Genomic DNA, 72089 nt, shown 5'->3' with positions numbered 1-72089 from the left:
GAATGCACTGCCGGGTGATGTTGTAATGGCTGATTCTGTTAATGCCTTTAAGAATGGCTTGGGTGATTTTTTAGACAGACATAAGGCTATTGTGATACTAAACTCTATAGTTAGTATAGGTATGGGTATATATAATTTATGTGAAAGTATGAAGGGGTGTGTGTATGGATGTTGTGTTTTCATTTGGAGGGATGGAACATGATGGACTTTGTCTTTTTTCAAAAAGCCAGTCCTGGTAAGAGCAGAATTTTTTTTTTTAACCAGAAATGTGGCTTTTCTAGTGCAATTGGGCTCTCTGCACGAGTGTGTCTGATTGGCAGTAACCCATATCAATCATTTAGTGATACGTTTTTTCAGATAGCTTTAGGTAAGAATGAAAACAAAAATGTAATAGATTGTCAAGGTTAACCAGACCCACATTGACACATACAGTATGGGGGAATGTAATAAAAATGGAAAAAATATTTGCAGTGCGAAAAGGTAAGCCTTTGCAAGTACAAATTTTCCTTTGTGTGAATTTAATATAGCTTTTTGCAAACCCGGAAACTGTTTAGCAACCTCTTCCAGCAGTGGAATAAGGTATGCGAATGTTATAGTTTGCGCCAATGTAATAAAACTTCTTACTGAAAAACGTATGTTTGCTCCAACAGATTACGACACCTTCAAACACTTCTTAAAAATTTGAAATGTGCAATTAAAATTTGCAATGCAATAACATTTTAAGGAAGAATATTACATTGTGAAATGTGAAGTTTTGCTGTAATTTGTGCAAATTGTTTTTCTCTTTGCAACTTTTATTACATTGCCCTGTTAGAAGTCAGTTTGGTTTCAGCTGTATAGATCACAAAGTTCTTACGCTTTGACATAAAAAATTGCATAAAAAATAGAGCAAATTTTGATTATGCATTCATCAAAAATTGTTCATTTTTTCAAGTTATATGTAAATATAATTTCTATTGCAAGCAGTAGTTGTTTATCCCTTTCTACTTGTCAGTATCTGAATCTTAAAACAATACAATTATCCTCTTGGTCTACCTGTTGGTAAAATGTGAATATTTTAATATATTTTTTAAAACCATACATGCCGTACTACAAGGGCAGAACTAGGTGTAGGCAGAAGAAGCACATGCCTAAAGAGCAATGATAGTGTGTACCATTTCTGTCTGCCTACCCCTAGAACATGGTCCTGGAGAATTGTTGCATGAAAGATGTGCAGAGACGAGTGAAAGAGCCTGGGCTTCTTGTCATACCTGCTGACTGTACCCTCACACCTGCTAGGGGGTGATCAACAGTTTGCCTTGGGCGCACCTCGTAGTTGGCCTGGCACTAAGAAGGGGTAGGACCATCTGGTTTCTCATGAGTGCACAGTGTGGGGTGCTTTAGTGCACATAGCATGTGTAGTAGTTTGCCCATCTGAGAAAGCACCATTCATGCTGAACAATATACAATATATACAAATTTCAAAGCAACATATGCTGCCATCCAGATGCCATGTTTTCAGTGAAGGCCTTGCTTATTTCAGATGGCTCTACTGTAAAAGTTGTGGTGCTATACTCACGTGCTTGCAGTCCAGACTTGTCATCCTTTGAAAGCATGTGAAACTAAAAATATGACAAAGGTGACCTTGAACTGTTGAGCAGTTAAAATCCTATATCAGGTACGAATGGGACAGAAATTGGTTTCCTTAATTGCCAAACATTTGTGTTGTTGCCAATTCAACACGGCATATATTTGTCTAAAAACAATACAATTTCTTGGTTTCAACAACTGATTTATTATGTTCGGTGTTCGGCAACAATTAAATCAAGTACCTTCAACATGAAGTAACAAAGGTAAGAGGTTAAAACCTTAATGCATGGTGATCAGGCCCACCACAATATATATATAATTAGTTGTGTAAATTGGTCCATCCATGACAGTTAGGGGCACATTTACTATTGGTCGAATATCGAGGTTTAATTAACCCTCGATATTCGACTATCGATGTTAAATCCTTCGAATATCGAAGTCGAAGGATTTAGCGATACTCGTTTACTTCGATCAGAAATTGTCTAGAAAGCCTATGGGGACCTTCCCCATAGGATAACATTGATGCTCGGTAGGTTTTGGTAGGTATTGGTGTGTAGGCAGCCATCTCAGGTCATTTTGCCCGGTCATGTGCTTTCAGGAATAGCCACCACTTTAGGATGGAACTGCTTTCTGGCAGGCTGTTGTGTCTCCTATTTTATGTAACTGAATGTGTCTCAGTGGGACCTGTATTTTACTAACTTGCAGTACAGTAAAGAGTGCAGTAAAGAGTGACTGAAATTTATTAGAGCACAAGTCACATGATTTGGGGCAGCTGGGAAACTGACACTATTTTTGACACTAGCCCCATGTCAGATGTCAAAATTAAATATAAAAAAATCTGTTTACTATTTTGAGAAATGGATTTCTGTGCAGAATTCTGCTGGAGCAGCACTATTAACTGATGAATTTTCAGAAATATTTTATTTCCCATGACATTATCCCTTTAAGAATACGATAAGGAAGTATGTCAGTTGAAAAACTAATGCCAATGGTGTGTTGGAATTGAAATGTGTGTGCGCTGAAAACAGATTTCGGGATGGGATACTGGAGGAACAGCATGGCAGAGAATGTGCCAGACCAAGAGCCAGACAATAACCACATGGTGCAGAAACAAATGATATAACTGGTAAAAAATATGGTTATAATCAAATTAAAAATATGTTGTTTAGAAGTGTAAATGTATATTGCACATATTTACTGTATTCTAAAACAAATCAAGACATCAAAAATAAAGAAAGAAAATTCACTGCTGGAACAATTTGTTTATCATGGTAACTAGGGCCTGGCATTTTGCAAATTATACAGTTTTGTAAATTTAGGCTAATGTCATACGTTGCCAGGCCGGGAATGCGTTTCTACACTTCTTGGTTGTTCCTGCACCCAGAGCTATTCCCTTGGCCTGGTTTGCAGCGCAAGAATGTAAACTCTCACTTTTCAGCACCAAAATCTACCATATGTGCCTGCACCCAACCTATTGCAATGGTTCCAGGTCCAGGCAAAGAGGAAAGTTAATGCCAGCAAAGGGGCTGATTCTCAGCCAGCCCTTTCCCGCAGGCTGAGATCAGCTGCTGTGTATCATAAGCTTTAAGACTGGTGTTAAGATTTTAATTGTACAGTATAGGGTTGAAAGGACCTATTAACTTAACCACAGCAAAGGCACCACTGTTTATTTATGTTACAATACATCTTTCTCGTTGGCGCTTGAGGCATATTGGCAGAAAAAGGAAAAGTGTGTTTGTAGGACTTTAACTAGCATAACTAACAGTAAAAAAGGCAATGATTAAATATTTCACATGCTGGATCCTCTGCAAGTGGTTTTCAATTAACTCTTTTGTTTCCATAGGCAGCAGCGGTTTATGATTTCGTTTCACAATTTGCAATAATTGGGTAAAAGAGCATAAGTATTTCTTCATTCTAAGCAAAAGGACTATGGGAATGTGTGACGTTTGGGTTCCAGTAGCCTATGTCCCCAACGATACACTTATTATTTGATTTATGTCCCTTTCTCTGCCCTTGCAGTGACCCTGAGGGAGGGCTGTGTGGACTGTGAGGAGGTATGTGCTTATTGTGTAGCACCTAACCATCTTAACTGTTTATACCCTTAACAAAATAAAATCACTCTGAGACAAAACTTCCTTTTTTGTGGGTGAGGGTCGGCCACAGCTTTTTTATTTGAACAGATTATTAATCATAACGTAAACATACAAAGCTTGCCATTACATCACTAACCATTAATCTCCAGATGCCAGCCACCGCAGCCGCGGTGGGCATGTAGGTTCCGCCAACCAGATACAGTATAACCAATGGCAAGGACACTTTTACACCGCTGTGACAATGAAATATGAAAGCAATGGAAATTTTTTTTTTTTTTTTTTTTTTTTTTTATTTATAAACAATAGTAGAAAGATATAAAATGACATAAACACGGAGGAAAAAGACGGGAGGGTGGGAGGGCAGCTCCACCAGCGCTCCAGGATCCAGGGGAAGAGGAAGCAGGTACGTAATTGCCAGCATATATATACACCCTCCCCTTCTACCCCAACCTATCCTGCTCTACCCACCTCCTTGTTGACCAATCCCCTCCTCTGCCATCCCTCCTCCCAGTCACTGGCACCTTCGCTACACCCTTTGGTGCCCTCTAGGAAGTTCGTGTGTAAGATTACAGATGAAGCTGTGGGCTCTGTAGAGCGTTGGGAGCCTGAGTATATGCAGGGAGCCTGATAAATAGCCAAGAGGAACACAACAAGCTTGATTAAGCTTCACAAACTTACAGTGGTGACTGCATCTGGAGAGATCTGAATTTGTTGGTTTATGTAAGTTAATTGCTTATTTGTTCAGTATTTTGTGTGCGGAAACTTTAAACTCTGTTCCACAGTAAATGGTTTTTAACCAATATTATTATTGTCCATTATTATAGCTGTATATGCAAAGTGACACTGTTATTGGAATTGGGGTATTGGTCAGATTTTATATGCAATCTGTGTAAATAGATAGATAGATTTATAAAATCAATTAAAGCTCATTTAAGTGTTAACAAAAATCTTTGCTTTGCCAGTAACATTTATCTAAAAAAATATTGTCATTTTCATTTTTAAAGAGGAATAGTGAATTGGGTAAAAATTAAGAATTGTTAATTTTTTTATAACTGATTTTATTTTGCAATTTTTTTTTTTTTTACAAATTAATAAGTTCAATAATGAATAATAACACGCATAACTTATAGCTCTATCAGAATTTTTCATTTTTATAGTAATCAGTTGGAGATGGCGTTCTGCATAACAGGTTTTTTAATCACAATATATTTATATATACTTAGGGGCCGATTCACCAAGGGTCGAATATCTAGGGTTAATTAACCCTCGATATTCGACTGGGAATTAAAATCCTTCGAATATCGAAGTCGAAGGATTTTAGCGCAAATAGTTCAATCGAACGATCGAAGGAATAATCCTTCGATCGAACAATTAAATCCTTCGAATCGAACGATTCAAGGATTTTAATCCAACTATCGAAGGATTATCCTTCGACCAAAAAAATTTAGGAAAGCCTATGGGGACCTTCCCCATAGGCTAACATTGACTTCGGTAGCTTTTAGATGCCGAACTAGGGGGTCGAAGTTTTTTCTTAAAGAGACAGTACTTCGACTATCGAATAGTCGAACGATTTTTACTTCGAATCCTTCGAAGTAGCCCATTCGATGGTCGAAGTAGCCCAAAAAACACTTAGAAATTCGAAGTTTTTTAACTTCGAATCCTTCACTCGAAGTTAGTGAATCGGCCCCTAATTGTATAGTGGCATTGTTTATTTATTGTGACTTAATACTACTGCAAAACATTTTAATTGTTAAAATTCAAGTATGGATTTAGAATAATAATTTTTTATAACATTATATTTACAATTTATTTAAATACATAATTATAGAAAATAATTATTTACAGTGTATCAGTTATCCAAAAATAAAGAATTGCTTGTTTAAATAGGACTCAATGGGAAATTGTTTTCTGGATAAAAGATCTTATACTCTATAACCAGCTTGTGTGGGTTTTTATGCAAAATAGTCAAACAGTATTTAATAGAGTAGATTATTGTATTTGGAATTAAAATATTTATTCAAATTGGATAAATTTAGCTCCAGAAACCTAATAATGCATGCTTGCACAATGGAAACCTTATCATAAAATTAAACCCAGTGGTTGTGTGTCCTTTTTTATCTGGACAACCAAGGTAAATTTTGTAAAAAGTATAAATACTGTATATTCATTTTTTTTTTTTTTTTTAACTTGTTTTTATTAAAGGTCGACCATGTACATCAATGAAAACCGTTTGGACCTACCAGAGGACCGAAATAGTAAATAAAACAACACGGAATAGTACGTACATGTGTCATAAAGTGAAAGAATAGATAAAGAAGAAAGGAGAGAAAAATCGAGAAGTAAACAGATAAACAAAACAATAAGCTCTGATATAGCATATTACAGAGTACGGATCATTTCCATAGGCCAAAGTCAATTACCTTAAATATGAGGCCAGAAGTCTGTTAGTCTGATGAGTCCTGGGGGGCGATCTTGAAGTTGTTACATTCCCAGAAGGTCTGTATATTCATTTTATAACAGATATCAAGAAACAAATATGATTTATTTTAGTAAATTAAATAGCTGACAGTAATATGTATACTTTGCTAAACCTTGCAAAGTCTATTCTAAACCAAATATGTCACATATAAATTCCAATGTAGAATTAAGGCCGACACAGAATGATTAAGGATCTGCATGAATTTTCAACTAGAGCCTGTGTCAGCTGTAATGTTGCAATGCTTCTTGTGTGGGGTATAATATGTAGAGTCCTACCTGTCTATGAACCACTCAGATTACTATGTATGTTGTAGCCACCATAGTGCAAGCTGGAGTGCATTATTTAAAGCACAAAATATCAAGATATGGTTTCTCTTATTTTACCTCTGAGATGCAATGTTAAAAATTTTATGGAAATTTTATGGAAATCATTATATATATTTTATGATACATTTATTATGGCTTAAAAAGAATTGGGACCAATTATAATAACATTTAAACTACCCACTTCAAATTTTAATAAACATTCCCCATGTGCTAAAATACCTGTTCATACTCCAATAAATTATCGAAATGTTTCAGGGAGAACTGCCATTAGAATATTTTTCATTTAATTTTGGCCTCTGATAAAAGAAGGTGGTTATTTTGTAGCTGTATTTAACATGCTATTCTTCATAGAAGACCTCATAAAAATTATCAATCAAACTGGTGGCTAGAACATACATATTAATCAATCAATAAAATCATAATATTGTTACCTATACATACTATATATTTCCAATATATTTCATTGTTACTTGTGAAGCCTATTTTAGAAGTTCAATTCTTAAAAAACAAACAACATTATTAATATAGGCAAAAAGTATGTTCAGCACAAACCTTATTCATTGAACTCATGTTGAACTGTTGGCTATTTAGCCCTTTAATATGTCAAATTAAAGGAGAATTCAACCATAAACTTAAAAAAATGCTATCCCTCTAACCTACATAGACCCTCCTCCGCCCAGCCTAGCTGCTACCCTGGGCAAATACCCCTAACTCTTTACTTACCCCTTCATGCAGATTCTGTCCAGCGGAGTTCACAGGCACCATCTTCTTCTCTTCAGTAATCTTCGGAATGAGACCGGTGTATCTGCGAGCAATTTTTTTTTCACACCAACTGCGCATGCGTAGAAACTCACGAAAATTGACTCATTCCGAAGATTACCAAAGCAGCTGAAGATGGCTGCCATGACAGAATCTGGACAGAATCTGCACAGAGGAGTTAGTAAAGAGTTAGGGGCATTTGCCTGGGGTAGCAGCTCGGCTGGGGGGAGGAGGGAGGGGGTCTATGTTGGGTAGGGGGGTAGTTTATTTTAACTTTACGATTTAGTTCTCCTTTAAGTATTTTACACAATGTTATAGTTAGAGTTACTCTTTAGGTCCCACTGTAGATTATTATGGTGTTTGTGCTGCACCTTGCAGCGGTGATATCATACACAGTAAGGAACCAGTCAGCAACTTGCAGTATTTAGTAAACTGACATTTTATGGTACAGTGTATTTACACACACATTTTAAATACATAGCACAATAAAATAACAGTTTAATTCCTAGCTGCAATGGATATCCCAAATTAAATCTGTTAACTTTACAAAGTTACAAAATGAATGGCAAATAATCTTCTCCACAAATACATTTAATAGCTTAAAGGATAGCATCACGAATATGCGTGAAAAAAACAATATAGCATTATTATTTTTTATAGGCAGCATATTATTATAATTTGGAGAACATTATTGTAGTGTATGATACAGTTACAAATGTTGCACAGTATAAATATTCTGATCAATAAAATATATATATATTTATGGGGAAGGTTCTAAAAAATATCAGCAGATCTTATAAAGATAGTTGACTATTAAAACTTTTCACTGGTCTCTAACTAGGTAGACTTTGTACTTGCCAAGCTGATGAGTGAGATAACATTAGTGTGGTTCACTAACTTGCTTATATTTCAAACAAATATTTGCAGTGGAAGATAACAAAAAAGCCAAAAAATACATCACTTCTCCTCACTCCCTCCACATAGTCCCTAACATTACTTTACTTTGTAGGACTGTAAACACTTTTATAGTACAAAATACTGGGTACCTTTTAGGTTTTTAAGTAGTAGGATTTTTAGCAGATCTTTACAGCTATACTAGGAATAGGTTTTAGACGTTAAAATTTTGTAGTTTGCTTCTAAATAGGGAATTTTCAACATTCTGGACAATATGTAATTAGAGCAGGCTATAAATTAAAAAAAAACATAGGGGTATGTGTAATAAAAGGTGCACATTTCCTAAAGCTTTAATGACCTATAGCAACAAATCAGCAGGTAGAATTTACTGGATGCCTGGTTGAAGTAAGTTATTTTTTGTAATTGAAGTCCGAGTGGGGCTAAAAAAAAAGTCCAAAAAAGTCCACGTGACCCAGCCTAATGACATGAAATGATCATGAGTCTTAATCCAAAGGTATTGTCCCTGACTTCCCTGGCCAAAAGGCCTGCAAGGGGAAACAGTCTTCAGACCCCTGTGCCTCAAGGCGATATATGCGTCCCTTGGCGGGACCGGATTTCAGAAGAGTTTAATGGTCAGACATTTACCCCAGTAGATCAATGTGTTTGACCCAGAGGCACCAAATTCAAATTGTGTCAAAATTTAAAGTTAAAGAGTAAAATATAAATCAATAAAATTAAAAAAATCATAAAAAGTGGTTGTGTGCAGCCCCAGCCTGTTGTCTGAATTTAACAAATTCCCTAATACCCAATTCCAAAAGGCTGGGATAAAAGAGCAGAAAGTGCAGAAGAGAGTGCCTTTATAAAGTGCGCAAGTGCCAGTGACCATTGGTGTTCTTACTCACAATGTTCATCTGACACCCCTGGGGTGCAATTCCTGGCTGGGGTGCATACTCAGGTTCAGTTAGCTGCATAGTCTTTGGCCAGAGGTTCAAGTGATTCTCACAGTGGAGAATTCCAGAATTACGTACCTAACCACCAACTGATAAGAACAGATACTACACTTAGGGGGTTATTTATTTAAGTCTGAATGCCAAAAACTCGAAATATTCCAATTTATTTTTACTATAAAATATAAAATCAGAATTTTTAGTGAAAAAAAACCTTGAATTTTTTTGTGATTTATTATACTCAGAGGATGTAAAAAGTCAGAATCCGAAACTCTAGCATCTCATACCTGACGAGGTTGTATATATGTCAATAGGAAAAGTCCCGAAGATATGTGCTGGGTTTCGTGAAAAAATCCAAAGATTTTGTCGTTTTCGGGAAAATCCAAAAAATTTGTACTATTCCAATTTTTGTACGATTTTTGCTTTTTTTGAGTTTTTACTGCACTGGAATTTTTCAGGAAAATGTATTGATAAATAAGGAGAAATAACCGGTGGATTTGGTTGGAGTATATTTCAGAAAATAACAAGATAAATTCGGATTTCCGAAGAATTCCCTTAGCCAAATGGCTGCGATTTGGTTGCTGAGAGTTACTGCAACTGTTAAAACTAACCCCTATATGTAAAAAAAGGCAATGGGGTAATAAAACAAGGTTGAATTACAGTCAGATGGCGACCCTGGACCTTACCAACCCTGGACACTAACCAAAGTTTAAATAGATTAAAAAAAATAGGACCCCCCCCCAATTAACATTGGGGATGTGTGAGCAGCTATAGCCTAGAATATATTTTTTTACAATTACTTCTCAGTTCAGAAATTAGAATCTGTGAACCAGTATACAACATCATTTATTTTTGTTCTTCAATGACTTGGCAAAGATTCACAAGCTATTTCATGTTATGAAAAATGATGGCAGTCCTCTTAGCTATGCACAGATTCTTAGTTAGTGATACATAAACAAGCTGCTCATACAGAAGAAATGCTGAATGTACACAGAAGCTGAACCCCAGATACTTGTTATCAAGTGTATGTTCCACTTTTGTTATGAAGTACATCTTTATTTACTATTACTTCACATATGGTAATAAAAATGTGCAAGGTTTGGTGTCCCTTGGGACTTTGACTGAGCACCATGGGACAGGTTTTTATAAAACATTGGAGACTGCTGCTTTGGTGTTCCTGAATAATATCCTGCAGATTTACCTCTTAATATTTCACCTTTTAAGATAAAATGTTAATTAACAAAAATCTAACCAACACTGTTTTAGATGATTCTGTCCATCAGGTGGGCCAAAAACCATCTGTGAACATTCACATACACAGCTTTTATTTTGGAAGCTGCAACATGCTGCATACCCCTGACATTTATATTTATCATTTAGCCTTTTATCTTTGTACCAAGGATACATAAGTGCATATATGGAAAATTTTTATAAAACCCTACTCATTTTATCTTAGATTTGGAGTTTGGGAGATTGGATTAGAAATACATATTTACGTGTTTTTAATTAGTAACAATGTGTTTTTTTTTTTATATACAGTATATGGATTTGTGGGGTTAATATACTATTATGGGCTCTTACAAAACATTAAATACATGCAGTGTGGTTATACACACCTCCCCTTGAAAATGGTGCCAAAATATGTGTAATTAGTTGCTAAGAAACCATGGGGCTAATTCACTAAAGGGCAAATTTTCACTAGCAACTACTTTGCCACACTCCGCTCCATTTCCCCAGGTGCAAAGTCATTACCACTACGTTTATTCACTAAAATGCGAAGTTGCGTCTCAGCAGCCGAACGCTGGCGAATTTTCTCTAGCGTTCATTTCTGCCTAGTGAAACTTCGCTAGCACTTTTACACTTAGGTTAATTTGAAAAGGGCAGGTAATGTTGGTGCAAATGCCTGAAGTGGCCACTTTTTCAAACACAAGTCCAATGAGCCATAATAAAGACAGAAGAGATCCTCTAATGCCCTATACATGAGCCCACCCTTAAACAAACGTGGCATACCACTCAAATTAGTTTTAAAAAATTGTTCACACATTAATCTTTAATAGTTCGGACTTTTGAAGGCAACTTTGTTTTATCAGTTCACCTGGTCTGAGAGGTGGCGAAGTAAACTCTGACGAAAGAGTTAACGTTCAGTAAAATTTGCATCTTAGTGAATCTGCGGAGCAACGATCGCTTGCCAGAACGAAAAGTCGCCTGAATGCTAGTGACGTTCTCGTTTGCTAGCGAATTGTCCTCTACGCCTGTTAGTGAATAGGCTCTTAACTTTCCTTTTGAGGTTTACTTCTTAATTTTCCTTTTGAGGTTTACTTCTTAACTTTCCTTTTGAGATTTACTTCTTAACTTTCCTTTTGAGGTTTACTCTTTACAATCTGTTTTATCTCTGCCAGTATAATTTATTGGTTATGGCTCTTTAATATGTGTTGTGTTTTCAATTTGTGACTATCGCACTTTATGTTACATTCTTTTATAACAAATATCACAGCTTTTACAATACCATGTCTACAGAGTTTAGCTATATGAACTCCAGTAAACTGTTCTTATTAAATGCATCAGTTTTATTAGTAAAAGGCTTAATGTGACGTCCCAGAGCACGGGACTGGTTTATGGGCACATACGAAGCACACAGGCAGGTAACAGTACAAGGAAACTTTAATAACAAACAATCCCTTCATGTATCTGCTAGGGAACAACTGCTCAACAGGAGCACAAGTCAGTGTATATTTGTGGCCTAGTCCCTTCAGGCAGCACCTGGCCCCAGGCAACAGTCTCACATAAGATTCTCATATAAAGAAAGATTCACCTCCAGTCTCTTTCAGGCATTCCAGAAAGAGGGAAAGTGAGTGTGAGTATTCCAGCTGCACTTGTGTATAACAGGCTTATAGATTAACAGTCCAGTAACATAACATGGGGTGCAGCTCTGAGGAATCACAGTCCAAATGGAGGGGACGCAGCAGCTTATCCCACTCTGTTGTGCAGCCACCAGCCCACACTGCAGCAAGTCTTTCCTGTTACCTCTTTCCCAGCATGCATTCCCACTTCCTCCTGACCTCTCTGAGCAAACAGCTTCCTGACCATGTGATCTCCCTGCCCCACCCCTTCAGTGCTGCAGCTTCCAGCATTATCAGAGCTCTTGTCACACTTAAATCCATTCACCAGCACCAGTAAGATTACTTTGGATGACATTTAACCTGATGGGCCGGTTGGCCTCAGCTGCTGAATATATTTTACGTAACTCGCCACATTAATTAGTGTGCACCATAAGGTATTTACAACTTGGGACTGACATCGGACTAACTGGATTCACGTTGGTTTACTAACTTTGTTATGCTCATTAAAAAAGTGGCTATTATGCTCACTAACACACTGTAGCATGAACTTTATCGAGCTACCAATACAGCGTTAAGTTCAAGTCCACACCATTCACTTTTTCTTACATCTGGTTTCATTTATTAGGTGGTGTAGTCTAGGAACCTCAAAAAAGGGGGGGATCCCGCCTTTCAGATGCAGTACTGCTTGTTTTTAACATGATTTTATATATATTTTCATGGCATGGTTGTGAATAAATATTGCCTTTTAATACTATATTGGTATATATTTTGTCATATTACATTACCCAGCAGCAGGAGTCTTTGGGGGTTAAGTCCCAATTTTGGCTTATTCACATTAAATCCATTCATGCAACATCAAATCATTGGAAATGGTTATGTGTGCTGCTGCCCTAGGCATGCAAACAATGAAACCCCTCAACTATGGCACATATGGATTATAGAAATTGTATTGAACATGCACCTATACAATAGGACAGCAGCACCTCCTTTCCACTTAGCTTCACTGCAAAATTTCTAACAAAATATCCAACATAACTAAAACTAAAAAAAATTTTTCATATAGAGGCATCTGTGCAAAGCCCTCCTCCATTTGGAAACCTGTAGCCTTAGCACCAACGTGGCTCCATAATGTTAAAACAAATCACTTAGTTTCATATTTATAATGTAGTTTCATATATATAAGAGGGTATGGTGGACCCAGAAGCAGCTGTGGGAAAAGTGCAAAATTGTGACCATTCAAACAAACAGTCACAAACGTACTTGTTTATTTATTGTACTCAGGCCCAGAATCAGCCTATTTGGCAGTAGCTTAATAATATTTATCATTTGTTTAGTTACACGTGGTAAGAAACACAAACACAAGACTCAACAGATAGATTACATTAATCTACAAAATAGTCTATGTATTCCAATCCTTGTGTGTTACATTCTGCTCTTGAAAATTCAACTTTTTGTGCACTGGTGTTAAGTGTACACAAACACTGTTTAAGCACCAATTCTATTTAATACATTTCACATATATTTACTTTATTCATCAGGTGAAGAATTGTTTGGGTAAGACAATGTATATAATGGATTTGCTATATTTCAAAGTGTCTGGACAATGGCCTGTACTTAAGAATCTGAATCTATGGTCTATCTGTCTTCTATTTCAGGAAAGATGGAAAAAAAAAAGAATATGCCACTAGTGTTTTTATTTCTCCTGTATAGTTTCTGTATTTAAAATGTGTATGTATTAAAATTACTAATACAACTACTACTACTGTATTAAAATAACAAGGATATTTTGTTTCAAAATAGATTTCATAATTCCACTTAAAATTTTAGCCATCAAAATATGGATTCATTCTGGCATAAAAAAAAACGTTGTTTGTGTGTATGGATCAAGAGTTCCTAAAATGTGTTTATTACACTTTGAAATAAAGTGTTATTTATGAGCTAAGTAACCACGCAAAATAAATTGTTTTTATTGTTGTCTTTTGTGGTTGTCTTGCTCCTTAAGAGTTAAACTGTTAATATGCAGTGAGCTTCATAATGAAACTCATAGAATTTTTATGACTGGGGAGTTTCCTTAGTGTTTGATAAATCTAGGCCAGAGTTCTCACCCCAGTGGGAAAAAAATGCACACCAATAATCACTCATGAATCTCAGTTTTAATCTGCCAGCTTCTATTTGGTGGAAAGTCTAAACAGCATTAAGTGAATTTAGTAAATCAGCACTAAAATTCTACTACTGGATTTATGACTTCCTCATTCCTGTGGTGCACAGCCTGTGACCTAGAGAAAGATATGAAGTTTGCGAACACAAAGGATGATTTGGGAGTTTGAGGCAAAAATCCAGTTTTCGTTGTACGGCAGAGTAACAGAATCGGATTGGGCTATTTGGCAAAGAACATTAACAGGGATCACCACACAGAAACAGTTTTTTTTCAGAATGAAACAAAATCTGGTTTTGAAGTTAGACATTAACAGGTTTACTAATGATTTTAAAGTTCTTTGTTAATGCAGTTTTGGTTGAAAGCAATAACTGTCTGTCTGCCTGCATTCTGTGAACTTCTGTTTCTAAAACATTTAACAGACCTTGCAGAGCACTTTTACTGCTCTTTTAAGAGTCAGAAGTAAAGAAAAGCAAGAGTTAAACAAATACTGATTTCACTTGCAATTACATTTATACAGTGTCGGCCCTCCTGCTTCTAACCATTTAGCCTATTTCATGGTCATTCCGTATTTCTCTTATGCGAAAAATGCACGTGGAAGAATATGGTAAGTAGATATTAAAGACTAGTAGAATAAAGCGTTTGAGTTAGGAGAGGATGAATTATAGTTTGGAAAGTGGGTGCACAGTCTAAGAATTTTTGGTGGGCCCATAGTTTAAGGTCTCCTGGTGGCCCCCTGGCATCCCAGTCTGACACTGCATTTATAAATAACTTTAAACACCACTAAATTCTTTAAATAAGTGTTTATTGAAAAGTTGCTTAGAATTAAATTTTCTTTCTTTTGGCAAAAAAAAAACAAACAAAAAGAAAAAAAGAAGTGAGTTCAATTCTAGCCAGGGTAATTTTGCAAGTTTATATGTCCTTCTGCTGTCTAGCTTCCTCTCAAATTTAGCAAAACCTCTCTTTCAAATGAAAACAGGCCAAGGGTATGCCATGACAGTTTAATGGTCACACCTTCCTCTACTTAGTAAATTGTTATGAGATATGTCAATCAAGGGTTGGTGTCAGTCTATAGAATTAAATATCAGAAAGGAAGAACCACTTGCACACAAACACTAGCCCTCTGCTACTTAGCAATACTGCACTGATCCCCTGACCATATATATATATATATATATATATATATATATATATATATATATATATATATATATATATATATATATATATATATATATATAGATAGCGACAGACTAAGCTTTCTTATGTACATGTGCCTTTTGTTTATGGGTGACAATTCTCTCCAAATGTTCCAATACAGGGTTATTTTCATTATAACAAATAGTAAACACATCTTCTACTTTTTTTACTCTCAAAATGTAAAATGCATGCCTCTAAAATGAAACTCTTCATCTTTTCTTCTTCCACATTTGTTTCTGCCTTCTCTCTCACTTCCTACATTCAGGTCCTTTCCAAAACGAGCCATCTTTATGTCTGCATCCTCCTTTTCTATCTAAGCTAAAATATTAGTTTACACCATCTTATAAAACCATTTTCTACCAGATCTTAGATCAACTTCTGTACAACCCACACTGCTACTCATGGTGCAATTATTTTCAAGCTGTTCATCATAATGGAACATTAACATAATTTATTACCATTTTTTATACCCCCCTTATAGCTACACAAGATTTAATCTTACCCAAGTTTTAAAAAATATACCAGTATTAAGTCAACAGTTTATTTTAAAATATTTAGAATAACAGTGCTTTAGAAGCCTCTGTTATTATTTTAAGTTTTGTATACTCGAATGTCTACAGTACATACACAAAATTTAAGGTGTCTAAATGATGCATTATTGTAGGGCAATTTGCAAGTACCCTTCATGTCTTCATGCTTGTTTGCCTAGATAGGTCCATCTATAACATACTGAAAATTGATATAAGGATGAACATCCAGCTACATTACTGGCATCACTAAGTCATTCTCCATTAATTTCTCACATTATTTGCGGTTTGTCACTAGTTTAAAAAGGGGGGACAGCAGGTGATTATCCCTTTCCAGTGTATAGGTGTAGGAAAGGTCCTTGGATTAGGAAGAGCAAGTGGGTATAGGCTGTTATATACCAGTCAGCTGCCACATGACAGAATGGAAGTGGGAGCCTGAAGTTGCTTAGGAGTTACACTACCACGAGGCTATACAATCAGCCAAGTATTCATTCATCGGCTGTTGATCAACTGTGAGCCATATTGGCTGGATTGCTGAACTAGATATTTCATGACTGTAAAATAGTTTCTAAATGATGCATTGCTTGAAAAAAGGATTTTTCATTGTTTAAATCAGTTGTTGCATTTGTCAAGTTACAACCTAATGTCCTTTGTTGCCATTGTTGGGATAACTGGTAGCCCAATCTCACGTGAGCCTGCAGCTTTCTTTTAGACAGAGGAGATACTGCACACAGACACCATGGGGTATATTTATCAAAGACTGAAGTTAATAGTGAAGTTCCGCCACTAGAGTGAAATGCCGCCACTCCCCATTCATTTCTATGGGATTTTTAAAGGCGTATTTATCAAAGGGTGAACTTTCACTTTCACCCATTGATAAATACACCTTTCAAAATCCCATAGAAATTAATTGAGAGCTGCGGAATTTCACTCTAGTGGCAGAACTTCACTCTTTGATAAATTTACCCCCATGCTTCTCTTGCTTCAAGAAGACATAACTTTATTAACACTTCTGCATTAGCAGACAAAGATCATGTCACATGACACTGTATCAGTATCAGATCAGTATGGGATCTGTATGAGAGCACACCCATTAATACATATCTTAACATCCTTGTCACTGTCCCAGAAACATTTATATAGTTAATTGTTTTAGCAGGTAGTTAACCTATAAGTATGTTTTTGGACTAAAGCTGGCAATACACATACCAATAATATATTACTAGAAAAATGTCACATGGTACTTGCATGGTGCTCGACCAATATCCATCTAGTATAGATATCAGGTTAGTTCAGGATAGAAAAAATCATCTCCATGTGGATAAGGAAGTGAAGATAAGTCACAGCTCCTCTTCTAGTTCTGCTGCTCAGATTGTTGATGCACTTTGAATGAATAATAGGAAAGCAGACATAACGTATGTGGTCTTTTCAGCATCTTGGAGGGGGTACCTGGTTGGCCCATGTATTGTATCCCTAAGGGTTGAATACAAGAGGTCCTCTGCACTCAACTTTCCCTTGTTTGTTCCCTAAGGGTTGAAGACAGAGAAGCCAAAAAACACACAATTTGTTTTTTGTGTTACTGCAAAGGATATACCGTATATACCCGAGTATAAGCTGAGTTTTTCAGCATCCAAAATGTGCTGAAAAACTCTACCTCGGCTTATACTCGGGTCAGCGGTACCCGACCCGAGTAGCTGAGATTTCAGTCACTTTTAATCATTCCTATACCAACAGTACAGTTGGGGAGAGACTGCAATATCCCAAAATGCCCTCTGTTGGTTATATGAAAGAATAACAGTGCGCCCTCTGTTGGTTATATGAAAGAATAACAGTGACTGCAATATCACACAGCGCCATCTGTTGGTTATATGAAAGAATAACAGTGAATGCAATATCACACAGCACCATCTGTTGGTTATATGAAAGAATAACAGTGCGCCCTCTGTTGGTTATATGAAAGATTAACAGTGACTGCAATATCACACAGCGCCATCTGTTGGTTGTATGAAAGAATAACAGTGCGCCCTCTGTTGGTTATATTAAAGAATAACAGTGACTGCAATATCACACAGCACCCTCTGTTGGTTATATGAAAGAATAACAGTGCACCCTCTGTTGGTTATATGAAAGAATAACAGTGACTGCAATATCACACAGCGCCCTCTGTTGGTTATATGAAAGAATAACAGTGACTGCAGGTAAATTTAGGTACCTCGGCTTATACTCGGGTCGGCTTATACTCGAGTATATACGGTAACAAAGACTGATTATTCTTATACATATACGTTTTGTTTACAGAGATAAAATATGAGTTTTTAGCTGAAATAATTATCTTTGAGGAAGACCATTTGCACTGCTCTATTTATAGCTTGCTGCATGTGAATAATGTTAAATTAATATCAATACATTCTCTAGGTTTAATTTTCCATCATGGGAAAATATATATTCTGCTTTGAGTCTGGATTAAATGCGATTACCCTGTATCTTCAGGTTTATTGCCTATGGGAGAATAGATTTCCCAAAAGCAGCAAAAAGCCCCTTAATCTGCTGATTTGTGTTACGCTGTTTTCAGGAGTCAGAGCCAGAAGAGAAGAAAATGTAAACATTAGACTTTACCCTACAAATAATTTTAAAACCACTGCAAAATTGTCATACATGTATATAGAAAGGTACAGGTATGAGATCCAGGGCTGGAACTAGGGGTAGGCAGAAGAGTCACCTGCCTAGGGAGGAAGGATAGTGGGGCGCTAGGCAGGTACCTCTTAAATTGTCTTCTGCCTACCCCTGTTCTATTTTTTAAGCCCTCTTTGGTTTTCCCCTTTGTCCCCTCTACCGCTCTCCCCCCTCCCCTCCGTCACTCTCCCACCTCTATCCGCTCCAACCTCTGTCGCCTCCCCTCAGTCTCCCGTCCTGCCGTTTGCACACAAAGTCGCACATAAAGTCACGGATGGGCTCACGTGCCGGGTTGCCGGCCGGGGTTGCCTTGGACATCCAGCTGGCTTGGCCTGGCCCTGATGGGATCTCTTAAAAAACCCCACTATTCCGTATCTCCCATAAAGACCAATTTAAGCAAATAAAATCGTTTTTGCTTTTTCTCTGTATTAATAAAAACAGTATCTTGTACTTAAGATACCCCACTATCTAGTATCCCCCATAGAAACCAATTTAAGCAAATAAAATAGTTTTATTGATTTGCTTTTTCTCCATATTAATAAAAACAGTACAAAGTACGTAAGTTAAACTCCCGTCCATATTGGTAGCAAAACATTCCTGCCTTGTCTTTTTTAATTTTTTTTAATAGACTTAAGGTATGGAGATCCAAATTAAAAAAAACCTTATCCAGAAAACCCCAGGTCCCAAACATTCTGCATAATAGACAACAGACCTATAGGAAAAAAAAGTTTTTTTTTGGGATGGATTTAGTGAATTACAATATATAATACATATGTGGGGTCGTTCTTGACCCTAGTGGACACTTGTGCACCCCTGAACGCTGCGCTCTGCACTAAGCTCTGGATGAAAAATATGTAATTCAGTGAAGAGTACAGTGTTAGGATGCATAGCTCAGTCCTGTCTTTACATCAAGGCCTTGATGTGGACTACATGCCTTTTCACTCCTACCTTGTGCCTCACAATGACAAGGTATAGGCCGACGGGGAGGATGCCTTTGTGGCTCCTCCACCCACTCCTCATTTAAACATTAATAACTATAGCACTCAGTGCTGCATTAGTAATGGAAGCTTCATTGTAAATTTTTTTTGCACTTGCATGTGCCATTGTGAATGACCCCTATGGTTGGTTAAAATCAGCACCAATTTCAGCACTTGCCATTTCAATATTTGGTACGCATGTTAAAAAATATTTATTTGAATGTAAACATTTACAGCAGTTAACCAATATTTATGTTGAGTTTATGTATATTTGTATATTTGTATTAGCTCTAGCAAGATGGCTAAATCCCTTAGCATGAGACACTGGCAAATACCAACAAGGCACAGGCTTTTTATCCAAGACTAAAAAAAGACCACAGGAAGAGTCCTTCACCACAAAAACAATTTTTAAGAAACAATTCAATTAGCCTGTTATTTAATGCAGCATACAGATCTAGCCAGTGTAAACAACCAATTGGCCTTTACTCTGTGCTTACTGAAAAAGAGGAAGATTACAACATTATTTTATCGGGCTACACTGGCTAAAGAATGGACCCCCCACATCTCATACTTGTTCACTATTCGTCTTATTTAACCTTTTGTAACTTTTTAAATCCATCTACTATCAGTAGATGCACATTTCTTAACATAACTCACAGACCCTAAGGCCTTGTGGCAGCAATGCTGTTTTTCTAAAAGCACCCTAACCGCAGATTCACCCAGTTTCAATATCACTTAGGGTAATCTAATTAAGGGAGCTTAAATAGTCAGTAAGTGGGAGGCTTGACAGGTCATCTGACTATTGAAGATGCTCCTGGGTAGCAAAACATTCCTTGTTGTTCTGAAAAAATGGTGGGGTCAGTTATACAAGAAAGATAAACAATACCAAATTAATATATGAGGCATTTTATGTTGTAATTAAACTGTAATAATTAAAATAAATGGGTCAGTGTTCATTTATCTAATTGGAACTGTCCATTTTAAGAATATTTCTCATGGATATTTAGAAGATGAGTTACATGTAAACATTCTCAAAGGCTTTAGATATGTGTGCTTACATATATAAACAACACTAAGCGCAAAGACCATTTGGACTACCTTACACTCCAAAAATCTGCAAGCAATGTGCAATAACCCCTTGTTTTCCAGAACAGGCAACACTTTTATATAAAATGGGAATATTTGGGGACCTATGCTAACTAATTAAAACAATGTATGATAAGTGAGGAACTTCATATTTTTTCATGCTACCTCTACCTCTTGTCTTTAGGTTTCTACGTTTTAAAAAACGTTGTGCCATATGTGTGCATGATATTTGTGGCTACAATTAACTAATTATCATACTTAAAACACTCACTGCACAAGCTAATGTGACAATCAGTATTATTCTGTGAGTGCATACAAAACATTTTTATGCATGTTGCAATATGTCTTTGTGTAAGCATGTATGAGGGCACAGCTTAGGGTTAGGGGTCGTACATGCCTTTTATCATGCCAGATGGAAACGATGTTGTTACTATGTATTACTATACATTATAATGCATATGTCTTTTTGAATTATTTGCTAGAAGTGTATTGTAGTACATGTATGGGATCCGTTATCCAGAAAGCTATTGAGCAAAAAGTTCTGAATTACGGAAGGGCTGCCTCCCATATACTACATTCTATCCAAATAATCAACATTTTTAAAAATAATTTCCTTTTTCTCTGTAATAATAAAACAGTATCTTGTACTTGATCCAAACTTAGATATAGTTAATCTTCATTGGAAGCAAAATCAGCCTATTGGGTTTATTTAATTCTTACACAAATTTCTGTACAGTTATGGGATCCATTAAACAGAAAGCTGTTAAACAAAAAGTTCAGAAGGACAGAAGGGCAGCCTCCCATATTCTTCATTCTATCCAAATAATCAACATTTTTAAAAAATTATTTACTTTTTCTCTGTAATAATAAAACAGTACCTTGTACTTGGTTCAAACTAACTTTTATCGTTAGCAAAACCAGCCTATTGGAATTATTTAATGTTTACATGATTTTCTATTAGACTTATAGTATGAAGACCAAATTATGGAAAGATCTGTTATCTGGAAACCCCCAGGTCCCAAGCATTCTGCATAATATGTCCTTTACCTGTACACTTATGGTATAAACTACTAAGTATTAAAAACATTAAAAAGCAATAAGAAAAGTAAAAAAAAGGGAGAAGTAGTCAACTATGGTATAATGATGGGCCATTTTTTCCAGTTTATCATAATGTCCCTCCTACAGAAATCTGTATAAATATCCATTAGTTCAAATGTGACATACCACTTATTAGATGGGCAACATTGTTTTTTTTCTTTATCTATCATAATTAATTCTATAATTTCAGAATGTATCTCATAGTTAACATTCTTTGGTTATGTGTGAATGTCAAGTAGTTACAAGAGATTAAGGGGCAGAAATTACAACTTCCTTTGTGTCTTTGTTTCTGAACAGAAGCAGAATTCTCAATCTTCTTGGCTTATGCACAGAATTTAAAATTTGGCCCAAAGTCTGGGAGATACTCATTAACTTCTGATAATTGCATAACTATTTATTTTATTAAATAAACAACAGTCGCTCCCACAGAGAAGCAGCAGAAAGGATTAAGCTGATTTGTGATAGGCTTTAATGATATTTCTAGTTACTGTTCTGTGTGCTTGGATCTTTACACTCATTTGAAGCTCTCATTTTTCTTCTCTCTCTCTCTCTCTCTCTCTCTCTCTCTCTTTCTCTCTCTCTCTCTCCCCCTCTCTCTCTTTCTCTACACAAGATAAAACTAATGCAGTGTCACATATTCTGACTTACTTTTTGTCTTATCTATCTATTGTAGTATCGAAGAGGTAAAAAATTAGATATTCAATAGGCATTGGTAAATTATGTTTTAAAACAACTTCTAGTATTGCACTGTTAACTGACTGTCTGCAGCTATCAGAGAATAATGATCATTTATTCATAATTATAAAATAATAAAAGTCCCGGGTGCAAAAAAACGTACCTACCTGTTGACCGTGACTGCCACCCACCTGTCCACCTTACTGATAGCTACAGCTGACCCCATTGCTGAGTGAACGCTGATTCTTTCGTACCCCCAACCCTGTGTTAGTTCCACCACTGTACATATTCCTTCACTTTTTTGTTTACTGCATACATTGCAAGTAATTCATTCTACCTTTTAAAATTTTATTCTTGAACCAATAAAAAATGTATTTTAGTTGTAATATTGCAATGCAGGTATATCAGAGCTCAAGTCACATGGCTGGGGCACCTATGAAACTAACAACATGTCTAGCCCCATGACAGGTTTCAAAATTAAAGAAAATAAATCTGTTTGTTCTTTTGAGCACCTGGTGTAGTGAGATGAGGATGGGAGGAGGTTCCCCACAACACTGTGTATGAAATGTTTCCTGCCACCATTCAAATATTTATGAGGGTGGTTTTGAAATAATGCCTTCATATTATATTGTGACAGGTCATCAGTCTTTCTATTCAAGCAGAAACAATCACAAACAGTAACTAATACTTTTTAACAATAATAACATTCATAGCATTTTGAAGCGGGCCAACTGAAGAGGGGGTATGATAGATAACAAGGAATGGATTATAGCAAATGCTACAATTGCTTATAGATTTGTTAATAAAACATAACTGAAAGTTTTTGGGGATTTTCTGCTTTGTCTCATTTTTCACTTTTAGTTCCCCCTTTCTCTTTTGCTTTTACATTCTTTTTCATTCCTGTATTTCTTTTTCTCTGTTTTTCTGTCGACTACCATTAAGCGGTCCTCCATTGAAAAACTATTTTTGCACAGTGAAAGAAAATTCAAATTCTATGTATATTTCTAATATAGATTAATTATGAATTTTCAGTAGTAATGGTTCCAGTGGTTTCAAGTTCAGGGTACATGGGCCTGTGCCTTGGCTTCTTTTAGTAGACAGAAAAGCTGATACGCTACCAGGGCCGCCATCAGGGGGGCACAGGGCGTACTCCTGTACCGGGCCTAAAGGGGGGCCCCGGCTGTGCTGCACTTTTTGAAATAGCCAGGGCCCCCTTGACAGAGCATAAGCTGTGCCGCCTCTTCCGGAGTCCTGAACCGTCGAAGTCCCGACGTCATGAAAAGAACTGAACTTGAAGTCCCAAAGCCCGAAAAGCCGCAAAGTCACAAAATGAGGCGTACTTGAAGTCCTGAAGCAGCGAAAAGACCCAAAGTCACGAAAGGAGCCGAAATTGAAGTCCTAAAGCTACAAGTTCATAGTTACAAAACAATATACAATAAAAAAGAAACAAGTTAATCCTTTAGAGTAACCCCCTCCTGCCGTTCCCTTTCAGTCTCTCAACTGCGTGAAAAAAGTTCCAGGAAAAATAAGAAAAAAATATACATATATTCCAATTTGAAACAATATATATGTTGTCTTGTAGAACAGCGCCTAAAGCAAACGGAGAGAGCAAAAAAACAGGGGCATAATATGGTGTAGTATTTTCAATTAATTAGAACACCCTGTGATGAAAAAGTGTGAAAAAAAAAAAAATTAATTAAAAAATGGGAGATGAAAATAAGAAAAAATAAATAAAAAATGATGGTGACTGATAGGAGGGAAGAACACAAGAAACCAAAACTACATGCGATATAACTGCCACTGTCTTGTAAGTAGGCAATTTTACTAAACTTCGGTGAAGGATTTAAAAGGCACTATATTTTTTTGCTTCTACACATTGTGGAAAAGGAAGATCTTTTTAAAGGGAAAACAATTTATTACAATCCCTTTCTGATTTTTACCTATTTACCTGGACCACTCTTTATTTTTATTTTTTATTTATTTTTTCTTATTTTCATCTCCCATTTTTTAATTTTCTAAAAAAAATTTTTTTTTTTTTTTTCCACACTTTTTCATCACAGGGTGTTCTAATTAATTGAAAATACTACACCATATTATGCCCCTGTTTTTTTGCTCTCTCCGTTTGCTTTAGGCGCTGTTCTACAAGACAACATATATATTGTTTCAAATTGGAATATATGTATATTTTTTTCTTATTTTTCCTGGAACTAAGTTCATAGTTACATAGTTAAATCGGGTTGAAAAAAGACAAAGTCCATCAAGTTCAACCTCTCCAAACGAAAACCAAATATCCATACACACACCCCTCCATACTTTCACATAAATTATATATACCCATATCTATACTAACTATCGAGTTTAGTATCACAATAGCCTTTGATATTATGTCAGTCCAAGAAATCATCAAAGCCATTCTTAAAGGCATTAACAGTATCAACAACATCAACCGGCAGTGCATTCCACAACCTCACTGTCCTCACTGTGAAGAACCAACTACGTTGCTTGAAATGAAAGTTCTTTTCTTATAGTCTGAAGGGGTGATCATCTTTATGGGTAAAAAGGTCCCCTGCTATTTGTCTATAATGTCCTCTAATGTACTTGTAAAGTGTAATCATGTCCCCTCGCAAGCGCCTTTTTTCCAGAGAAAACAACCCCAACCTTGACAGTCTACCCTCATAATTTAAGTCTTCCATCCCCCTAACCAGTTTAGTTGCACGTCTCTGCACTCTCTCCAGCTCATGTGTATCCCTCTTAAGGACTGCAGTCCAAAACTGCACTGCAAGTCTCCAGATGAGGCCTCACCAGGGACCTGTAAAGAGGCATAATTATGTTTTCATCCCTTGAGTTAATGCCCTTTTTTATGCAAGACAGAACTTAATTTGCTTTAGTAGCCACAGGATGACACTGCCCAGAATTAGACAACTTGGACCTATAAAGAGGCAAAATTATGTTTTCATCCCTCGAGTTTTTTTATGCAAGACAGTACTTTATTTGCCTTAGTAGCCACAGAATGACATTGTTATCTACAAAAACCCCAAGATCCTTCTCATTTAAGGAAACTCCCAACACACTGCCATTTAGTGTATAACTTGCATTTATTATTATTTTTGCCAAAGTGCATAACCTTGCATTTATCAACATTGAACCTCATTTTCCAGTTGGTGCCCAGTTTCCCAACGTAGACAAATCACTCTGCAAAGTGGCAGCATCCTGCATGGAACCTATAGTTCTGCACAATTTAGTATCATCTGCAAAAATAGAAACAGTACTTTCAATGCCCACCTCCATGTTATAAATAAACAAATTGAAAAGCAAGCGACCAAGTACAGAGCCCTGCGGTACTCCACTAACAACACTTGTCAAATTTGAAAATGTTCCATTTACCACCACTCTTTGTAGTCTATCTTTTAGCCAGTTCTCTATCCAGATACAAATACTATGTTCCAGACCAACATTCTTTAATTTAACCACACCTTCTGTGTGGCACTGTATCAAATGCTTTAGCAAAGTCTAAGTTCTACTGAACACCAATGTGTGCTTTTTTATTTTAAACCCCTAGCCCAAAAATGTAGTTATACGGGGCCCCATGATTTCTAATGGGGCCCCCAGCTGATTAAGAGACCTAGACGGTAACATAGCTAGCTGGCACCAGACCTGGGTGTGGGCTGTGCAGCTGGGCCCACCTTCAGAAACAATCTTCTTGTCCGCTACGCAGGCACATAAACTTCCAATGGGCCCTGAGGGGGTGAGGGCCCTGGTGCAATCGCACCTTTGCTCCCCCGGTAGTTCTGCCACTGGACCTAGAGTAAACCTCACTCTTTTGACATTGTTTTAAGAGCCAAACAACAGAATGGGGTGAACAAAGACTGCTTTTAATTGCAATTTCATTTGTTAATAACTTAATTTAATTCATTCACCCTTAATTCATTAATTCACCCTTTGCCTGCCAAGCACATACGCCATATTCTCCAAATTTCTATAAAAAACTATAACTTTAGGAAAGAATTGCAACTTTGTAGTTTGGAGTACATTGATATATTTACCCAGAATCTGTTCTTTCTAATAATGCGTAGTTTTCTAGGGTAAACCTACTGTTAGTGGAGTGATACAATACGATTGTTGGCCTCATGTACCAAAGTGTGTAAAGAGTATGTTCCAATAACTATGGTCACCACAAACTAGTACAGCTATGGAACCTGTCATCCATGCTCAGGACCTGGGGCTTTCCGGATCTTTCTGTAATTTGGATCTTCATACCTTAAGTCTAGTAAAAAATCATGTAAAATTCAAATAAACCCACTAGGCTAGTTCTGCTTCCAATAAGGATCAATGATATCCTAGTTTGTATCATGTACACGGTACTGGTTTATTATTACAGAGAAAAAGGAAATCAATTTTAAAAATTTGATTATATGGATAAAACTGAGTCTATGGGATACAACATTTTCGTAATTTGGAGCTTCCTGATAATGGGTTTCCAAATAACGGATCTCATACCTGTACTTGACAATTCAGACAATTTTTGTTCAGTTACCAAAATGGGAATCATGGTAGCATGAATGTACACATATCAGTTAATTTCATATTTGAGAGCCCCTTTATTAAGGTCAGTGTCAGGTATAAGGTGAACAGATCCCTTGCACCTCCCTGCACATTTATTTGTACAATGGGGCACAAGGTGTTTGTAATAAATACCTTTATTGTATATAGTTCTTGTGCCTGATTAAAGACTCTCATAATTCAGCCTGTGCTTCTCCTAAGTTCTAAGTGCTTCCTTTGCATTCTAAACCCGTATATTTTTCTATGGACTTAATGTAAGATGTGATTGTGTGACCAATCCAAACATATTTGCATTAAATATTTGCTACACCAGCACACTGATATATTTATATATTCCTTTCTGCAGTTCTCTATTTCTTTAAAGAATACGGAGGGGGAATTCGTGTTAATGAGACAGAGGGAACAACTGGAGCAGACCATGGCAAACAGCTATGTAACAGTTTCTGATGCATACTGTCTTGCTGAGCCGTTAACCTACTATGGTAAGTAAAACAAATATAGTTTTCTTTTTCTAGGAAATATGTTTAAAAAATAATGACAGACAAGAAAGAATGTGAATGCTTATGGGTGGTTTCACACATGGCATCCGGGGTCCAGTGACTAATCTCCTCTTCTTCGGGCTACTAATCTCCCCGAAATGCCTTCCCGCCGGCTAGAATGTAAATCCCTGGCAGGATGGCACTCGGATCACTTTGTTTACCGAAGTCGCCTGAAGTTGCCTAATGAGAAAACTTCGGACGACTTTGGAAAACCGAAGCAATCCAAGTGCCATCCCTTCGGCAATTCACATTCTAGCCAGCGGGAAGGCATTTTGGGGAGATTAGACGACTGAAGAAGAGGAGATTTGTCGCTGAGCAATTAATCTCCCCGGAACCTCATGTGTACCACAACCCTAGGGGTAGAGGGAACTGGAAGATTTGGAAGCGCTGCGTGTGCCATGCCGCAGGCGACTTTTCATTATAGCGGGCGCAAGACAAAGGGAAGGCGTTCAGGGGGATTGATCGCTGCAAAGACGAGGCGATTAGTCGCCAAGCGACTAAATATCCCCGAATCGCCCAGTGTGCCCCTACCCTAAAGGACTAGGTCATTGTATCTAAGTCTAATTTTTCCTTTATCTATTCTCACTCCTCCTACTTTTTCTGATAACTTCTCCCTGGAGGGGTAGACAAGTTGCATTTATACAGTAGATGTTGAGACCTGAGTTTAAAGCTATTTGCTAATTTTACTAAATCCATTTCCAGTACAGTTATGGGATCTGCTATCCAGAAACCCATTATCCAGGAAGTGCCGAATTATGGAAATACTTTCTCCCATAGACTCTATTATAATCAAATATTTTAAAAATGATTTCCTTTTTGTCCTGTAATAATAAAACAGTACCTTGTACCCCAAGATAGCAATTCTGATTGGAGGCAAAACCAGCTTTTTGGATTTATTTTATGTTTAAATGATTTTCTAGTAGATTTAAGGTATGAAAATCCAAATTACTGAAACATCAGTTATCCAGAAAACCCCAGCTCCCGAGCATTCTGGATAACAGGTCTCATACATGTAGTATAACTTAAAAGGGAATGTACAGAACAGCATTTGTATTTTTGAGCCCTTGAAGGGAAACCCATTATCCAGAAAGATCTGAATTAAAGGGAAGCTTTCTCCCATAGATTCCATTTTAAGAAAATAATTCACATTTTTATTTTTTATCTGTAATAATAAAACATTTATTGATGATGACATACAATCTTTTTTGGTTTATGTAAAGTTTACATCTTTTTCAGTAGACAAAGTATGGAGATCCAAATTATAGAAAGACCTCTTATTTGGAAAAAACCCTGGTATCAAGTATTTCAGATAATGGAGCAATATACCTACATGGATTTAAGTCTGAACTACAATGCAGTTTTGTTTTTGCAGGACCATTGATTGTAGAAAACTATGGACACACAAGCAATATACCTTTGTGTTATTGATGACAATTAAGCCATCTATATGTGTTACCAAATTATACAAATATCTGCCTGGTTTGCCTGTGAAACTTATCTAATCTTCTTCATGTATGATGAATTCAGTTGAAGTAGGTCCTGTTATAAAGACAGCACTAGTCAAAAGTAGGAGCTCATATTACATGACTGGATATGGCAACTATGTAGAGGGAGGGGAGATAAACTTCCCTTTAAATTATTATGTAAAACTGCAAAAAGATATTTTTGAGGCAGTACTCTAGTTTTTTTAGTACAATTTGTTTCAGCCCACTAGATGGCAGTTCAGTCCACAAATACACACAGATAACTAGAGAGGTTAAATGAGAAGTAAACTTCCTTTTCAAATATGTGCTCAATAAACAGGGATGTATCTTCATCCGGTGCTGCCCTAGCCACTGGATTCAATAGGATTACCCTTCTCTTTGGCAAATGGCATTTCTTTCTTTAACGACCAATTTTAGTGAGATCCAACAAATCCGTCACATTATAGTGAGCTTAGTGAGCACCATATGATCATGCATCAAATGATTTTTCGTCTGGCATTGGTCAGAAATTCAATCGGGCAATTCAATCAAATGGCCACCTTAAAGGAGAACTAAACTGTTAAGTTAAAAAACCCTACACCCCTACCCTACATAGACCCCCCCTCCCCCCCAGCCTATCAGCTATCCCGGGCAAATGCCCCTAAGTCTTTACTTACCCCTCTGTGCAGATTCTGTCTAGAGGAGTTCACAGGCATGAGCACATGCAGGACCAGTAATGGCATTGGCACACAACTAATGCCTAGTAAATAAATTATGGAATTACCTCTTATTAATGGTAGACTTAAAGGAACAGTAAAAACTGGGTAAATAGATAGCCTATGTAAAATAAAAATATTTTAATAAAATTCTTTAGTAGAGGCAGGCTAGCAGAATTATTAAAAACACTTATTAATGACTAGATTCACAAATGATGGGCTAGATGCTATTCAAGGGGCCGGATTCTATTCAAGTGGAAAACTGCTAATTCAGTTGCATCTTTCCCATAGTCTTCAATGAGGTTTTCATGAGGTAAGTTTTACTGAGGTCAATCTGGCCCAACCTGTGTTAAAACTTAGAAAAGTAGAAATAAAAAATAATGGTTACATTTTTCCCCATCAACATTAAAATAAAGCATCACCTCCTATAGATCAATATCGTTACTAAATCAGGACCTCAAAATTATGACGAAGATAATGGCTAATAGATTACAAAAAATTCTTCCCCATATACTTACCTCTAATCAGATGGGCTTCCTCAAGGACAGTCATCCGGTTCGGGCTATCACACAAGCTATCGCCACAATATACCAGTGTAACCTAGAAAAAAGAAGACAAGGATTGTTGCTAAACTTAGATGCTGATAAGGCTTTTGATAGGATCTCCCATGCACACATTCGTAGGCTTTTAAAATTCCAACATTTTGGAATTCATATGCTTATCCTATTCAAAACCTTATATGATGCTCCTCAGACTTTTATAACAGTTAATTGCTACAATTCAGAACCATCCGAAATCCGACAAGGGACTAGACAGGGTTGCCCTCTTTCACCTTTACTATTCAACATAGCACTAGACCCTCTAATAAAACATCTACTTTTAAATGAAACATTTGCAGGCATACCACTTGGACATATCAGACTTAAAATAACAGCCTTTGCGGATGATATTTTGTTGTTTATCCATCAGCCTCATATATAACTGGCTACGATCTTGGATACTATACAGGTTTTCAGTACTTTTGCGGGCTTCCGGATAAATCTCAACAAATCTGAAGCATTGGAACTTGGAGGCCCGGGGTTCACAACAATTGGGAATACTGAGTTCCCCTTTAAGAGGGCACAATCTTACATAACGTACTTGGGTATTAAACTGGCGAAAAAACATAAAGAGATTTATTCACTCAATATTAGACATACTATTGACAGTATTCAACAAGATCTACACAAATGGGACTCACTAAACCTAGCAATGTAGTGTAGCCCGCTCGCACAACCCTGGCCTTCAGCAATTAGACGCCTGGTGCACGGTGTTGGAGGGATCGGCACCCCCCTCAGCAAATTGTCCAAGAAGACACTGGCACACAGAGGCTAGTAACAGCAGGGTTATACCCTTGCATGTTTATTCTGCAAACGTGCAACGTTTCGGGGTCAGACCCCTTTGTCAAGCACTCACTAAACCTAACCTTTTTGGGGAGAATTCATCTAATCAAAATGATTTTGTTTCCTAAATTACTATCATAATATAATGTACTATCAACTACAAATGCTACCTTACAGCATAAAACCATCCGACTACAAAAGATTACTTAAAATGTTACGTACTTTTATCTGGAAGCAGAAACGTCCGAGGATAAGTTTATTCAAATTACAGCAGACTAAAGCCTTGGGTGGGGTTAACTTTCCAAATATTCGGGAATATAACGAGGCAGCATTACTGCGTTTTGCTGGGGACTGGATATATAATAGAAATATATATGCCTCAACAGAGCTTGACCAACTCTTAACAGGAGGTTTATCCCTTAACTTTCTTTTGCATTCTCCATTAAAGGATGTTCCACAGGATATGTGGGAACACCCCCTGTTTATAGACACTTATAGAACGTGGAGTTCAGTGAGACGCAGGTTTAAATTAACACCTTGTTACTCCACTTATCTGTCCTGGCTCAATAATCCAACATTTCCGACGGGGAAACATAATAAAACCCTAGTGGAATGGCATAACCGAAATCTGAAAATTGTTAAAGATATTGTCGGTGACACTTTCACTAAAGTGTTACCTAAAGACAAGCTCCTCCAGAAATTCCCATTCCTGGCAGATGACCATAGGCTGCTGATCCAAATTATCCATTATGCCACGAAAGTGTTAAAACATCTTTCCACGACAGATAAAGATAACTCAATAAATATACTGTGGCCCAGATATAATACAGTTAGAACTATCTCTCAGATTTACCGTTTTATTAGGACCACATTATCAACTGAAGCACCAGACAGTTTTTTACTCAGATGGACTTCTGTAATCCCACAAACAGAGGCCTCCCAAATACTTCTATATCACGCAAAAACAATGCAAGCTATCTCTGTTAGCAAATATCAAGAAATCTCTTTACAGATATTGCATGGCTCTTATCTCACTCCGCTTAGACGGCATCATGTGGGTACTTTAAATTCGCATAAATGTTTGAGATGTCATCAATCCCGGGCTGACCTTGTGCACTGTCTTTGGCTATGCCCCATTATTCAACAATTATGGGGGGAAGTTCAGATATACTGGAAGTCTCTAACTCAGCAAGCAAACATTTTTACGCTAACTTGGGCAATTTTTAGGGTACCCCCTCCACAACAAAAAATTTCACGCTCTGACAGGCAGAAAGGTTAATGGCTGCAACTCGGAAAACCATTCTACACCATTTGCTTTGCCCATCAGCACCCCCACTATCTCTGGTCAAACAAAAACTCCACCATATATTTCACATGGATTGGGTGGAATCCACTACAAACAAAGAACAATTTACTGACAAATTCTTTTCGATATGGATGAGTTACATTCGATCACTCCCAACTCATACTAGATATCTAACGATATATGCGTTTCGATACTCTACGTGGTATGACACGGAACTATTACTTAATAATGCTATTGTCCAAGAAACGGAACAATATATCCAAAATATCCTGCGATCACATGAACAGAACTCACGAACGCCCCTCAGGAGCCACCACATAAATCAGATGTTAAGAACAAGGTATTCTTTTTTTTTTGTATATTCTTTATTTAAAGAAGTAAGCATTTTACAATAGAGAAAAATTAAAATAATAAGAAAATGAATCCAGTACAAACATTACACAAAATGAGTACATCCACAATAAGCTTTTCTCAGAAACACATTATCACAGTATCAAAGGTTGGCAAACCATTAGGCGAGTCGGACGCTCGATAGATATCCCAAAAATAGAACTAGTTCGCCCAGACCTCATATAGTTTGAGGCGTACTACAACAATATCATATAATTAGAGAGGAATGCTCGAGAGGATTCAATAACATTCAGAAATTATAAATTAAAGAAAAGATAGTAAAACCAAAAATAAAAAATAAAGAACAGAGGAAAGTGAAAGAGTGCTCAGCCGTTCTGTAACAGATTTTTCTTAAGACATCCATTTTTGATATTGCCCATGTACCACCCAAGTTATTGGAACTGTGTACGTGCTCCTAGTCCAGGGTTAATAACTGCTTGGGTACAGATTCCATGAACAGCACCCATGCTGACCAGGTCTTCACAAACCCCTCTTGTTTCCCAGAAGTATAGCTTAAAAGTTCCTCCATTCGCATAGTGGACCCCATCTCCAAATACCATTCATTAATCGTGGGGGGAACTGAAGATTTCCAATGGTGAGGAATCACTGTTCGAGCCGCCCCCAAACAAAATCCCGCAAGAGTCCTCTTATGTTTTATGGCCGACCCAGGTAACATTGAAAGTAACCCAATAGCCGGGTCAAAGGGTAAGTCAATACAGGACACTTTATTGATAATTTGAAAAACCTGTTTCCAGAAAGGGATTAGTAGTTGGCATTGCCACCAGATATGTATCGGAGTGCCCACCGACTTATTGCATCTCCAACACAACTCCGAAACAGATGGAAATATTTTGTGTAAGATATCTGGGCATTTATACCATCGCAATATAATTTTATAATTGGTCTCTTGCGATTTACATGCTATGGAAAACTTTTGAGTCAGCAAAAAACAGGAATGCCATTGGTCAGCTGTAAATCGAATCTGCAAATCCCTTTCCCACTTTCTGGTAAATTTAAGTAAAACCATGTTTACATTGCAGTTTATATGATTATACAAAACCGAAATCAAATGCTGAATGGGTGCCTTTGCCAAACATAGATCTTCCAGCCAAGTGGGGGTGGAAGTTCTAACGTTTTTGTTTTGCGGGTCGGAAATCCAGTGTCGGAGCTGTGCATTCTTAAACTTGGTCAGAAAAGAATCAGATTCCCCCTGACAAACAGATGCAATTGGTAATAAGACATTATTTGCCAACACCTGGGAGCAAACAAAATTTTCAGTATTTCTCCTACCCAGAAAACCATTGCTTAGCATTCCTGGTGGGAAACCTGGATTCCCTATAATCGGGGTGAGGGAGCCTTCACGTGAGATTAAATGTGGAGATCTAAGTAAACAGCGGTCAGCCAAAAGTAACGTTTCTCTGCATATCTTAGGTTGACACATAGATGGGGGTCTAAGTACCGGGTGTAGCCACCATAAAGCCTGCAGTGGCCTATCAAGTTGAGATTGTTCCACCTGTATCCACCTCTTGGTGTTAGGGTAATAGAACCATTCTAATATTCTGCTCAAAACAGAAGCTTGGAGGTATTGGTGTAGGTTAGGAAGCCCTAAGCCTCCTTGCAATTTTGACTTGGACAGCACCTGTTTCCCGATTCTCGGTTTAGAACCAGCCCAGATGAATGTACTAAAAGCTGATTGGAGGACATCAAAAAAGCGCTTGGGGGGTCCCACTGGGATAGTTTGAAGTTGATAAGATCCGGGGAAGTACATTCATTTTAAGCAAGCTAACACAGCCAAACCAAGACAGAGTAAGTGATTGCCATCTTTTAAGATCCGCCTGGATCTGCCCCATCAGGGCCATATGATTTAATACTGAAAGTTTAGTAAGATCCGCTGGGATCTGAATTCCCAAATACTTTATAGATTCGGTCTTCCATTTGAAGGGGAAATTGGCTTGCAGAACGGACTGCGTTTGATGACTCAAAGAGACATTTAGGGCTTCTGATTTATCAACATTGATCTTATAGTTACTAAATCGACCGTACTCCCTAAACTCCTGCATTAAGGAGGGAAGAGATATATGAGGTTGTGTGACAAAAGCCAGGAGATCATCAGCATAGAGTGGCAGTTTGTGATCAACTCCCTTAATCGAAATTCCTGCAATATTTGGATTTCCCCTAATCGCTACGGCAAGGTGTTCCATAACAAGCACACGTTAATTTTAGGTTGTGCCTGGGGATTGTTATATAATGCCATAATCCGGTTCAAAGCTTTTTGTCCTAAACCAATTTGGATCAGCGACTCGCGTAGGAAGACCCAGCTGACCCTGTCAAACGCTTTTTCAGCATCTGTTGACAGGGCCAGCATAGGGATCCCACTACGAGTGGCATAATCCATTATCAAAATAGCCTTCAAAGTGTTGTCCTTTGCTTCCCTGTATGGGACAAAGCCTACCTGATCAGGGTCTATTAGAAAAGGCAAATATTCCTTTAGTCTCTCTGCTATAATTTTAGCGTATAATTTAACATCTACATTTAATAATGAGATGGGCCTGTAGCTAGTGCAAGTCAAAGGGTCTTTACCCGGTTTTTGGATCAAAGAGATATGTGCTTCCAACATATGAGAGGGGATGCAGGGGTTCGTGTCCAAATTGTTAAAAGCCTGAATCATTAAAGTTGCCAAATCTGAATGTAAAGTTTTATAAAATGAGGCTGTGTAGCCATCCGGCCCAGGGGCTTTACCTTTGGGGGTATTTTTTATAGCAGCCTGCAATTCCTCTATAGATAAAGGGAGTTCTAACAAGTCTATTTCTTCCTGCTTCAGTTGCGGTAGGGCGGTGCGGGTGATATAGTTTTGTAGCTGTGGAAGTAATTTATCTCGAGCATCTGTAGAGGAAGTAGTGCTATTATACAATTCCGAACAGTATTTTTCCATTATCTGCATTATTTCCCGATTCTGGTAAACTATTTTATCGTTAGGCGCCTTAATGGCCGGTATAAAGCCCGAATTTTGGTTTAGCTTGACCGCTCTAGCTAAAAGTCTACCTGGCTTGTTGCTGTGTTCATAATAAAAACTTTTACATTTGGTTAAAGCTGCTATAGATTTTTTATTTAATTCTCCCTTCAATAGTTCCCTTGTCGCAGTAAGCTCAGTCCATGTATCCCCTTCTAAAGTATTTTTGTGTTTCTGTTCTAATAAAGCTATTTTCTGAAATAGATTAGAAATACGTTGGGAATGAGCTTTTTTGAGGCGAGTCCCATGTTTAATAAAAATACCCCGAAGGACTGCTTTCAAAGCTTCCCACTTCACTGCTGCATGTGTATCGTCATGAGCATGTACTTCTATAAACGTTTTTATTTCTAGTTTTATTTCAGAGAGACACTCAAGGTCCTTAAGCAAAGATTCGTTAAGTTTCCAAGATCTATGCTCAACAGTCGGGACGGTTAATCTCAAAAATACCGGAGCATGGTCCAATAACAGTTGGGACCCTATTTTGCATTCCACTATCCAGTGCAGTGCACAGTGTGAAATAAAAAGATAATCAATACGACTATATGATTGATGTACCTGGGAAAAATAGGTATAGTCTTTAACTGAGGGGTGGGCAATTCGCCAGCTGTCCATTAATTGGTTAGTGTGTAATAAATTTTTAACCCTTTTCAGCACTTTATAAGACAGGGTTGTCTTCCCAGATGAAGAATCAAGTTTAGGATCCAAGGTTAAGTTTAGGTCCCCACCCAAAACCACTATACCTTCTGAAAAGCCCTCAAGCCGGGTCAAGACCTCCTCAACAAATTTGTGTTGATTTTGATTTGGAGCGTAGCAATTAACTAATGTTATCATGTGCCCAGAAAGATTTATCTTTAAAAAGACAAATCTTCCAGATGGGTCGATTAAAGAATCCATCAGGGAATATATGAGGCTTTTGTGAAAAGTAATAGCTACCCCCTTACTTTTAGAGTCTGGGTTATCACTACAGTGCCAGTGTTGGTAATATTTGTTTTTGAAAGATGGTCTTTGACCCCGCTTGAAGTGTGTTTCCTGTAAAAAACAAATATCGCTTTTTGCTTATGTAAACCTGTGAGTACCTGCGACCTCTTCATTGGAGAATTAAACCCCCGGACATTATAGGAGCATATTCTAACATCGGCCATGGACAATGTAGTTAATCTGCTGGATTGTAAGAGAACGGCTGAGCAGTAGAAAGAGAAAGAAAAAAGTTAACATTGAAAGCAATGTATCCATCAGTAAGCATGTTGAGTCATGAATAACCCAAAGTAACAGAAAGCAAAGTGTCTTAACTGTAATAGGTATACACATCAGGCATTCCTGCCTGTAAGTCAGAGACCTATGGGGGGACATAGGTTGGACCTTCGTCACATTCTCCGACATATAAAGTAAACAAATAAACAATTTCGTAAACCTTGTGAACCTCCGTGTAACTAAACAGACCGAATCTAATGATATGGCGATGACTCTGCAAAAGATATATCATATAACCGTATTAACTGATGAAGCTAAACATAGACATTACCCATCTTTAGACCCATATAGATATCAAGTGATCATATTCCTCTTCTTAGTTGGGGTTCCCTGTCCGCTTCTTGGTGCTTGATTCCTGCCACGATGCTGGGCAGGTGTCATGGGGCCTTTTTGAGAACTTTCCAAAGATGTCATCCAGTCCATTGATTCCCAGTTTGGGACAGCAATATGGGGTAAGTTCAAGTTATCCAAGAATGCCGGGATATCCTTGTATGCCCTGATCGAAAAAGTTTTACCGTTCTGAACAACAATCAGAGCAAAAGGGTATCCCCACTTGTATCGTATAGAATGTTCCTTCAGCAAATCCAGAATGCTCTTCTTTGTCGCAGAGTGTTTCTGGAGATATCCTGGAAAAATCTGAGTTTGACTCCTGAGAAGTCTATGTCACCAATGTCTCTGGCCTTCAACATTATTGCCTCCTTCACTTTATAAAAATGTATCCTGCAGATCACATCTCTCGGTGTCTCTGAAGTAGGGTCTTTGGGCCTGAGCTCTCTATGGATCCTATCAATTATCAGGGATTTTCCTGGCGCTTCACCCAGAAGCGTGTTAAAGAGCTTCGACATTGTGGATAATAGATCTTGTGGGGCAACCGCTTCAGGCAGACCTTTTATTCTGATGTTGTTCCGTCTGGAACGATTTTCCTGATCATCCAGGAGGGATTGTAAATGTAAAAAGCGAGAGTCAAACTGTGCTAAAGTTTTTTCCACATGCGCCAAGGCAGTAGTGTTAGTGTTAACAGACAGCTCAAGTTGGGTATGCTTTTCTCCCATTAATTGCAGCTCAGCATGAATCTCATTAATTTCAGATTTCAATGCTGTTTCAGAAGAAACAATCAGCTTCTCCATGTCCTGCCTAGAAGGGAGAGACAACAGGTGTGCTCTTAACTCAAAATCCCCCGGCATAAGTAGGCCTGAGCAGCTTTTCTGCATGGGCTGTCCATCCACATTAATAGTAGTGATCGCTGGGGAATCGGTTGCCAACGCAACCCCTGATATCATGTCAGGATTAAGGTAAGTAATAGGCTGTAGGCCGTGGCTTAGTGCTTGGGTAATGGATGTCTTACCCGAGTTGGAGGTCTGCATGTCCGCAACTAGAGATGACGCAGGCGATAATTGCCAATCTCCGCCATGTTCCCAGGTAGGTGTAGCGTTAGGCGGCAAGTCACTAGATGCCGATGGAGAAGGGGGATCGAGTCCGCTTTCTCGGCAGGTCGCAGAGGTAGGTGCATCGCCGTCCCCACTCTCACCCGGTGATGCAGTTTGCGGCGGAGGGGTCAGTGAAGGAGACCGCGAAGATGGCGGGCAATCACGCGGCCCGTCGAGCGGCGTCGAAAAAACCTTGTGAGCTGGGTTTTTTGTGGCAAGTCTTGTTCCTCCGCACCTTTTTTACCCTTCTTTGACTTCCCCATAATTATCTTGAGCTGGGCCGAGTTTAAATCCAGTATGAAGTCGGTCAAGTACACGGAGCTTCGCAATGCACGTCTTCACACGACCATGTCCAGGCCACGCCCCCCAAGAACAAGGTATTCTTAATTGTTTATTCCAAGCTATGTATGAGGGAAATAATGTTGTGTAGTATAATGTCTTAATGTGTTTTACAATGAACCGTTGAGAGGGGGGCCTGCATTCTGACTATTGAGTGTGTATATTCGAAATATGCTGGTGATGGATTCTATCCATCATTTTCTTTTGTAATTCCGAATTCCTTTATATTTGTTTATTTTATTTTATTTGTTATAAAAAAAATTCTTTCAATAAAAACATTTAAAAAAAAATGTACATTTCAAAAACAGGATTTTATATTAATATCAACTTTTCCATCTATGTTGGCTAGCATTGTTATTAATAAAAAAAAAGCTGGATATGTTTCTGTGGAAAAAAATAGCATCACTGCTTATAACATTACAGGACTCCTATACAAATGCAAGTGCAGTGATCATAGTGGAATTTCCAACATTATTGCTGCTTAGTATTGCGTTGCTCCAGCTGCAGTTTTGTCTGACGCATCAAAACAAATACAAACTGCAGTTGGAAACAATTGAGTGGGGATTGTGTAATTTTCTGTGCTATTGACACAGCTCAGAAGGAGCTCTGGAATTACTGCCAGCTTAAAGCAACAGGACACCTAAAAATTACAAAAATATTATAATGTACTGTTGCCCTGCACTGTAAAACTGGTATGTTTGCTTCAGAAACACAACTATAATTTATATAAATAAGCTGCTGTGTAGCCATGGCGGCAGCCATTCAAGCACAGGATACACAGTAGATAACAGATACGTTCTGAAGAATCCCATTGTATATACTACTAAGCTTATCTGCTATCTGCTGTTTAACCTGTGCCTTTTCATCTTTTTTTAGCTTTGAATGGCTACCCCCATGGCTACACAGCAGCTTCTTTATATAAACTATAGTTGAGTTTCTGAAGCAAATACATCAGTTGTATCAGTGCAGGACAACAGTACATCATATTCTCATTACTTCAAAACACATTAATTTTTTGTGTTTACTGTTCCTTTAAAGGTTCAGCAGCATCTATATGGTAGTGCAAAAAGAGTCTTGAAATGCAAGTACATTTAATGAATGGTGCAGATACACACAATGATTGCAGCAATTTATGTTTATGTCATATATTACTTACAACATTGCTTTTCTTGCAACACAAATACAAGTCATTTACCATGGCAAGTAAACAATAAAATAACAGGATTTGGATCAAATAGCAATAGGTTGGCTATATACCTGTTTACGTACAATAAAAACATTCAGCATAAAGTGTCATCTTACATGCGTGTGGGTTTAGTATGGATAAAAGTACAAAGTTATACCTCTTGAGGTTATTTATTTTGGTCGAAGGTTGACTCTTTAAGGTGTATTGGCAGCCATGCCTCTCAGTTCCCTTATGTCCCAAGTATTTGTGTATTGATCTACTTTATTTTGCACTTGCGCTATACCTGCTTCAAAGATTCTATTTGTGTTCATTCTGCTATCTATTTCGGCCATATTAGGTAGTGCTGAATTCTTCCATTTGAATGATATGGCTAATCGGGTAGCTGTTAGAACTTGATTAATCAAAGCTTGGCCACTTTTGCTTATCTTAGGTAGAGGTTTGCCTAATAGTAAGGTGATGGGGTCCACTGGTACTGGTCGCAGTAACAGTTGGCTTAGAAGATTTGCTACTTCATTCCACAGTGGTTGAATTATTGGGCAGTCCCAAAAAATATGCAGCATAGTGCCTCGAGATCCTCAATTCCTCCAACACAAAGGGGAATGTCGTGGGAATAATTTGTGCAGTTTGTCAATATTTTGTATATATGTTCCCTTTGCCGCACACAGGTGACCATATGGTTAGCATTGTCCCATATTAGGGGTCAGTCTCTGGTGGGTAAGGGTTGTGGGAGAGCCTGGTCCCATTTATCCATATACTTGTGTCTATGTTGTAGAGGATCTGAAGGGGAGGTTAGTAAGTTGTAGATTCTGGTGATGAGGCCCTTCTGTGGTAGCCCCTTGGTTGCTAAGACTTCAAATGCCGTAGAGGGGGTTTCTTTGGCATGTGAGGCGTAAGGTTCTAAGAAATGGCGAACCTAAAAATATTGAAATAATTTTATGTCCACCAGTGGTTGTATGTCCTTGATTGCCTGGAGTGGTAGAATCATATGAGTTTGTGGGTTTAGTAGGTCTCTTATCGAGAAGAGTTGGAGCTTAGACCATTTAGTGTAGAACAGAGGTTCATTTTCTAGTGGGAATGCAGGGTTGTTCAAGTATGTAGTCATCAATGATATAGCAGAGATAATTTTATGTTTATGTTTAGTCTTGAACCATATCGAATAAGTAAGTCGGGTTGTTGAAAGTGTGGTTGGAGGAATTCTGATGGTAGAATTAGTGTCCCATATGAGAGCATTCAGATGACAGTCTTTTGCCAAACAAATACGCATTTTAAAGCTAAACAAAGACAGAACTGGTAAATATCATGCTTGGATATAAAGTTCGTAGTTATCTTAAATTGATTAAATGGTTTTCCTCACATCAAAAACAAGTATAGCCATTTCATCATTATAGCAGCAACTACGGTAACACAGTGGTAATTTGTTATCTGCAATGGTTAGATTGTCACATATCTTAGCCAAAGTAAACGGTCACTTTTCTTATTCAGTCTCTGTATGTGGACATGGCTATAAAAGTACAGGTATGGGATCCATTATCTGAATCTGTCATTATACAGAAAGCTCTGAATGACAGAAATGCTGTCTCCCATAGACTCCATTTTATCCAAATAATCCAAATTTTTCAAATGATTTCCCTTTTCTCTGTAATAATAAAATGTATTTAATGTTTAGATGAGTTTCTAGTAGACTTTAGGTATGAAGATCTATTATCTGGAAAACCCCAGGTCCTGAGCCTTCTGAATAACAGGTCCCATACATGTATTACAAACTGTTCTCCTGTTAAATGCTAAGAATCAGTGCAAGTAAATGTAAATTTTAGCATAGAACAGACAGAACTGATAGATTCATGTTCGGGTGAATCGGATCTTTTGGTGACATATCGGATGCTACAGACAAAAGTTTTTATATACACCAGCACAAAGAATAAATGACACCAAAGGTTCGAATGTTAATTTGCTGGATTTCATATCACTATTGTGTTTAGCTTATCTCTTCTTTCTCTTAATCCTAGATGTTCTGCCAGACCACATTAATTATCAACTGCCAGATTCAGAGTTTCAGACAGCTTCTTGCTGTCAGTATACAAATATGGCCTATTCCTCCGGGTTGCAGTCACCATCATCACAGTGCCACTACACCTCATATGGCCTGGAAGCTGCTTACGGGGATGGACAGTATCTCCTAAGCACATGTGAACTGAGTAAACCATCCACATACATGACACACAGTATGGATGATGTGTTCCCAACCATGAAAAGGCCAAGGGTTAGCCATACCAGCATTAAAGTGAAAGGCCATGAAGAACTTTGCGTGGTGTGTGGAGACAAGGCATCTGGGTATCACTACAATGCACTTACATGTGAAGGCTGCAAAGGTAACAAAAAATTATGGGGAAGCTAGGGTAGACGGGCAGTGGGGTTAGTAAGGGGTCATGGGGGAGGAGTGAGGGGGGCATACAGTTTACCAGCTAAGGAGGTCCCTCTGTTACAAGGAAAACAGAATAATACTAACTTAATGTATAATTCTTCACTAAGTAATGCAAATTTTAAAAGTAAAAGTAGTAACCTCCGTTGTATGCTGGCAAATGCACGGAGTTTGTCAGGTAAAATGGGAGACCTAGAATTAATTGCATGCTCTAAAAATTATGATATAATTGGTATCAATGAGACCTGGTGGGATGAAACATGTGACTGGATTGTGAATTTAAATGGTTACACCCTTTTTAGGAGGGAGAGAGAGATTAAAAAAGGGTGGAGGAGTGTGTTTGTATGTAAAGCCTGAATTAAAGCCATGCGCTAAAGAAATAACAATAGCTGGCACTGGTGAGGGTGTAGAATGACTCTGGGTAGAGATTTTGACTGGGCAAAAGGTAACAAAAAGAATTATCATTGGTGTATGCTATAAACCACCTCGTATAAGTGTCGAGTATGAAGCCCAAACTACTCTTGCAGATACAAGCGGCTTCACAGCTGGGTCAAGTTGTTGCTATGGGTGACTTCAATTATCCAGACATTGATTGGGGTAATGGGGTTGCTAAGACAGAAAAAGCTAGTAGGTAAATATGCTGAATGACAACTTTTTATTCCAGCTCGTTCAAGAACCTACTAGGAATAACTCTCTTTTGGACCTTGTAATAACACAATACTGAAATCATCTCTAACATTTGTGTGGGTGAGCATTTAGGGAATAGTGATCATAGCATGGTCTCCTTTGAGATTCTGTTGCAGAAGCAATTCTATAAGGGAGTAACTAAAACACTAAATTTCAGATGTGCAAACTTTGACAGTATAAGGGCATCTCTGCAACATATTAAGTGGGAAATGCTTCTCACAGGGTTAAACACAGAACAAAAATGGGAAGTCTTTAAAATGCTCCTTAATAAATATACTTGTCAGTATATTCCACTTGTAAGCAAGGAACGTCGTTGCAAAGCAAAACCTTTTTGGTTCAATGGAAGCGTTGGTGTTGAGGTGGGTAAGAAAAGACGTGCTTTTAAGGCTTTCAAGTTAGCTGGTACAGCCGAAACATTTATAATGTACAAGGAGGCAAATAAATCATGCAAAGAAGCTATAAGGCAAGCTAAAATTGCTATTGAAAAGGATATTGCAGCAAGCAGTAAAAAAAATCCAAAATTATTTTTTAAATATGTTGTGACAGCAGGTCAGTAAAAGTTTGTGGATTTGTGCAGGATGATGTGTATGTCTGTCCAAGGTTTGAGCAGTTTGCTCTCAGTTTCTGGTAATGCAGCTCACAGACCAGTAAACGAGCTCAGCAGAATCGAATCTGCTGATCCAGGTTGCTTTAAGAATTCCCAGCCTGCTTAGGTTTTCGCTCCATCCTGGAACCAGTTCTGACGGGAGATATCAGGCTGGGGAGTTCTGTGAAAGACTTATTTTTTTTGGTAAGCAAACTTTTGGGGTTTTGGGTGAAATACAAACCTTTCTTTTGTGTGTGGTAAAGACTGCTGTTGCTAACGTAGAGACCTTTCTTTTGTGTGTGGTAAAGACTGCTGTTGCTAACGTAGAGACCAGAGCAACGCAAGGTTGTTTACGGTCTGATAGTCAGGGAAGCCAGAATGTATAGTTAGCTGCCAAGCTGGCAAGGGTTTATTTTGCTGTTTTGTTTTATTTTTAACCCTTTTCAGTTTTGTACAGCTCTAAATGGTTTAAATAAAAATCCACACGTGTGTTTCACCAAACCCATTGTTCTACTGTGCCTGATTTAATCGGTGTACTCATCCAGGGAGTCACCGTTATCCCGTTGCTGGGCTAATCCCTACATATGGTGGAGGATGCGTGCAATTCTGTGTGGAAATGGCCAGTATGGAGGAATTATTGCGGCAGCTGGTGTTGGCGAATGGAAATCAACAAAAGGCAAATGAACAGATACACCTGGCTGTGCAGCGAACAGAGGTTCGTCAGCAAGAGGCGCAGCAGCAGTTTCAGCAGAGTATGGCTGTACAACAACAAGCCCAGGCGGAAGCGGAAGCCCGCCACAGAGAGCTAATGTTACAGCAGGAGCAGCGCCATCAACAGCAGATTGAGGCCATTGTGAAACAACTCCCACTGAGACAGCAGGCTACAGCAGAAGGTAGTCCCAGCAGTACACCATCATACAGGGTAAGCAGATTGTTACCCAAGATGACTGCAGATGATGATTCTGAGGTGTTTCTGACAACATTTGAAAGAACTGCTGAGAGGGAGTGCTGGCCAAAGGAACAGTGGGCTGGACTGCTGGCCCCTTTGTTAACTGGCGAGCCCCAGAAAGCTTACTTTGATCTGGAACCTATGGAAGCCAGAGACTATGAACGCTTAAAAGCTGAAATACTTGCACGGCTAGGCGTAACCTTACCTGTTCGAGCTCAGCGAGTGTATAACTGGACTTATCAGGGGGGGAAACCGCCCCGATCGCAGATGTATGACCTGATACATTTGACCAGAAGGTGGTTAAAACCAGAAACTTTGTCAGCACCCCAGATTGTGGAACGAGTCGTCATGGACAAGTACTTGAGATCCCTGCCTGTCGCCCTCCAAAAGTGGGTGAGCCATGGAGATCCAGCCACAGCTGATAAATTGGTGGATCTTGTTGAAAGGTTTTTGGCTGCAGAGAATCTAACGGCATCGCTTAAAGATTCACGGACTTTCCACTCCAAGACCAGACCGTCCCCAAATTCTGGTAAGATTGTACCAAGGGATGGGGGTGGAGAGAGTGAAAAAGGTAAAGCCAGAGGTAATGTGGGAACTTATTCTCCTGTATGGCGTGAGGGTTCAGGACGGCCAAATTCACAGGAGATAACTAAAAGGATTGTTTGCTATCGCTGCAGAGAAGAAGGACATATTGCTGCAAACTGTCCTGTGGTAACAGAACCTATGCAATGTGACTTTGTTAGAGACAGACGGCAATCCATGTATGCAACAGTCGTCTGTACCGCCCTGCAGGGAACTGAAAAACATTTATGTAATCTTTATGTGAATGGTAAAAAGGCTGTGGTGTTACTCGATTCAGGAAGTCTGGTGACATTGGTAAAACCCCAGCTTGTGTCCCAAGAGTCTCTCATTGGTAGGAGAGTAGCTGTCGTTTGTGTGCATGGGGATACTAAAGAATATCCCATGGCAACTGTGTTGTTTAAAACCTCCCTTGGTAACCTATGCCATCAGGTGGGTGTGGTTACCAATTTACCACATGAAGCTATTGTGGGAAGGGATTTTCCTAAGTTTTGGGAGCTGTGGGATTGTCCTGATCACCAATCTGTTTTCTCTGCGCAGGAAAGTGTTCCTGGGGATTCCTCTGAGAGTGAGGACTCTCCAGAGTTCCCCCTAACCGTATTAGCGGGGGAAACAATAGAGCCAGGGGAAGAGGTGGCATCTGCAGAGAATGTTCAACCCGCTCTTGATTTCCCTGATTTAGAAGTACATCGGAAAAATTTTGCCACAGAACAGTTAAAAGATCCTACTCTAATAAGAGCCCGAGAGAATGTGGTAGAAGTAGATGGGGTGTCTGTTAACCCAGGTGAGAGGGTTGCTATTCCCTACTTTATAATGGAAAGGGACCTGTTATACCGGGTGTCCAAAAGGGAGGAAGAAATAATTGAACAGTTAGTGGTGCCTAAAACATACCGGAAGCTGGTATTGGAGTTAGCCCATGGGCATTTGTTGGGAGGACACTTGGGAACAGAAAAAACCAGAGAGAGAATTATACAGAGGTTCTACTGGCCGGGAATAGCTAAAGAAGTAGAAACCTATTGTGCTTCCTGTACTGTTTGCCAAATGTCTGCCCCTAGGCCACATTTTCGCAGTTCTTTGGTTCCACTACCTATCATTGAGGTGCCTTTTGAGAGGATTGCTATGGATTTGGTTGGTCCTTTACTAAAGTCCACTAGAGGGCATCAGTATATACTGGTAATTATGGACTATGCCACCCGTTATCCAGAAGCCATACCTTTTCCACAATTCCTCAGCCAAAACCATAGCCAAAGAATTGCTCCAGGTGTACAGTCGGGTGGGCATTCCCAAGGAAGTCCTTACAGACCAAGGTACTCCTTTCATGTCCCGGGTAACTAAAGAGCTTTGTAAATTCCTTAAGGTAAAACAGTTACGCACCTCAGTATATCACCCTCAAACAGACGGCTTAGTGGAGAGATTTAATAAAACTTTAAAGCAGATGCTGAGTAAAGTGGTGGATAGAGATGGGAAAAACTGGGATTTCCTTATTCCTTATCTGATGTTTGCTATCAGAGAGGTCCCACAATCCTCCACGGGATTCTCCCCTTTTGAACTGTTGTACGGTAGACACCCTAGGGGGCTGTTAGACATCGCTAAAGAAACTTGGGAAAGTGAATGTACGCCTCATAGAAGTGTCATTGAACATGTCTCCCAGATGCAAGACAGACTTGCCCAGGTAATGCCCATGGTAAGGGAACATTTGGCGCAAGCACAGTTGGCTCAGCAAAGAATTTATAATTGTGGGGCCCAGGTTCGTACGTTTTCACCTGGTGATCGGGTGTTGGTATTGGTTCCTACTGTAGAAAGCAAATTCTTAGCCCAATGGCAAGGTCCCTATGAAATAATGGAGAAAGTCAGTGAGGTAACTTACAAGGTTAGTCAGCCAGGAAAACGGAAACCAGAGCAAATCTACCATATCAATTTGCTGAAACCTTGGAAAGAGAGAGAATCCTTGACTGCAAACACTAACCTGGTTCCCACTCAGTATGAATGTTTGATCTCTGAAATAAAAATAGCAGATACTTTGTCAAAAGCTCAGCAACAGGAAGTCAAAGATCTCTTGTTGAGGAATAAAGATATCTTTTCAGAATTTCCTGGGCAGACAACTGTTACAAAACATGACATTGTAACACAACCTGGGGAAAAGGTTAAACTGAAACCTTATCGTATTCCGGAATCTAGACGGAACGCGATAACTGAAGAAGTTAACAAAATGTTAGAGCTTGGAGTAATAGAGGAATCCAATAGTGACTGGTCCAGTCCAATTGTGCTGGTTCCCAAGCCAGATGGAAGTTGGCGTTTTTGCAACGACTTCCGAAAGGTAAACACCATCACCAAATTTGATACCTATCCCATGCCTCGTATCGATGAATTGATCGACCGCCTGGGATCTGCCCGTTATATGACTACGCTAGATCTGACCAAAGGGTACTGGCAGATACCCCTCTCTGAAGGAGCCAAGGAGAAAACGGCTTTTGTAACTCCAGATGGGGCGTTCCACTATCGGATGATGCCATTTGGGTTACAAAATGCTCCTGCTACGTTTCAGAGGGCAATGGATAAAATCCTTCGGCATCATCAAAAGTATGCTGCGGCCTACTTGGATGATGTCATTATCCATAGTGCTGATTGGGCAACTCATCTGCCAAGAGTACAAGCAGTGTTGAATGCTTTGCGGGAGGCCAATTTCAAAGCCAATCCTAAGAAGTGTGCTATCGGCCTTGAAGAGGCCAAATATTTGGGATATACCATTGGAAGGGGGGTGATAAAACCTCAAATCAATAAAGTTGAAGCTATCCAGAATTGGCCTCGCCCTAATAACAAAAAACAGGTTCGAGCTTTCTTGGGGATTGCTGGCTATTACCGTCGTTTTATTCCTCACTTTGCCACCTTAGCGGCTCCCCTCTCAGATTTGACCAAAGGTAAAAATTCAGTCATGATTAAATGGTCCCCAGAGGCGGAAAAATCATTTGAAACCTTAAAACAGGCTCTATGTGACCAGCCAGTGCTATATTCTCCTGATTTTTCCCGAGAGTTTGTGGTACAAACTGATGCCTCGAATGTAGGATTAGGGGCGGTATTGTCCCAAGTGCAGAATGGGGAGGAACATCCCATAGTTTTCCTTAGCCGGAAGTTGAATGAACATGAGAAAAATTATGCAACAATTGAAAAAGAATGCTTAGCGATAAAATGGGCCTTAGACTCTCTGAGGTACTATTTGTTAGGGAAACATTTTGATTTAATTACCGATCATGCTCCCTTAAAATGGATGGCCAAAAACAAAGAGACCAACAGTAAGATTAACCGGTGGTTCCTAGCCGAACAAGAATTTAGTTTTACAGTTAAACACCGTCCTGGGTCTAAAATGGCTAATGTAGATGCTTTATCTCAGGTTCATTCGTACCTAGTGGCCTGTGTTCCAACCTCTGGGTCGAAACAAGAGGGGGGGGGGTATGTGACAGCAGGTCAGTAAAAGTTTGTGGATTTGTGCAGGATGATGTGTATGTCTGTCCAAGGTTTGAGCAGTTTGCTCTCAGTTTCTGGTAATGCAGCTCACAGACCAGTTAACGAGCTCAGCAGAATCAAATCTGCTGATCCAGGTTGCTTTAAGAATTCCCAGCCTTAGGTTTTCGCTCCACCCTGGAACCAGTTCTGACGGGAGATATCAGGCTGGGGAGTTCTGTGAAAGACTTATTTTTTTTGGTAAGCAAACTTTTGGGGTTTTGGGTGAAATACAAACCTTTATTTTGTGTGTGGTAAAGACTGCTGTTGCTAACGTAGAGACCAGAGCAACGCAAGATTGTTTCCGGTCTGATAGTCAGGGAAGCCTGAATGTATAGTTAGCTGCCAAGCTGGCAAGGGTTTATTTTGCTGTTTTGTTTTATTTTTAACCCTTTTCCGTTTTGTACAGCTCTAAATGGTGTGCATAGGGCTGTTTAAATAAAAATCCACACGTGTGTTTCACCAAACCCATTGTTCTACTGTGCCTGATTTAATCGTTGTACTCATCCAGGGAGTCACCGTTATCCCGTTGCTGGGCTAATCCCTACTATGTTAATAGTAAAAAAATGAAGCAGGAAGGGGTGGGACCCTTACTATCAGAGGGGGGTCAGATGGTTGATGAAAACAAAATAAAAGCGCAGATTCTGAACTCATATTTTTCATCTGTCTACACAAATGAGGAACCAGTAAGTGAAGGTTTCCTTCTTAACAGTCCCAATTCTAGTAATACAACTAATGATGCATGGTTCACACATGAAGAAATTCAAAAGAGACTAGAATATGTTAAGATTAACAAAGGTCCAGGGCCAGATGGTATTCATCCCAGGGTAATTAGAGAGCTTAGCTCTGTGATTGCCAAACCTCTTTATTTAATTTTTCAGGATTCATTGAGATCTGGCATAGTGCAGAGAGACTGGCAAATTGCTAATGTGGTGCCTCTATTCAAAAAAGGATCCCGTTCTCAGCCTCAAAACTATAGGCCAGTTAGTCTGATGTCAGTGGTAGGAAAGCTTTTCGAATGGTTAATAAAGGATAAGATACTGGACTTCATAACAAATCATAATACTATGAGTTTGTGCCAGCATGGTTTTATGCATAATAGATCTTGCCAGACTAACTTAATTTCTTTTTATGAGAATGTAAGTAGAGACCTCGATTCTGGGATGGCTGTGGATGTGAATTACCTAGACTTTGCTGTATCATTTGATACAGTGCCACACAAAAGGTTACTGGTTAAATTAAGGAATGTTGGCCTGGAACATAGTATTTGTACCTGGATAGAGAACTGGCTAAAAGATAGACTACAAAGAGTGGTAGTAAATGGAACATTTTCTAATTGGACCAGTGTTGTTAGTGGAGTACCGCAAGGCTCTGTACTAGGTCCCTTGCTTTTCAACTTGTTTATTAATGACCTGGAGGTGGGCATTGAAAGTACTGTTTCTATTTTTGCAGATGATACTAAATTGTGCAGAACTATAGGTTCCATGCAGGATGCTGCCACTTTGCAGAGGGATTTGTCTAAACTGGAAAACTGGGCAGCAAACTGGAAAATGAGGTTCAATGTTGATAAATGCAAGGTTATGTACTTTGGCTAAAATAATATAAATGCAAGTTATACACTAAATGGCAGTGTGTTGGGAGTTTCCTAAATGAGAAGGATCTAGGGGTCTTTGTAGATAACACGTTGTCTAATTCTGGGCAGTGTCATTCTGTGGCTACTAAAGCAAATAAAGTTCTGTCTTGCATAAAAAAGGGCATTAACTCAAGGGATGAAAACGTAATTATGCCTCTTTATAGGTCCAAGGGTCAGAGCACACAGGCAGATTCGTGGAGATTAGTCGCCCGTCGACAAATCTCCTCTTCTTCGGGCGACTAATCTCCCCAAACTGCCTCCCCTGCCTTGCCACTGGCTACAATGTAGATTGCCAGCAGGATGGCACTCTGAGAGTTTCATTTTCCAAAGTCACCCAAAATTTCCTCATGAGGCATCTTCAGGCGACTTTGGAAAATGAATCACGCCGAGTTCCATTCCGCCGGCGATTAAGGCAGGGGAGGCAGTTCAGGGAGATTAGTCGCCCTGAAGAAGACAAGATTTGTCGCTGGGTGACAAATCTCCCTGAACCTGCCTCTGTGCCCTGACCCTAAAAGTTAAAACATGCAACAGATAGCAAGAGCTTACCTTTCAGTAAATTCCCACCAACACCCTATTTAGCATCACCAGAACATGCTACATCAGATAGAGTTACTGGCAATTTTTTGATTAGTTCTGCTGTTAGTAAAGGCAAAGCATTTTTACACATTATATATTCTTATACCACATGGGACCAATACATTTTACAGTTCTTAGGATTTAAAATAATTAATGATCCACATTGCTTTTTACATAATTGTTTTTCATATCAGGTTGTGTTTAATTTCAGGTTTCTTTCGTCGTAGCATAACAAAGAATGCCGTGTATAGATGCAAGAATGGTGGCCACTGTGAGATGGACATGTACATGCGGAGGAAGTGTCAGGAATGCCGTCTAAAGAAGTGCAAAGCTGTAGGCATGCTTGCTGAATGTAAGTCACATTTGTCGTAAGTCAGCAGCCAACAGTAGAAGTTGCTCCTTTCTCAAAACCTCAAATTGTGCATCTTGAAAAGATATCACATTTACAATTGATGCAGAACTGTATACATTGTAGGAATGCTGAGGACTACATACTATGTAAGGGGGTCTAAGGACAAGGGTCTTCTAGAGTGTAATGTGAACAGCTGATACCATCAATTTCTGCATTTACATGTATTGTTATATTGTCATCGTTAATTACTTCGTCTGAGATTATTCTCTTTTTTTTTCATACACAAACTATTGGCTTGACCCTGAAGTCCAAGAAATTGCAGCACACTATGTAGATGAATCAGATTTGTGTCATGGTGATTTATTTATCAAGGGCCCAGTGTGACACGAAACATTGCTTTTTTGTCTACTTTTTGTGTGAGCCAATAAAATCACTATGACACAAAGCTGTTCTACAGTGTGCTGCAGTTTCTTGAACTACATGTATAACTTCTGACTCGTCGCAGGTTGGTTAATATACTGTTCATCACCTGATCCAAGTGGATAACACGCAGTGGTTGAGCACATCATTATTGTGTGGAGCCTATTGTCTTGACACTATCTTGAGAGATTTCTTTCCTTGTTTAATGCCTCGGTCTCATGAGAATCTGAGAGCCTTATGTTTGTGGATATCTGCTTCACATGTCAGTTTTATTTTCTAGATTTATATAGACTAAGGGTAAGTTTACTAAGGTGTGATAAGAAGCACCAGAAAAACGCCAGAAAATCCACCAGAACAAGTTTACTAATATGCGAGCATTAGTCATTGCAAATATTCTGGCAAATATATATTAACACCTATTATCGCAGTCATACTACATAAGTTGTCTCACAAGGTTTACTAAAGATTATTGCCAAAATTTCACCAAATATAGACAAAATTGTCGCTAAGTTTTATCGCCACCCAGATAGTGGCTTTATGTGAAAAAAAGACAGAAATTGGATAGTAAAAGACGTGTTTAGTCTTAAACATAATCAACATGGGCGTCCACAGAGGGGGGCAAGAGGGGGCAGTGCCCCCCCTGGGACTGCATACCCCCCAACTGTCCTGATTTTCGCCGAACAGACACGCTTTTAGATGCCTGTCCCGCTGTCCGGCGTTGTTGCCCTTATGTCCCGCCTCATTTGGGGCTCTTTTGTTGTTCCTGGGTTTTTTCCCGAAGTCTCGCGAGAAGAGACTATGACAGTGACGTCACACGCTCTACCAGGAACAGAGTAGAGTAGAGAGGGTGGGGAGCTGAGGAGGGAGGATCCAAAACGGAGACGTGACTGCAGCCTTTCAATAGGTGAGAGCAAATGCAAGCTATGCACTATGCAGCATTCCTCTGCATTTACAGAAACTATTACAGCCTAAAGTCCGTGCTTATGCTGCGAAGCAACAGGAATGCGGCTTCTACTGTTATGTTTCCCCCTTCTAATAAATCTCTATTAACTCCTCCGTGCCTCCAGCGCATCTCTCACCGCTCTCACCCCCGTCAACATACTCAGCCTTCACTTTTTAGCTTTCCTACTTTAACAATCTCCCCGGACTCCCCCCCCCCACACACTTTGACCCCTCATTTGTCACAGCCTTATCATCAGCCAGGCTCCTAGAGAATATGAAGGCTGAGGGAGAAGATAGTTGTTGTAGGAGAGATTATGAGGGTGGAGGGCTCAGAGGAAATCATTAAAGGAGGAAAGCTTAGACTTGAAGGTTGAGTAACCTGACAGGAGGGGTAAATGTGAGGTATACATACAGGCAGGACGGAGGAGTTAATAGAACCTTATTTGATGGGTGTCCCAAGTGAAGCTGCATTCCATGTGCTTAGGAGATTTATTATGTCCTAAAATGGTTTCAATATTTCTTAACTTGTGGTCTCTGTGCTGCTGCTCTGTTATACTCTGCATAGCTGGATTTGCTTTGTAACACAACAGCTGGGTAAGTGTCCAGCACATGATGTCACAGAGCATTGTACCCTACAGCCGGTTGATTGTTTTTATATGTTGTTTTTGTTAAAGTTAAATGGGCATGACTTATGGGGGGAGTGGCCATAAAGTGGGCGTGGCCAAAAAAATAGCCGCGCTACGCGCGCCTTAAATTTTTGTCCCTCTTTCTTAATCACAAATGTTGGGAGCTATGGGACTGTGCACATTGGCCCCAGCATACTGTGGTTTCTGTTGCGATCCCTCGAAGATTTTTGCATGTACTTGCCCCTGTACCATCTGTTTGTGAGTTCTGGGGGTATTTATGCATGTACTTGCCACTGTACCATCTGTTTGTGAGTTCTGGGGGTATTTATGCATGAACTTGCCACTTTGCCATCTTTGTGTGAACTAGGGTTGCCACTTGTCAGACAACCGGTACTTTGAAGGGTTGCCCGGGTCAAAACTTCCTGGATGGTTTTTGAAATTAGGGAAACTGTGCAGGATTCCCTTGATTGACCCGGCTATCGGCTGATTGCCGTGGCATAGCTCCACCCCCTGATGGCAGTGACACACCCACCTATCTCACAGGCCCGCCCACTGATGCCTCCTTGCCCCACCCTGGAAAATTTTCTGCGGACACCCATGATAATCAACGAAAATGAGTGATTGCATTGAGGAAGAATGATACTTATAAATGTAATTTGTAGTGAATTCATTAAGAAGAATTTATATAATGGGAAAATAATTTATTCCTGATAGTACTTAATTTGCCATAAGTATATTAAATAACACATTATAAACTAGTAATAAATGCTATTTCATATAAACTCATTCATATATATATATTCTTTAGTATGACCATTGCAGTGGTGCCAAAAAATCTAAGATTTAAAGAAGATTATGCAGTTAACCTAAATGAGCACCAAAAAACTCACAATTCGCCAGACATAATGCAGAAATAAACTGCTACACTTGTGTTTTTAACACCACTTATCACAAGACAAATTTGTCTCATTGCACTTTAGTAAACCAGTGTTAATTGTGTTGCAAGAATATTCCCGATAATGGGCGATGAGTTATAGACAATTTTTACGAACTTTAGTAAACAGACCCCTAAGACTTTCCAGAACAAAAAAATTACATTTAAACAGTGTCACTTTTTTGTTTACTATTTATTCTTGAGATCAGTGCTTGATTTGGGATGAAAAAAGTGGAGGCATGTATGTGCCCTGCCCACAAATATAGACCACACCCACTGTTATAATAAGCCTCTCCCCCAACACATTCTTGTTCCGGTCATTTTAAATCAAATCCAATTTGCTTTTCCATGTTTATTAACAACACAGCAACTTAGTCCAACAGCAATCAACAAGTCACATTAACCTGGAAAACATTTAATAAGGAATGGTGTTATTTATACATATATCCCTGCTAGTAACCACAATAGAAAATGTATAAGTCATTAACCCCAGAAATGACAATTATCACCTTAGAAAATGGATAATCAGAATTAACCCCAGGCATGTCAGTACTTACTGCAGTAAATAGATAGAAGCATTTACCCCAGACATGCCATATATAAATGATGCATAGTAGACAGTATTCGGTAGTAACTGGGACCCTAAGTACAGTATTATATACATTTAGAAATGGTAAATATCCACACCACAAGCACATTATATAGAGCATTATAGGAAATAAGAGTCAGTAGGTACCCAAAGTAAATTGTGCATAGTGAAAGACAGTGAATATTAAAGACATTAAACATTATATCCATTAAATATATCACATTCATTATATACATAAGAACTAGGATACAAGAAACTATACAGCGGCTGTTGCAAAAGGGACCTGCACTGTGACTGCAACCATAAGACAACACAAACAACTGACACTAAATGGATCAAGCACATTGCTATGAACAGAAGTCACGCAGGACAAAGGACTACATTATATGTACATACATAAACATAAAATATGTAAAAGCAACATACAGGTATGGGACCTATTATCCGGAATTATCGAGACCTGGGGCTTTCCGGAATTTGGATCTTCACACCTTAAGACTACTAGAAAATCATGTCAACATTAAATAAACCCAATAGGCTGGTTTTACTTCCAATAAGGATTAATTATATCTTAGTTGGGATCAATTACAAGCAACTGTGTTCTTACTACAGAGAAAAAGGAAATCATTTTTAAAATTTTGGATTATATGATTACAATGGAGTCTATGGGAGACGGTCTTTCCGTAATTCGGAACTTTCTGGATAACGGGTTTCCAGATAACGGATCCCATACCTGTACTACCAACCTTTCCTTTTTTATTCCCTGCTCTGCTTTTCATACTCTTTTATATTCTTATGCATATTGTTCTTGCTTCTGCTCATCTATTTGTTTTATTTGTAGTTCTTTATACCATCATTTCTTTACTATTTTACATATTGCGCTACGTGTTCTTCAGCTGGCACCCTAATTTTGTTTGGATCCCCCATTTTCCCTTGACATTTTTCTTTTACTATAATGCTTAACTTGTTTACTCTACTTTCTTCTTTTCTGTGACATTTATTCTATATTCACATTCAGGCAAAACCAGCCCTAACATTGCCCTGGAAAATCTTTTTTGATAACCAGCATCAATACCATTTTGTACTACCTCAGCCCCCCCCCCCAACACATAACTTCTTAAAAGGGGTTGTTCATCTTCCAAAAACCTTTTTTAGTTGAGTTGTTTTCAGATTGTTCACCAGAAATAAAGACAGACTTTTTTAATTGCTTTCCATTTATTATTTTTTTTAATCTTTTTTCCAAAATGAAAGTTGAGGCCCATTTACTAAGGGTTGAATATCGAGGGTTAATTAACCCTCGATATTCGACCATCGAAGTAAAATCCTTCGACTTCGAATATCGAAGTCGAAGGATTTACCGCAAATACTTAGATCGAACGATCGAAGGAAAAATAGTTTGATCGAACGATTAAATCCTTCGAATCAAATGATTCTAAGGATTTTAATCCATCGATCGAACGATTTTCGTTCGATCAGAAATTGCTTAGAAAGCTTATGGGGAAGGTCCCCATAGGCTAAAATTGGTGCTCGGTAGGTTTAAAGTGGCGAAGTAGGTAGTCAACGTTTTTTTTTTTAAAGAGACAGTACTTCGACTATCGAATGGTCGAATAGTCGAACGATTTTTAGTTCGAATCTATCGATTCAAAGTCGTGGTCGAAGTAGCCTATTCGATGGTCGAAGTACCCAAAAAAACCCTTCAAATTCAAAGTTTTTTTAATTCGAATCCTTCACTCAGGCTTAGTAAATGTGCCCCTAAATGTTCCTGTCTCTAGTGTCTTAGTCTGGCAGCTCAGTAATCCAGGTGCTGATTCTGAACTGCTACAATTTGATACATTTAGGGGGTTATTTATCAAAGTCCGATTTTATCTCAATATTTTGTGAAAAAACCTCCGACCAAATCCACACTGTTTTGTTCGGCTTATTTATTAATACGCTTTCCCGAAAAATCCGTTTTTCCCGATTTTCAAGATTTCAAGATTTCGGATTTTTCACCCCAAAAACTCAGATTTCTTATGTTTTTTGCCCAGGTATTGCACGGAACCCAGCGCACATCAAAAAATAATTGTGACTTCTCAAATTGACTTATTTGCAACCTCGACAGGTCTGAGATGCCAGATTTTCTGATTTGGACTTTTCCATCCTCAAGGTTTTAGAAATCCTGAAAAATTCGTGATTTTTTTAAACAAAAATCACACATTTTTTGTGATTTTTGAATTTGGAGTTTAGTAAATAATCCCTTAAGTGAGTACATTAGTTGATACATTTCTCAGCAGTATCTGCAGCAATCTGCTGCAATATCTGAAATATTAGCAATTATTGTATCAATTCTAACAGCTGCCTTTATTGTAACTCAAGGATTCTTCTCAGCAGGGACAAAGATAAAAAAAAGTATCAACTAAATGTATAAATTTAAAACAGTCAAAGAGTTGGCGACCCCCCTCCCAGAGCTGATTTAGAGTGAAAAATTAAACTTTACACACTATACAGTACATGCTTGAGACCTACAGGCACTCATGCAGTACAATCCTCGGACACACTGGCTGCTCTGTAAAGAAGTTAATTGTTACAGGGGAAGCTGAGACAGGGCAAGATTGTATTTATGCTACCTTTGTGAAAATAATTATTTTTCCAGGTTAGGGCTTTCTTTATGAAAAGTTTCTCCTCCAGCAGCAACAGAGTAAAAAAAAAAGCTCAAGTATTCTGAACCTTAGTATCCCGCCCAACGGGATACAATTTAGTAAAAAAAAAAAAAAAAGTATGTAACTATGTAACCACAAGGGGTCCCAAATGGCCAATATCCCAGCCATCAAGCAGCCCTTATATCTTTGCAAATCTATATGGCGAGTACAGAACAAACAAACCATATTGCCATATTTGTGATTTTATCTTGATCACTATGAGCTATGGTGTAAGGTGGATAAAATAATATATGAAGATAATGAAGATTTTAGTAATTAGAAAGAGACTCTGATTTGCATACACTTATCATTTATATCAATCATATCAATCCAAAAATGTGTCCTTCTGTATCTCCAGGTTTGCTCACTGAAGTTCAGTGCAAATCAAAGAGGCTTCGGAAAAACTGCAAGCAAAACAATTCTATATTATCTAATGTGAAAACAGAAGATGATGGAAGTGATAGCAGGCATGTGTCATCTACTACAAAACTAACCAAAGTAAGTATCAGTACAGTACCGGTTAAAAGCAAAGCCACTTTTTCTATGACAGGTCCTGTAGAAATCAAGGATTTGCATTAAGGATTGCAGTCAGTTATGAATTCCCAATGTAAGTAACAGAAGCTTTCTGCTTGCAGTTGTATAAACCACCCCCTCCCAAACAGGTCCGGACTGAGAATTAAAATAGGCCCTGGTATTTCAGGTACACAGAGGCCCAATCAGCCCACATAGAGGCCCAAACAGCCCCCACCAGCCCACTAAATACTGACTTTCTATGACACCTTATAGCAGCCCCTCTGGCATTTGCCAGAACCCACAGATTGCCAGTACGGGCCTGCTCCCACATATATCAGCAAACAACTGAGCACTGGAGGGATGAAACAGCATCCCAAGCTGATCTGGCATCTAACAGGATCACAATACTCATAATCAAATATGTTGCAGTAGCACTGTGCAAAAGGTCTGCAGCAGCTATCATAGTCACAGGGGGTTATTTATGAGAGTCCGATTGCTACTATACTATATAATCCAAATTTTTAGTGAAAAATAAACTGAGATTTTTCAAGATTTATAATACCCTGATGCTGCAAATAGTCTGGATCCAAAAATCCACCATCTCAGACCTGCCGAGGTTGTATCCCAAAATGCACCATCTCAGACCTGCCGAGGTTGTATACTGTATAACTCAATGGGAAAGGTCCCTGTCTTATTCGGAAGTTTCTGTGGTCTGCACTGGAATTAGCCCAAAAATCTGACTATTTTGGGCTTTTCAGACAAAAATCTGAAAAATTCAGGCTTTTACAGGAAAAAAACATGCAATTTGGAAATAAAGGTGCATATCTTTGAATTCCTGGCTTGAAGGCAAGTGTTAGTTGCATAAAAACCAGATGTACTGCCAAACAGAGCCTTCTGTAGGCTGCCAGACCACATAAGGGCTACCAAATAGCCATTTACGGCCCTTATTTGGCACATGCCTCCGAGATGTTTTTGATTGCAGCTCATGGTTAAAAAAAGATTGGGGACCCCTGATTTAGACTTACAGTTCAGAACTAGACCAGTTATGTGTTACATGCAGCAAATCATATAAATATGTACAGATTGGCAAATGCCGGTAAAACATTTGTGGGTATAGAGCTTTATGTACCTGGGGTAAAAAGCCAGTTTAGCAAATGTTATTGATTCTGATATAGGCAGTCTAACCTAACCTACACTAATGTTAATTAACTCTTTTGCAGCTTCCATCCCAACTGGAACTCACGGGTGAAGAGTATAAACTTATTGATCACATAGTTACAGCACATCAAAAATGTGGCATTTCACTAGATGATATGAAAATGTTCGTAAGTATGTGCCAGGTTAAAGAAAATATGATAAAATGTATTTAATACGTTACAAAAAAGATGAAGAATGCACACTGAAGGAACAATTATATGCGTTTTATTCAATCACAAAAAATATATTACAAAGTCAAAGCATTGGCCAAATTTCATCTTTTTTGGAAAGTTCCTCAAGCCTTGGTGACTCTGTTGGGGAGTCCCATAAGTATTGCACCTCACATTATTTGGCTGGGTGTGCACCGTCTAATCCTCCTTTTTTCAAAATGTACAGTATTTAATAAACTATATCATACATAGGGCCAGATTCAGTTCAGTGAGAAAAAGTTATCTCATGAAAACTCAATTTTAGGAGGAGAAACTTTTCTCCAAATTCAGTTCTAGCTTTTTCCCATAGACTCCAATAAAGTTTTCACTTGATAAACAGTGAGACATGTTTATCAAAATTGAATTGAATCTGAGATTGAATCTCCTCCATCTGTTTTCACATGAACAGAATCTGTCCCATAGTTTTTAAGTATAAGTAGAATTTCTGATGACAGTATCCATTTAAAGTTGTTTAAAGCAGACACACAGAGTAAATAATAATATTATATTAGGGAATTAAAGCAACCAATCCAGTATCCCCTTTAAAGGAGAAGAAAAAGCAGTGTATACTTGTGGGTGCCAAAAGTTAGGCACCCCCAAGTGATTGTATTTACTTACCTGACACCCTGGGCCAGTGCTCCTATCAGCAGAAAACTGCACCGGCCGGGGTTCTTCCAGTGAGCACCATGAAACGATCCTCTTACTGCTTCTTCTTTCAGCTTGTGGCTGTGCAAAAAGTTGAACATTAATGAAAAAGCCGGCGATTTCGTTCTACTGCACATGAGTCTGCCCTAGGAAATTTGAAAAGCGAAGCAGAGAAGAAGAGGATTGCTCTGTGGTGCCTAACGTTTGGCACCCCCAAATATGAATTGCCTTTCCTTCTCCTTTAAAATTGTGTTTGTACTAATTTCAGCTGAAGGCAAACTTAACTAATCTTAACAATTTACTTAACTTATCTTTTGTGAACTAATTCCAAAACCTTAGGGGCAGATTTCTAAAAATGTGAAAGCTCATCCTGTAAAAGCTTATCCTATTGGACTATTTTAAAACCAATTAGAATGTTGGAGGTTTTTAGATTTTTTTTCGCTACTAATTGTCCGAAACACTCGCATTTCTAGAGCTTTTCATGGTATTCGGAATTTTTTGGATCTTTAGTGCTTTCTTCTCTTTTGTACTTTTTATATTCTGATCTTTTAATAAATTCAGTGACAATAGTGGTTTTAGAGTTTATGAGTTTAGTCGTGGTTTCCAAAACCACTAAAATCCGACCCTTAATGAATAAGCCTCTGTGGGCCCCTTTACTAACAATCGAGTTGTGATTTTTTTTTCCACTATTCTCAAAAAATTGGTGTTTTTTCTATATTTCTAATAGCTATGGAAATTAGAGGTTAATTAAGTGTAAATGTTAACATGTGTATTAACAGGTGTGCTTTCATACAGATCTCATACTGATACAGTGTCATGTGACATGATTTTTAACTGCTAATGCAGAAGTGTTAATAAATGTTTGACTTCTTGATGCAAGAGAAGCATGGTGTCTGTGTGCAGTTTCTCTATCTGAAAGAAAGCTGCAGGCTTACATAAGATTGAGCTACCGGTTATCCCCTCTCTTAAGCAGAATGGCAAAACATTTTTTTTTCAAAAATTTGCCAAGTAAGAGTTGTCGAGGTGCTATAGAAGTCAGTGGGAACTCCTTTCTTTTGAAAATACCATAGGAATGAATAGAAAATGGGTATTTTTGTGTTGCGCTCTAATTTCACACTTTGATCAATCTGCTCCTTAGAGGCCTATTTACTAATTTTTGAGGTTGAGAAAAAAAACCACTAACATTAAAAAAAAGACTAAATATGCTCTTGTGCATTGATTTATAGAAAAAAAGCTGCATACTCTTGCAAATCAATTTTTAACGAGGCTGAAAAAACACCATGCTGTGTTGCATCCATAAGCATAGTCTATAAGGAGCAGTTTCATTTATAAAAACTTTTTTTTTAATTGTGTTCCTTTTTTCCCCAGTAAACTTTGAAAAAAAAAAAAAAAATGTTCCTGTTGCCTTCTATTTGACTTCTATGCAACCTTGCCAGCTTTTACTTGCCAAGCCTTTATTTTTTTGGTGACATCTTCTTTAATTAATAAATCCTGACTATTAATGGTTTCAGAAAATACTTGCATATATTTTTCATATCCACATCCACAAAAACGTGAAATCAAAAAGTTGCCTCCTTAATGTCACGTAGAGTTAAAAAGCAAGATACTGAAGCTAGCACATTTATTTTTACTGATGATGGATCTGATTTATTTATTTTTTTGCGCTCACAGAGGATTAGTTATTATGACCAAGCCTAAAAAATATGGAGTTGATGCATCGCAACATTTTTCCATTTTTATTTTGTTCAGCTGGAAGAGTCTGCCGATCCAGAGGAAATATTTTACCACTTTTCAGAAGCAGCTGTGCTTCATGTACGAGCTTTTGTAGAATTTACCAAAAGTCATCCAGGTTTGTATCTTTGTATGCATTATTGTTCCCATTGCAATTATAACACCCTGTAAAGAACACAACACCCCCTCCCCTCGCTGTGCATACTGACACGATTACAGATCATATTAAAATTAGCAAACTGAAAGAAAAACTACATCAACAAAAAAGCCACATTTTGCAATATAATGTTATATTTACACTGCAAATTTTAATTGTGCATTGTGCACGTTAAAGGCCCAAGTAAACCCAATTTTTTTACAGAAAAATACAATTTTCAGTAATAAGTTTTAATACATACACTGCACATCGATGCAAACGATAGTATTTGCACTGGTGGATGGGGTCACTAAAGCTACATTCATTTAATGAAAATAAAAAATTGTTCCCGAATAGGAATACAGTGTTGGACTGTGGTGTCCGAGGCCCACTAGGGCTGCTGCCTGCAAGTGCCACCACCACCAATCGCAAACCACCCCCCAGCACAAACTTTGTGTGTGCCGAGTTTATATGCGCCGGCTTGCGCGAGTGCGAGGGAGGGGCTACACAAGAGTTTACAGCAGATGACCTTGGTTGGCTTGGGCCCACGAGGGCCGGGGGCCCACTGGGTTTTCTGCCGGTGTACAGCCAGCCCAGTCCGACGCTGTAGGAATAATATTTTGCATATGACATTACAAGCTATCTTCTGTTCTCTAACTGATAATAATGTTTTTTTAAAATGACAATATATTTATTTTCTTGCAGGTTTTGAGATGTTAGATCCCTTGGATCAGATTGCTCTTCTGAAAGGGTCTACTGTTGAAGCAATGTTGTTACGGTCAGCACAGATTTATAATCAGTCAGTCATGGGTTCCACTTTACAAACTACTGAAGGTTTGTCATTAATATTGTGACTTTTGTCTGTTTTTACTAACCAACTGTTTTCCCTATACCCATAAACACACTAAATGTATCTGTGTATATATATATATATATATATATATATATATATATATATATATATATATATATATATATATATATATATATATATATATATATATATATATATATATATACACACACATATAACTGGTAGCTTGTACACATACATTCTGGGGAAATTAGTAAATGGTAGGCAGACAGCATAGGTCAAAGGAGCAATAATACAGTGACATTGCAGCTTTTCAAGGTAAATACGGGTTTATTTTCCCCACTTTTAACAAACACAGTTAATTATACACAGTACTTTTCAGCCCAGGGGTGACCATTTCAGGATACTAAACATACCTCAAAATACCTTTGTGAATCATGTCCAGATTCACACAGAATTTCTCCAAAAGTTAGGTTGCTTTTCCTTTTTCATAAAGTAGACTACAAGGTTAATTCCAGAGCTGGGCATAGAAGTCAGTTGCATTGAAATAAAACACCATTGCTGGCCATGACATACAGATGCTTTTTTTGCTTCTTCAACCTAATATCATTTCTTGCTGCAAACAAATCAGCATAATGTTTGGATATTGAGTACTTGGACTCATAGTGGAGGTAGCATGTTATATCAGGTTATAATGTTAATTATTATTTTATCATTAGGTTGTTTTCAGTCCATAATATAGTGAATAAAGTACACCCTCTTGTAAAATATAAGGATATTATAAGTTACCGAGGAGTTTCATGACCATATAAAAACACGAGGCCGAGGGCAGTGTGTTTTTATACAGGTCATGGAACTACGAGGTAACTTCTAATATCCTCATACTTTATTTATTATAATACACAAGTTTCAGTGAGTCATGTGACAGAAATGACATCAGAACTCACCGTTTATAACTGATGACATCAGAACTCACCGTTTATAAGGATATAATTTACAAGATATTCATGGCTTTTGTGTATTATAGATGTATATTATCCAATTAGCTTAAACAAAAATGTATTTCAGTATCTAAAATCACTGCTGGTTCAGGCTAATATTCCTACAGTAAAAACTATTTCATAGACACAAATTGAAAATATTATGTGTAATATTGTAATATTTTAAAAATCTAAATGAAAAATAAACTCAACTCAAACTCAGAATATAAACTGTGTGAAAGCCAAGCATTTTTACAGTGCCCGTTGGAAATACATATTATTGAAACTGTTATATAGATAGACATACTAATGCATATGACACAATCTAAAATAATATCCTTTTTACCATTTTGCAGGACTTGCAAGATACCCAAGCCATTCTGTAGACTTTTCTCAGATTCAAGAGTTTGACAAATGCCCTCTGTACTCACTGGAAGCACATCCACAAGAGGAGGACTCAACCTCAAGTACAGGTTTGCCATAGCATAAATATATATAACAGGTGGATGGGGGTGGGGTACCCCAAATCACTATTAACTATGTTGCTATACCTTGGGACCAGTCCAATGGGATTTAACTCTTGACAGTTTTTAGTAGCGAACTTAGGTGGAAAATATAACGAAACATATTACATTCCCCCATAAGTAGGAGTGACTCTCAGGTGGGCCCTTGCTTACTGGAAGAAGTGTTAACCACAGTATATCTCCACCATAAGACAAATACTTCAAATAATCTGGGCACCAGTGGTTCTTTAAAAACAAAGTATTTATATACAGATGATACACTTTAGAAAATGGTGGGTGCTGGCTTGATGTTACAATATCAATCAGTAAATGCTTCCAACAATAGTTATCCAGTAAATACACACAGACTTTCAGGTTTAGAGAGGTTGCATTGCCTGCCTGCCTTGGTGCACAATCAAGGATCTCTTTATCCCTGAGCCTAAACGCCTGAGTCTCTATCCTGTTGGCTTTGTCTCTGTCCTGGTGGCCTTGTCACCTCTCTCGACAAATCAAAAAAAGACCTCATTACATGGACACATTTCTATTGGTCCATGTACACGTAATGAGGTTTTTTTCTGATTGGTTGAACCATTATGATGCGTTGTATGTAAATTTTTATTGGTCAACACCCCTTTAAAAGGAATGCACCAAGGGTAGACCTTTAGCCTATGTGTAAGTGACCACTTCAGGCAGGAAACGCGTTAGCCTATGTATGTCCTAATAAAGCTTTTTTTAATTTTATTTGTTTTGGCTACTACTTCTTTTTTTTTGATGGCTTCTCTCCACATCCAAAATCTCTACATGCTGTAACCACACTGTAAACCCAATCCATATACCCCTCCCCTTTAACATGGCACTAAAGTGAGTTAGAAGTTGCTACGAAACCATATACTTATTAACAAAATATGTAGAAGACGCTACCCATCTTTTGAAATATTAAGATGAGATTAAGGGGCAGATTTATCAAAATGTAAGTTGAGAGTTTAATAAATAAACACTCCCCTGTGTTCTATTCTTTCCTATGGTATTTTTTTAGAACTGTATCTATGAATGGGGGAACGTTAGAAATCACCATTTGATAAATACTCTTCTAAAATTCCCATAGGAATGAAAAGAACGTGGGTTGAGTTTTATTAATTAAGCTCTCAACTCACATTTTGATAAATCTGCCCCTAAGTCACAGTGAAACAACAAATAGGTGATAACGGTGATATACAAACAATTAGTGAATAAAATTATTGAATTTGGTAAAAGTCAGTTTCTCAAGAAACATCATGGTGTGAGTGAGCACGATCATAAGACATAAGAACAGAAAGTGAAATCATTATAGAGTCTGAAAAAGAGACTGATGTTATAGAAATGTAACAGTGGAGAACAAATAGTATAAACTGCTTAAGTGTAAGAGAATGATATCAGAAACTGATATGATAATGTGCACAAAAATGATTCACATGGATATGCTGGAAAGCGGGCGCAAGCCTCTGTGTTTAGTGCATCAAAAAATGGCACACAACCCCTGCTTTGCAGTATATACATATGGGGGCATATTTGGAATTCAAAAAGACCAACCGAAATTAAGTAAAAGTTTTTTTGGTCGAATAGGTCCGTTTTCGATCGAATAGACCCGTATTCAGCCGAATTTGAATTGTACGAATTGAAGGAATATGCATTCGATCGAATTCGATTAAAAAATTTTACCCCCCAAAAATTTGATTTTTCAAAGTCCACCAATTGACTCCAAGGTGTTCTGTATCATGAAAAGACACAAAGCCACAGGCTGACCGGAACTATGGGACATGTTATCCAGAATTCTTAGGATCTGGAGTTTTCAGGATAACAGCTTTTTGTTTTCTGGATGTTCATGCCATAAGTTTACTAGAAAATCCTGTAAACATTAAATAAACCCAATAAGCTTGTTTTGCTTCCAATAAGGATTATTTGTTGGAATACTTGTAACAGCATTCATGCATAAACTCTGTGTGCTAAACTGAAACGGTCCCAAGGTGGAGCTGTTAATATTGTTAATGTGTGTTTTCAATGATATGTGCTGTTGTATTACTGCACTCCATATTGTTCTTGGATTTCCATACTGTTAAATGTGTTCTGTGTTGTCGCTGAGTGATTTGCAAGTAAATCTTCTCACAAGTTGCCGTGCTTAGCGTTCCCTGCATGATCATCATAAAGACCACCTCTGCCCATAATGGGTCCCATACCTATGGCCCTGAGATTTTATATGCTGTTTTAACTCTTTCAGCTTCTTTTTTTAATAGCAGATTACACAGCAGATTACCTTTGCTGGGTTTTGCAAATAACTTTGTGGTTATAATGTCAATTATAACTGTGGAACAGGCATTTCAATGCAGCAAATCCCATAGTCTGGGCCTCCCTGTGCCCCGGGCCCCCCATGACTGCGAAGTCTGCTTTCTCTATAGTTACATGCATGAAAGTAATCTTAGGGGCACATTTTTGAGGGCAGTTCTAACTAGCTAACTACAAAAAGTTTTACCATTTTTAAAAAATGTCATTAACTTTTTTTTTTACATATTTTTTATTTGTTATAGATTTAACAGAAGAGTTTATTACTCCGCTTTTCAACTTTTTCAGAAGCATGGGATCCCTTAATGTGACTGAGGCAGAGTATGCATTACTTTCAGCAGTAACAGTTTACTTTTCAGGTATAGTTAATTATCCTTCCCTTGTAATTTTTGTTGGCAAGTCTGAATAAATTTGTGCATTTAAGTAACTGCTACATCCATTTATCAAAAGCACCATTACTTATCAGTAGGTAACACTTTTATTTGTCTCTGAAACAATAAAAGACCTGCATATCTCCATCAGGGGTGCTGCTGCCATGAGGCGAGTTAAGAAACTTTCTCTACATTTAGGCGTACAGATGGTGAGGTGATGGATGGAATCTACAAGACGGCATATAGATGATACTATATATAAAATGTTTTTTCTCAACTAATAGGGTATGAACTTGTAATAACTCTGTCCTTGATTTGATATCACATTAATTTTTATGTCAGGATGATTGGTTGAAGGCCCACTATCTGTTGCAAAAATCAATGAAACATTCATATTCAGCCGTCAAAGTAACAATGTTTCAGGTCCCACTGGGCCCTTTTTCAAGCCAATATACAAAGAGACTGTAACATAGATTTAAAGACACAGTGTTGGGTGGGGTAAATAACTCCAACCCCTAATTATTGACATCACTGTGCCCCTACAGCAGGGATCCCCAACCTTTTGAACCCGTGAGTAACGTTCAGAAGTAAAAAGAGTTGGGGAGCAACACTAGCATGAAAAATGTTCTTGGGGTGACAAATAAGTGCTGTGATTGGCCATTTGGTAACCCCTATATGGATTGTCAACCTACATTGAGGCTCTGTATGGCAGTGCACCTGGTTTTTATACAACCAAAACATGCCTCTTAGTCAGGAATTCAAAAATTATCACCTGCGTTGAGGCCACTGGGAGCAACATCCAAGGGGTTGGAGAGCAACATGTTGCTCACGAGCTACTGGTTGGGGATCACTGCCCTACAGAGTCCATAATCAGTCCAAGTAAATCCACAGGTAAAGGTTAATCCATATAGTCCGATTAGAGTCACATGACAGTAGTTAATGGAGTAAATAGGCAAAGTGGCGCCATAAGATCAATATCTAGTATAGGTCAATCTAAAAAAAATCTAAAAACAACTGGACTTGCTGAGTAATCAATGAAGACGTTTCACTACTCATCCGAGCAGCTTCTTCAGTTCAACTGACTGGTGAGGGAAATTCTCTTCATATAAACTCTTCCACTAATCCAATCACAATGGCACATTGTAACTCTTCAAAGAGGTGACATCTGAAGAAATTCACAGAGGTGTTGATTCTGTGTAGTTACTGTGATAGGATTATCCAATGTGTCATGCAACTCCTAGAAAGAGGTGTTACTTGTGAGAGTTGCATGAATGGACTTGTGAAGTGTTCTGAATCCGCCGGGGTACAGATGTTAGAACAGCATTGTATGTAGCAGATCAATAATTCCTAGTGAACTAGGTGTATTAGTCAAAACAAAATTATGAAGATTAATAGAAATCAATGGTATCATTCATTATGTATGGAGCAAGACACCAACAGTATACAATGTGCTGCCCCCTATTTATCTCCTAACTTGCTTGTCTCCCCATAATAGTAGGAAGGCCTCAACTTCAGGCCCTGCTTCCTCTATAGCTGTAAAGAAATCCCACTCCCCCAGCCACTCTCCTACACCCACAGCAGTTGCACCACTGGTTATAATGAAAGTAATTTTTAGACTTTAAAGTGGACCTGTCACCCCGACATAAAAATCTGTATAATAAAAGTCCTTTTCAAATTAAACATGAAATCCATTCCAATTCTTTTTTTTATTAAAGCATTCATAGCTGTTGTAAATGCATTTAAAAATCTGAGCTGTCAATCAAATATTGCCTGTCCCTCCTCTATGCCATAGGTAATTACTTTCACTTTCCATTCAGCACTTCCTAAATGTCACTGCTCTCTCCACATTCCCCTGTTCTCTTTACCATTTAATTGTGTAGCCAGTGCATGGGGTTGGACATCGGGTTCTCCATTCTGGTACATAAACAACATTCTGAGATGATGCAAGGTTTAATAACAGTGTCCACAAAATGCGCCTGCCTGCTTGCTATAATTATGAGTTCCTAGACCGAACGAAACAAGATTTAAATAATTTATATAGCATAATTAAAGTTTATTTTGCTTGACTAATGTCCCCTTTAATATCTTTTCTCAGTAAAATTAACTCTGGTACTTACTGAACATTTATTTTCTTTTACTCAATTCTCCAATTCTAGATCACCCACTCTTACAAAGCAAGCCACATGTAGAGAAGTTGCAGGAACCACTTTTAGGAATTCTACACAAGTACTCAAGGCTCTATCATCCGGAGGATCCTCAGCATTTTGCGCGACTGATTGGACGTCTGACAGAGCTCAGAACCCTTCATCACAACCATTCAGAAGTACTTGTATTGTGGAAAGCAAGAGACACAAAGCTTACCCCCTTTGCTGTATGGGTGCTGGAATCAACAATGAGTTTAGAATCAAACTGTAAATTTAATCTCAATTTACTACAGCCAGCATAAAATATTGGACATTTGTGCCTCTACTGATGTTCTGCTCTCGGTCTTGGCAAAGGCTTAATTGCATTCATGTTCATATAAATAAAATAACTATACATTTTAAATGTTGCAAGGTCTTTTGTACTTTCCAAAAAACCTAAATTGAAAACAAATTGGTGGCAAACTCATTACAGGGAGCAAACATTCTTTTGGCTAAACCCAACAATTGACATTTTACTGAACACTTGTCAGGTGGATAAATAAAATATAATAAAATATAGAAATTCCACTGTCTAATAAATTTGAGAAACCAAATATGACGATAATGTATTTAATTGTGGACTTGTCTGATAATAGTTGAAATATGATGCGTCTGAGGTTGGTTAGATTAATTTAAAGATCTGGCAGCAACATTTGCAGCAACTTTTCAGGAAACGGCAAAGTTGACAAGTGTGACAGTAATTATATCACTGAAACAATGATAGATTCACTTCAACAAAAAATACAATTACTTGCTAATAATGAAGGACAGACATAAAGTGCTTTTAATGAGTCAATTACATCTACAAATAAATGTAAAATCATTATGCTTGGGATCTAGGGTTTACTGGATAAGGGATTTTTCCATAATATGGATCTCCACTAAAACCATTAAAGAGGACCTGTCACCCTAAGAAATAATTACAAAATCATGTTAGTTGAACAAACTAAACTATACATTCAATACAAAAATCTCAGCTGTCAATCAAATATTGTCTGCCACTCCTCTATGCCCTGGGCATAGAGGCGGGGCAGACAATTACTTTCACTTTCCATTCAGCACTTCCTAGATGTCACTGCTCTCCCCACATTCCCCTGTTCTCTTTACCATTTAATTGTGTAGCCAGGGCATGGGAATGGACTTCGGGTCCCCCATTCTGGTGTACAAACAAGATTCTGAGATGATACAAGGCTTGTCTTAATAACAGTGTACACAAAATGGCTCCTGTCTGCTTGCTATAATTATGAATTCCCAGACTGACGGAAACATGATTCAAAAAGTTTATATAGTGTAATTAAAGTTCATTTTGCTTGACTAATGTGATAAAATAGGATTTTGAATATTTTTCTGGGTGACTGGTCCCCTTTAAGGCAAGTTCTGTATCACCCCAAAATCTATGCACCAGAATGGGGGACCTAATGTCTATGTCCATGCACAGGCTGTACAATTATAGACTGTGAGGAGGGAGAGGAATGTGTGGATTGTAGAGATATGTTTAATTCAAATAAGCAATGTATTGCATAACTGTTTTTGTATGTATAATAACTGTGTTTGAAACGCTGATTGGCTGTCTGCGCATAATCTAATATCTGGTTCTGCAATCAGTTTATGACATCGGGATTTTCGGTAAAGAGGAGTGTGGTGTAAGTAGTGATTTGGTACTGTGGGCTGTGCAAGGTACAGGTATCAGATCCATTATCCAAAAAGCTCTAAATTATGGAAAGGCTGTCTCTCATACTCCATTTTATCTAATTTATCCAGATTTTTAAAAATGATTTCCTTTTTCTCTGTAATAATACAGGAGTACCTACCTAAGATATAATTAATCCTTATTGGAAGCAAAATCAGCCTTATGGGTTTATTTAATACTTACATGATTTTCTAGTAGAGTTAAGATATCAAGATCCAAATAACAGAAAGAACCATTATCCAGAAAACCCCAGGTCCCGAGCATTCTAATAATAGGTCCCATACCTGTAATACTAGAGTTAAAATTATTTAACAAAACAAGCAATACAGAAAGGTGTGTAGGGTGAAAGACCATGAAGGCACCCTAGTTCCCACCCAGCTACCCCACCCATTCACCCTGGCAGACCAGCCAATAAAATATGTATATGTATTAAAACAAAACCAGAATGGCATAGTGTTCTTTTAAAGCAGAAGATGTTTTTGGTTGGGGGTGCCTTTGCTAAAACACTATAACCTAGCAAGTCTTATACGCATAGCCACAGACTGGATCAATGAGGTTAATGTATACTTAATTTGATATAATCTGTTGCTTAATTATTAATTTAGGGGCTATAGTTTTCCTTTAAAGTATTACAGTATCTCTGTTTTGTATCCATTAATCACGTGTGCCATGGAATGAAAGTAGAAGGTGGGATGATTTTGTGACCTGTAATACTCCCCTTCCCTGTTGTGACATAAGTAGTTAATGGAAGCACATTTGAGTACTATGCAGTTATCCAGACTTATAAATAACTAAAAGGGTTATTTATCAAAGTCTGAATTTATACTTGACGGGGGTTCTATGTAGGGTAGGGGGGTAGGGTTTTTTAAGTTCTGCTTTAAGTTCACAATAGTCGTTAAGATTTTTCTTTCCTTAACGATCGATTTTAGTGCGATCCGCCAAATCTGTCAAATTATCGTGAGGTAAAGCCATGGAATGAAAGTAGAAGGTGGGATGATTTTGTGACCTGTAATACTCCCCTTCCCTGTTGTGACATAAGTAGTTAATGGAAGCACATTTGAGTACTATGCAGTTATCCAGACTTATAAATAACTAAAAGGGTTATTTATCAAAGTCTGAATTTATACTTGACGGGGGTTCTATGTAGGGTAGGGGGGTAGGGTTTTTTAAGTTCTGCTTTAAGTTCACAATAGTCGTTAAGATTTTTCTTTCCTTAACGATCGATTTTAGTGCGATCCGCCAAATCTGTCAAATTATCGTGAGGTAAACGATTTTTCGGCCGACATTGGTCAGAAAATTGATCGGGCAGGTTAGAAGATTTTCATCTTTCGCATTGAAATGTATCCATTGTCTTATGTTTGCAGGACCAAGCATGCGGCTACCCACAGTTTTCATGGCTTCAACTAGATGATATTGCTTGAAATTGTCTTTTTTAGTTGATGGACAAATCATACATTAAAACGATT

The 72089-nt window shown here is 38.2% G+C and overlaps 1 protein-coding gene across 1 annotated transcript; it reads left to right on the top strand.

Moving 5' to 3' along the window:
- Positions 1–27204: 27204 nt before the first annotated feature.
- Positions 27205–69293, top strand: nr1h5.S (nuclear receptor subfamily 1, group H, member 5 S homeolog; the record flags this gene model as incomplete). Its single annotated transcript, NM_001088774.1, is given in 10 exon segments — positions 27205–27340; positions 41874–42236; positions 51006–51146; positions 57694–57833; positions 59069–59173; positions 61649–61748; positions 62472–62600; positions 63917–64033; positions 66625–66738; positions 68907–69293. Coding segments are annotated over 10 exon segments (1593 nt in total). The 3' UTR covers positions 69197–69293.
- Between the last annotated feature and the right edge of the window lie 2796 nt (positions 69294–72089).

This window comes from Xenopus laevis, chromosome 2S (genome assembly GCF_017654675.1).
Source record: "Xenopus laevis strain J_2021 chromosome 2S, Xenopus_laevis_v10.1, whole genome shotgun sequence".
NCBI classification, from domain to species: domain Eukaryota; kingdom Metazoa; phylum Chordata; class Amphibia; order Anura; family Pipidae; genus Xenopus; species Xenopus laevis.
The sequence above is the reverse complement of the archived record's forward strand: the minus strand, read 5'-3'. Positions and strand labels throughout refer to the sequence as shown.